This window comes from Scleropages formosus, chromosome 11 (genome assembly GCF_900964775.1).
Source record: "Scleropages formosus chromosome 11, fSclFor1.1, whole genome shotgun sequence".
NCBI classification, from domain to species: Eukaryota; Metazoa; Chordata; class Actinopteri; order Osteoglossiformes; family Osteoglossidae; genus Scleropages; species Scleropages formosus.
In genome coordinates, this window is record NC_041816.1 from 24,586,572 (window position 1) to 24,656,446 (window position 69,875).

Genomic DNA, 69,875 nt, shown 5'->3' on the forward strand with positions numbered 1-69,875 from the left:
AATCACAGCAACCTCATTTTGCATATTCGCTCCCACTGTACTGCAAACATTTTGCAGCTGCACATGGCGACGCTCTTGTGTGGCGCCGCTTCCTGTCCCACGGCTCTCTCGACTCTGGAGCAAAGAGCCTGGGCGACGACGTGTGTGTGTCATTTCGCGGTGACATCAAGGTGTAAAATTCTGTTGCTTCGCCCGATTCAAATGCTTAAAAATGTATTCCTGTGAAAGTGTGTCCACACATCAACGCACTGATTGTGTCGCTGGACATAATGAATGAGTGTATGTTGCGTTTTTGTGCACTTTTATCTATGCCTGTGTGTGTGTGTGTGTGTGGGCTCACGCACTTTACTGTGTGTTTGGTGCGCATGTTAAGCTTTAATCCCCTGCAGTGTCCCAGATGGCTCAAGGATGACTCACCAGCACGACTACAACATAAACCATGGAGTCTCCTCCCCCTGTATCTGTCTCCTCGTATCAGGTTGTCCTCCTCGCCATCACTTCCATTTACACCATTCCCTCGCCACCATCCCCCACCGCCATGAGGTCCCGACCTCTTCTTTCACTTCAACCATCTTTCCGTTGGATCATTTTCTACATTCTTGGGTCATTTCGAAGATTAATTACATGTTTAAATTAGTTAACAATTAGTAAACAACAAAAAGTCAAAGCGGTCTAATGATTAATGACATTTTACGGCTATAATTCATAAATCCACCGAGCAACCTCGGTCGATCCAGCCCGGCCTGCACCTCCTCTGCGCTGGAGGGAGGCAGCAGGGTTTTGAACCCCTGTTCTGTACCTCCACCGTTTTATGACTTTCGCCCTTGAGAGTAAGTGAGAGCTGGAGAGTTCAGCAGATAATTGTGCTGCCATAAGCTGAGAAAAAAAAAAATCACATCCTTATTTAACATTCCACACACTGAAGAGAATCAACACTCCCTCCTCTCTGGCATATTTTCAAATAGATTTAATGACTGCCACCAGCGTCCAGGCAACGTAGTTAAAACACCGGTTATACTCAGCACACATGAGTTCTGCAATCTGAAAATGATTCTTTCATTATTTTCAAATCATCACATGAAATATCTGCATACACAGCTTTCCCTCCTTCTTCATTCATCTCATATCTAAAAAAACAAAAGCTATTCAGAAAGATATGGTTAAGTATGCAAAATCTCAGACTAAAACCCTTAAATTGGCCAAAAATTTCCTCTAAGGACCAAAGAGATGTTTTTCGCCGACAGATGGGATGATGCAACGTGTCAGGAAACTCAGGCCACAAAATCTTTATAAAAAAGGTTTTAAACAGATTACTCTTTTTATTTTGCTCCTTTATTATAGGCTGTTCGTTCAGATTTCACCCTTTGTCCTTTAATGTTTTGTCGCAGCTCTTTGTGTTATACTCATAGTCTGAAACACAGATTATCTTGTAGGAAACATCACATTCAAGGACAGCTGTGCAAAGCGGTATGGGGTTTGACATTGGGAGTCGGCGTGGGGCCGTCACTACGAAACAGCAGTGGACAGAGTGACTCACCGCTGAGTTTGACAGCACAAACTGCACTGTGTTTGAAATTGGACAGTGGAGTACCGGACCTTTTTAATCAATATTATTTTGGACATGGGCATGGTGGCACAGCAGGTTTGATCAGGTCCTGTTTTCTGGGGGGTCTGGGGGTCAAGTCCCATTTGGGGTGCCTTGTGACATACTGGTGTCCCATCCCTCTCCAGCCTTATGCTCTGTGCTGCTGGGTTAGGCTCTGGTTCACCACAACCCCACTTGGGACCTGTGTGTATTTTGGACATTTCAGATGATAGCTAAACTCTGCATTAAGACTCAGTGCTGCACTCAGTGTCATTGCAAAGCACACGCACACACACACACACACACACACACACACACACACACACACACACACTGTCTGAACCGTTTGTCCCATTCAGGGTCGCGGGGAGCCAGAGCCTAACCTGGCAACACAGGGTGTAGGGCTGGAGGGGACACCAGTCAAACCCTAGACCCACCAGAAAGCAGGACCTGGTCCAACCCTCTGCACCACCACACACCCCCCATTGCAAAGCAGTTCTGTCTTATTTACACTGAATTTCCATCATAGCCTGCTGGTGGTTGTCACATCGCCACCCGACATGCCAAACATGTCCAAAGTTTGGTAAAGTCAAAGTCAACTTTATTCTCATTCCACTTATGGATGGGTTACATATACGGAGAACGAAATTTCGGTTCTCTTTGGACCTCCGTGCCACATAGGACACACAGTGCAGTGTGTTACAAATGGATGAGTGCAAATAAAGGACAAGGCGGTACACAGGCTGGTGACAATAGACACAATACTAACCACTTGTCCCATATGGGGTCGGAGCCCAACCCAGCAACTTAGGGCGTAAAGCTGAAGGGACACACCCAGGACAGGACACCAGTCTATCGCAAGGCACTCCAAGTGGGACTTGAACCCCAGACCCACCAGAGAGCAGGACCCAGTCCAACCCACCGCACCACCGCACCCCTATAAAAAAAATTACATATGATAATAAATACTACAAAATACAACACAAAAAACGAAAGCGACGAATGGGCAATAATGGGCATTTTCATGCCCATGTGGACACTAACTGGGTACGTTGTCCCTTAGCACTGTAGAAGTTTGAATCTTGACCTTGTGACATTTTACACCACCAGACCAAAAAAACCGTTAATGACTTAATTATTTGCAGCGAAGCTGTGAAAAATGGAAGTTGCGATGATGTCGGTCTGTTACAATCAATGCCGGCCCGAGGCTGACAGCTTTTTCCAAACTTCATTGCCCTCGTTCCCGACCACATTCCACTCGATGGCTTTAGACCGTCTTCGAAAAATCCTCCCGTGCTGCCAGGGCCAACCCACTGACGCTCGGACTGTTTACGGACGCCATACCTGTGTCCAGACCCTGCATCTGGATTACTGATGGTTCGAACGGGGCTTCTGGGACCGCTGAGGGATCGTGCCAGGAAATACTCCCTGCTTAAATACCGCCTGTGTTTTGAGTGTGAGCTCTGCCGTTTGCCAACTTTGACATGGAATGTTCCAGCATTAAATAACTGGCATTGGTCTTCCATGAGAAGAGCAGTAAAGTAAGGAAAAATTAAAAAGTGAAGTATTTTATACATTTTCTGCTGACTTACCTTTATTAATTTATTCATTTCACTGTGGTGATTTGATTTTTAATTTATACTGTTAACTCGAATGTACTATAGAAGGAAATTATATGAGAACTGGTTTGTAATGTATGTCTTAAGAGAGTAAATTTATCAGTGTCGTTCACTACACAGTGTCTTTCTGATTTATGAACATGTTCAAATATTTTCTAAAGCCGGGGGGATTCCAGAGATTTAAAAAGCCTGTCTTGGTGTTTGCTACCATACTAACAGCACCTTCACTGCTAAATCTGTGCTGATACACGTTTACTTATAACATGTCAATATATGCATGACATGAGGGAAAGGAAGAGCCAGGGTACTTTACCGAGCCATGCTCTGCACCCGGACCCGGGCTTGGGGATCTCTGTATACCATGGTTTGGGAGACAAGGTGATGATATAGTTGGTAGTGTAGTGGTTAAAGCTGCTGTTTTAAGATCCATAGGTTATAGGTTCTACTCCCACACTAAGCTTGAGCAAGATATTTACCCTAACTTGCTCCAGTAAAATTACCCATTTGTATAAAGGAGTAAATAATCATAAGCTGCTGTGGAGAAAAAGCATTTTGTAAATGCTGAGTTTTACACCTTGACAGTTATTTTATACATAAAAGGCGTAAAAATTATGTTCCCTTATTTACATTTATTCCATTTACATTTATTTTTTTAAGCAGATTCTTTTCTCCAAAACAACTCCCAATGAACTCTATGTAGTGTTATCACCCATAATTCAAGTTTGTTTCCCCAAAAATGAAGACCACAAAAAAGCTCAGCTTTGACACTCAGAATATGAGTTTTATAGGTAATAAGTTTCTACAGTGTTCAATACACATGACCTCAATCAAGGAGCAAAGAAATTTTATTTAAATGAATACTATGAATTAAAAAAAATAGTTCAGTTCAGACATCATTATTTAGGAGCAGTTTGTAGCACAGTCTCACAGGCTCGGTGTTATGGATCCCTGCTCTTTACCCATTTCTTCAGAGTCCACATAATCCTGCATGGGAACAAAGAGCAGAGAAAGTTCAGGAGCTAACAGTGCTGTAGAGATACAAACGTTTTGTGAAGGAAGTGCACTGATGAGTTTTGTGGCCACACTAACCCCACTTTCTGAACGCACAAATCATCTACAGCCCAACTCGTGGTTAGAACTTGGAGTGTCCAATAAACCAATAAACCGTTAAGCATCCGGAATGTGCAGCATCTCTTTGTCATCGGATCTTCATTTAAGCTTAGACTTTCAGGGGGAAAAAAAAGCTTCTCAGAGGTTGTGTGCATTTCCTCCAGGATCCTCCTCTGGCTAACAAAGTCTGCCATTCAAGACCCCTTAAATCAAATTCCCACAGGAAGAGTGGTAGGTGTAGGGGCAGCCGGTAACACAGTGGGTAAAGCTATTACCTTGGGGCCTAAAGGTTGCAGGTCTGAATCTCATTTCCACTTGTAGTACCCATGAGCAAGGTTCTTACTTTGAAATTGCTCCGCTAAAACGACCCAGCTGTATAAATGGGTAAATATTTCTAAGTAGAGTAACATCATAAGTCACTTAGATTTATTTAATAGATGCTTTTCTCCAAAGTGACTTCCAACAAACTCTATGTAGTGTTATCAGCACACACACCTTATTCACCACGGTGACTTACACTGCTAGATACACTACGTCACTCATCCACGCATCAGCGGAACACACACACTCTCTCTCTCTGTCACTCACACACTATGGAGGAACCTGAACAGCATGTCTTTGGACTGTGGGAGGAAACCAGAGCACCCAAAGACTTACACTGCTAGGTACACTACTTACACTGGGTCACTCATCCATACATCAGTGGAACACACACTCTCTCTCTGTCACTCACACACTATGGGGGAACCTGGAGAGGATGTCATTGGGAGGAAACCAGAGCACCCAGACAAAACCCAGGAAGAACATTCTACTCGCTGTGCCACCACACCACCCTAACGTACCACTTCATCCCCACTGAAGAGAAAACAGAACCACATTCAGCCTGTATTTACAATCTTCTCACTGAAAAAAACTTAACATTCAAAGAGAAGCTGACATTTCGCAGTGTGACACGTGGCCCAAAAAGCTCAAGTCTCACACTTACCTTGGTGTGACAGTACCCTCTAAAAAAAGATATTCCAAAAACACTTACAAAGAGGAGCGGAGTGCTCGGCGCATAAAACGTTGTTAAATGGTTCTTTCCTCCCCTCCACGTTCTGTGCCACTGGCAGTGTCTACAAATTTAGGGGCAATTTGTGAGGGAAATAAGAAGGTGGAAAAGCGCATCCGCCTGTCTCAGATTCCTTTAAGGCAAGACACAGTCATTTGTTGAGAGGGCAAAATGGCCATTATTCTTATATCACTCCAAGATTACTTGAGTATATAAAGGAGAGGGTTGCTCCTTGTCCTCAAGCCATTGAACAGGGCCTCTAGACCCATCACCTCCTTTACTCAACCTTGTCCTCAAAGCAAGGCTCATAACTCACGCTTATTCATTTAGCCGAGGCTTTCTCCAAACCAGATGACAAGTTTTTACACATTTATACAACCGCATAATTTTAAAGTACTGTGCTTAAGGCTACTACAGCTGGAGGTGGGATTCAAGCCTATAACCTTTGGGTCCAAAGGCAACAGCACTAACCACAACACTACCAGTGGACCCTATATATGTCACCTGCTCTTTATATTGTGTGAAATTTCATTGCTCAGCTCAAATTGTAGTCAGTCCCGGGCTGTTTCACCCACAGCTGCTTTTTACCATGTTATTTTCTGTTGCAGCTACCTACTCAAATCATTTGACAATGTGTTTCACAATGGAAGGGGTTACTCCCAATTTTCATCTAAGCCCTAGGCTAGGGTGCTGTATAAAAGATCCAGTCTGAACGACTTTACTTCAGGAAACAGACTTCTGTGAACCCCATGGCATTTCTGTTAGGCATATCGCTGTACTATGGTAAACTGAGGGATCCCGTTCACTCTGTTCTTTCCCTGATTTAACCCGATGCGATGGATGCTGGCTCAGCTGACAAACTGGTGTGAGTAAAACTAGACTTTGAATATATCAAAACCCAGTAAATTCGTCAAAATATTTTTTTGGACTTTGTTGATTTATATGTAAGTGGAACGTCGCGTCTGTTTTGCGTTACATGCGTCATATTTTTATTAATATCTCCCCACCCTCGGTATTATCCAGAGTACACTTGGGCTCCCGCCCATCAAAATTTCAGCCAATGGAAACGCAGTGAGGAAGGCGTAGGTCCCGCCTATCGAGTGTACATTTCCGTTTCCGTCGTCCATTACCTTCCTTTCAGCCTTTGCGAATTCCGGCGTGAACACGCATATAACCCCTCTGTCAAGTGAGTCTCTGTTTACGACCAAAATTTGTGTTTTTTGACACATATTTACCACAGGTTGTTGTAAAAAGCATGCTGGATCCCCTTCTTAATCTCTCTGGCCACCAGTATTTTAAAAATACACCTGTGTGACCTGCGGTACTTGTGTCACGGGCACGAGCTAACCACCACGTGGATGTTCAGTAATCATCGACTAGCTAGCTGGAATATGAATTTAAAGTTTACAAGAGACTGTGACTATAGCAAATTATTGGGGTTGTTTACCTTAATACATTTACTGTTAGTGTTACATTTCGCACGTTGTCGTTGCTCAGCAGCTCCCGCTGAGATGTCTGGTTCACTAAGAACCCGAACTTGTTAGGCCAGCAGTTGTTGGTATTCATTGTCGATGTAACTACTAGTCGTGGTGTTAGCTACCACTGGATAAGATCATTACCTTTAAAGTGTAAAATGGGGGTAGTTACTAGCAGAGGCAAAGTTGTGTGTGTGTGGGTGGGTGAGTACACTGTACAGTACTTGTGTTGTGAGGGAAGCAGCCCTCAGTGTATTTATGAATCTCTTCCACCTTCCATTTCTCCTGTCTCAAGGATGCGTTACGTAGCTGCTTACCTCCTGGCCAGCCTTGCCGGCAATAACAGCCCCCAGGCCAAAGACATCAAGAAGATCCTGGACAGCGTGGGCATTGAGGCTGATGACATCCGCATGGAGAAGGTACTGGATCATATTGCAACCCTGTCATGTTCTCTCCCCACATCAACTTTTATAGGACAGCTGGTGGCATAGTGGTTAGAGCTGCTGCCCTCGGACCCAAAGGTTCAATGCCCACCTCCGGCTGTAACACCCTCGAGCAAGGTACTTGCTCTGAATTGCTCCAGTAAAATTACACAGGTCTAAATGGGTAAATAATTGTGTCTTAGTCACTTTTGGAAGAAAGCATCAGCGAAAAGAATAAATGTGTAGTGTTTGTGCAGTGATTTAAAATACATTTGCTGGGTGTGTATGAATTACAACAGAACCACCTGCCAGACAGGCAATATGAATTTTGTTTTCACACTTGAGGTGCCAGGGTACTTTTCCTTGTCACATGTACATTTACACATTTACACATGTACACATTCCTATGTTGACATGTACATTAATTAATTTAACTGACACTTCTAAGTGACCTACACTGTTAAGCTACTTAAAATAATTTGCCTGTTTATGCAGCTAGGTCATTTTTACTGGAGCTATTTAGGGTAGGCACTTCACTCAAGGGTCCAAAGGCAGCAGCCGTAACCACTACGCTACCAGCTGCCGGAACTGTATAGTGCCTGGAGTGTCTTGGTGAACTTTAGCAGTACTTTGGGAAGGATCTCTGTGGATCCACAGTAAACTCCTGAGATGATGAAAGCATGTTATGCATTGTAGGTTGAATGTCATGGCAGGTTCATGTGGATGCAAGTGATTCCCAATAAGTGGTTCTGTTTGGCATGTAGTAGTGTACTGTGCAAAGTCACAGAGGAAAGTTACATTCACATTACTGCGAAGAGTGAAGCCACTGATTGACGATCCTGTTACCATAGTTCTGCACATCTGTCATTTCAGTGTTGCAGCCTCACGGTGAAAATGTTGCCATTTCTACCTTGTCCTTGTTGATCATCCTGTCACTTGATGACCTGTCTGTCTCCTAGGTGATCTCTGAGCTCAATGGCAAGAACATAGACACTGTGATTGCACAAGGTAAGTAAATGTGTTCAGATGCACTTAATTTATCCCACACTACTGTTATTTCACAGTATGTGGTGTTTCACTGCTTGAACAGTATGGCACAAGCATGATATAGCTTCTCTGAATAAACTTAAATTTATCTTTTCAATTTCTATTCATTTAGCAGATGCTTTTCTCCAAAGCAACATACAACTCAGAGAAAACAAACAAGTTAATTTCACTAACAGACTGAGATATAGATGCAAGCACACAATTCTTGACATGCACTATGTCAGATATCACTGTTTAAGCCAGTATTCATTCAGCATTTTCAAAACAGACAACATTAATAACAGCCTTATATGAATAGCAGCGTGTACAGTTGATAGAATTTAAATACAAAGGTAATTGTGACAAATTCTGTAATTTTACGGCGTACGTAGGCAATCCAGACAGAACTGAGTCTGACAGAAATGTGTTTTGAGACCCTTCTTGAGAGAGATTCAGCAGTTGTGAGTGTGATGGGGATATCATTCCACTACGTTGGAGCCAGAACTGAGAACTTCTGTGCTTTTGATTTTAGCCACCGAGTGGCAAGAATCTGTGTGAGCCATAGCGACTGTTCAGGTTCTCTAGGTTTTGGCGATCAGATTTGTGGAGAGAGATGTTATAATGTAAAGTGGTGGTGCATTTTTTAATATACATACATATAAATCTGTTGAGTATGACTTTAAGATAATCTACATTTATGTTCCTGCTTAATGCAATATGGGAAAAATGTTTTTCCCAAGTCCCTTAAATATACATTAGTGTCTAATTGTTTCATAATATTCATTCTTCTCCATTCAAAGCTATAAACATATTTTAAACATTGTATTCAGTGTAAACAGGATATATTACATTCTCTGTGCTTATATCAAGGCTGTACAACAGGCCGAGTTCCACAGACCTCAACACCTTGCACATGAAGGCCCAGAGAAAACATGAGGCACTGCCGTCATACATCCACAACTTGGCATAAAGAGGCTTAATGTCCTCCCCAAACACCACATTGACTCACACAGTGCCAACGTGTGCGTTTCGTTGGGGTTATCAAGCCTTCTTGCATTGCAGTAGTTGGTTTGTGAGTATCTTAGGGTTTTAGTGTTGTTCTTGTCCAGCCCACTAAGAATTTGAAGCAGACTACTAGTTTGGTGCTCTCATTCAGTATGTTCTTACATAGTGGCATTTTGTGTCATTTATTCATAATATGAAATATATTTGCCCATCGTACAGTTGGCAAATATTTGAAATTTTGTTCTGAAGCAACATTACAGGCAGGCTAGCCAATTGTTTAATTACAGGCTGCTGAATATATAAACAGAGCACAATATGTTAGTGAATATACGATATGTCCTGAGTTGGTCACGCAAGATGTCTCATTTCTGGTTTGATATGCCGTCACTTTCTGGCTGCCAGGTATAGTGTGCCTTTAAAGAGTCACATCACTGTGCTGACCCAGCTGCTTGGATGTTTGGGCTTTTAAACTGAACTGTAATATATGGGCTATTAACGGTTTGGTTTATTGTACATTATATGAAGAGGTGAAATAGTCCCAGACAAGAATGGGCCGGTGGCGAGGGACAGAGTCACTTGCTGTGTCAGTGGCGTCGGTTGTTTCTCATACACTGTCTCTTGTTCAGGCTACGGGAAGCTGGCTAGTGTGCCTGCCGGGGGTGCTGTCGCCGTGGCCAGCTCTGGTGCACCTGCAGCCGGAGGAGCAGCTGCCCCTGCCGCTGGTGAGAATCCCCTCAACTGCCCTGCTGGGGCTCCTTTGGTTTTCCCAGCCTCTGATGTTTTCTTGTGCTTCGAAGTGTCAGTACTAATCGTTTTTTTGAAGGCTTTTGTACGTTTTGTAATTCGCAAATCAAATACATTCCATACGACTTCCTTGCAGCGCAAATGACAGCTCTGAATGGTCAACACTAACCTGTTGTATTGAGCTCATGTGGAAAAGGGTTGGATGTGTTTGAAAGGCTGACAGTTCTGTGTCTGTCCACAAGGTGGCGAGAGTCACAACTTAAAGGAAAAAAGTGATTTGTGTGAACTGCTTCTCGTGTCCCGTGCGTGTGCTGTGTAGGTATGTAGATAATAATGGCAGAAGCTGACCGGTGTCTCTCCCTCTCACAACAGCAGCTGAAGAGAAGAAGGAGGAGAAGAAAGAGGAGTCTGAGGAGTCCGACGACGACATGGGATTCGGCCTGTTTGATTAAGGTGTCACCTCAGGACCAAATAAACTGTTTTCACAAATTTGTGTCAAGACTTTTGTTTTTCTTTCCCGGAGAGCTCTGCTTGGAGTTATGCAAGCAACCTAGTTTGCTTTTGATAATTTCTCAAAGGGTCAGTGGAGGATCACAAAGGCTTGACCTGCTGTTATAACAGACCCAAAGACATCAAGAAATCCTTACTGGAGACTTTCTCAGACTCACTAGGATTTGATTACTAGTTTCATGCATAATAGTGCACGCTTCACTCTCGGTCATCATACATCAAAAGCTGTTCTTCATATATAGATATGCATAGATACACATGTTTTTAATTGATTTTTACCTCTATGGCTGTTCTTATGCTTCTGCTTATTGCAATATGGTTAAAAGACTTCAGAGTTACAAACTAAAGTTCTAAACATCCCTCTTTTTTCATGTGTGTTTAACTGGAGCCGATATAGTTCTAGGTTATTACAAGTGAATTTGCATAGCTTGTGGTCGGTGTTTATTAGGTGATTACACCATGTTCATTCACAGGTGTAAATTTTAGGTGTATAAACTTAATTTTTTTTCTAAATTTGATCAATTTTTCTACTAAAATCAGAACATAAATGGGGCAGTAGTGTGTGAAACGGAATGGCAATGAGTTCCACAGAATCCTGAAGTTAAAGTGGGAGCAAAAGTTTGTTCATAGCATGATTTGTTCGTAAATTCAATTGATACATCACCATGAATAAAAGCTTAATAATAGACGTCTCTCAATTCCTTCAGGGGCTGACTTCTGACAAAAAATGTAAAAATTAAATGTTGCTGTCATTTACTTTTTGCATTTTCTCTTCTATACAGTATCACTTTTCCATAGTATTCTAGAAACACAGGAAATCAGTCACAGGACTTATTTTACCTTCCTTTCTTAACTTGCAACAACATGTAGCACTTGTCAGCATTCCATTTTTCTCTTTTCTTATCTGTAAAGATAATAAGAGCATAATAATAGTGACCTAAATCTATTCACTGACTAGGTTCAAGTATCAGATGTAACTAATAAATTTTTAAAATATGCTAAGACTTTTAAAATGATCAACTTGAGCTACATTAAAGTTAGAGCTAATTTGAAATTACAATAAAAATACACCATCTCACAGATGTCTTTTTAATGTCTATTGTTGACTTAATTATTCTACAAATGTGCAATGCTTGTCGTAGCGTTATTGATCACCAGCACTCAAAACACCAGATACAAGTTGTAAACATTGCAGAGTGAAATTAACAGACCCCCCCACTCTGTTTGTGTGCACTTTACTGCCACCTAAAGGAAGGCTGTGGAAGTGCAGTTCACTTTTGCTCAGATGAACAATCTAAAAAGTCTGTATCTTCAAAAATGCGCAACTTGAATGTTCGTAACAAGAACGCAGTGTATGACCTATAAGCTGACGGTAATGAAACCAGAAAAAACAAAACAAACAACGGGGTATTTAGTTTTTGCTAATGTGGTAACTGGCTGTCGGTTGGAATTCTAGCCACTCAAGTCATCGGCCTATATGGGAGCTTTGGGCAGTGATGCGGGCAACTTAAAATGTATCTTCCGATTTTAGATGGTGGGCCATATGACATCTGAGGGATATTTGAGTGATAACCCCTCTTTGGAATGTGAGGAGAAGGATGGGTCAACATGGGCTGTCCCAAGAGCTTCCTGTTGCGATAAGATGTTCCTGTTACTATCTGTCACAAGGAGAACTTTCACCTGCACAGAAACCAGCTGAGCTCCTCTCTGGGCTCTGCGTTATTGACCGGATCAGGGTTCACCATCCCCAGCCTGGTCAAGGTCCTTCGTGGGTCGTTGAGTAGTCACATTCCCCATGGACACCAAGACAAAGTCATTTCTTGCCCAGGAAATTTCTAGAACCTTTTTTCTGACAGATAGAAATTTTAATTCCCATGGCCTTGCAAGACATGAAGGTTGTTTCACACACCAGAACCATATTTCCTCAGAATCAGAATGGATTTACTATTGATCGTCTCAGTCATGTTCCCTCCAGCGACCTGCGATGTACCTTGTTCCATTGTTTTGTGTGGTGAATGAAACCGCATTGGCTCTGATGTACCCTGTTTACCCTGAAACCTGTGTCTATTTTGCGGTGAATGAAACTTCATTGTCTCTTTTCCATAATTTGTGTGCGGTCAGATCCCGAGATACAGCTGTTCGAGCTGCAAAAAATTTGACTTTGCGAGGAAGTTCATTTAACGCCCCCTACTTCGGCGTACAGGACACCTTCACTTTTACGAGTGCCAAATCTGGATTTGGTGTGTCGAGCGGTTTGGGGGCCACAGCTGAAATGTTCTAGAAATAGATCTTGCTAGGCTCTCAACCTCCGTTAGCCCTTGTAATAATAACGGTCAAAACCATCTGGGCTTGTTCTGAGCGTGACTTCATTTACTTCGTTTCCATTGATTTCTGTTGTCTTTTCTCTTCTCTTGTTCCAAATTGAAGGTTGAATTAATACATAAAGACTGATTGTCATATTTCTTTGGGTCCAAATGAGCAGATCTAACCATTACATTACCAGGCATCTTATGTGTGGGGAGGGCTCCTAGTGTAGTACAGTACACTATTTTGTATAGTAGTTGGACCTATTGTGTTTGGACCCCGAGGTCGCAGGTTCGATTCCCACGTCAGGCCGTGAAACCCTTAAGCAAATGTATGGATGTTTTGCTTGTGAGTGTTTTCCAAGTGTAAGGAGCATAATAGGTGGACAGTCATACAGTATTATAGAGTTATTAGGATGACTCAATTACATAGAACAGCTGGTAGTGTAATGGTTAGAGTTGCTGTCTGTGGACTCAAAGGTTGCAGGTTTAAATCTCACCTCCTGCTCTAGTACCCTTGAGCAATGTACTTACCCTACAATTGCTCCAGTGAAATTACCCAGCTGTATGAATGGGTAAATAATAGTAGGTAGAATGACATTGTAAATGACTTTGGGGGAAAGCATCAGGTAAATTGACTTGTTGAGGTATGGTAACTAAGGTGAACTACTTGTGCAATTGTATCCATTTTCATGGGATTTACAGATATTTTGGAAAAGATGGGTGTCAAGTTGGAGTTCAGAAGGCATAATATTTTTACCATCCATTTTCAAAAACTGTCTGTCCTGTCCTGAGAAGGGCCGTGGTGATCTAGAGCCTAACCCTGAGTGACTGGGCGCAGACAGGGGTGGGGTACATCCTGGACAGGGCAACAGTCCATCACAGGGTATTTTTACTATGGAAACTAATCATAATTTCATCTTTGGCTTATAAGATTTCCTCCATGAAGGGTTTTTCAGGAATACATTATTGAGGGAAGATCGCACTGCCACATATTTATTATCAGACAGTTTTCTCCAAAGCGACTTCCAGTGAACTCTATGTAGTGTTAACAGCCCACACACCTTATTCACCGTGGTGACTTACACTGCTAGATACACTACTTACACTGGGTCACTCATCCATACATCAGTGGAACACACACACACACCCTCTCTGTCACTCACACACTGTGGGTGAACCTGAACGACATGTCTTTGAAGTGTGGGAGGAAACCAGAGCACCCAGAGGAAACTCCACACAGACTGAGCAGGGATCAAGCCCACATCCTCTCACACCACCCAGGCGCTTTGAGACAACGGTGCTACTCGCCATGCCACCATGCTGCCGTCACGCTGTCATGCCGCCGCTTGTGACTTTCTGATCCTACTTACCTCTATAGGGCAGGACAGTGAGCTGGGAGTGGAATCGGTGGAATCATGAAGGGGTGGTGTGATGCTCGCAGCACTGGTGACTCTAACCCTAAGCACTGTCATCGTTGACCCTCAGTGGAGTTTGACTCAGTTTAGGGTGGGAACCTCGGCTGGAACACAGTTCTATGCCGCACCCAAAGGCGTTCAATGGGCGATCAACATCGCAGTGCAGACAACTAGGATCTTCATTACGTTTTGGACGTGTCCACCTGGCTTTCTCCAAGATGACCGCTTCCTTTCAAAGCCCTTGTTTACCAGTGCTTGAAAGCTGCACTTACAGGTGGAGCAAAGAGCTTAACTCCAGGAAAATTAATCCAGACCAGATGGTGAGAAAAACACGAGCCATCGACCCCTTTGTCCGGACAAGATAGACCCGGACGAGGGCTACGGAGCCAGTAGATAAACAGCATCGATTTCAGGAAAGGATGTAACTGTGTTGAGAAGTTGCTATTATCAGCTTGGAGGGTTTGAGTTGCTGCTTGTTCTTCTTGCCAGACACACTGAGGTCAAAGACCTTTATCAGGGGGACAGTTCAAGTTGCGGTCTTTCAAACACTCAGAGGGCGAAGAAAGCGGTCTGATGTTCACGAAGCTGTCCTGCAGACCTCTTCTTGTTAATCATTTTTTTTTAAAGCTGCTACAATCGACTCGTCTAAAGCGCATGGTCATCCTACCCTTGGAGGTACAAAGACCACAACTTTACCACCATTATTTTTAGAACCAACAGCTTATCATTATGGAAGGTGCATGATGTTTAGAACACTTGTTCATGCCTTTCTCCAAACCTACCGTAACATCAAGGCACTTACAATTATTTGTAGAGTAAAGTAATTCTGGGTAAACACCTTACTCAGGTCAACATAGCAAGCAGGTGGATTCAAACCTGCAACATTTGGGCTGAAAGGCAACAGCCTTAACCACTGCGCCACCTGCTGCTCCTTAATGCAGCAATGAATGGACATATGTGCACATTAGAGTGAACATTTGTCAGCAGCAGGATAACTTAATATATAGATATACACGGGCGGTGCGGCAGGTTTGGCTTGTGCCTACTCTGTGGTGGATCCAGGGTTCAAGTCTTGCTTGGGGTGTCTTACGATGGACTGGCGTCCCGTCCTGGGTGTGTCCCCTCCCCCTCCATCCCCACCCCTTGTGTTGTTACGCTCCGGCTTGCTGCAACCCCGCTTGGGACGAACAGCTTCAGCCACTCTGTGTGTTTGTATGTATCTCAAAAAAAAATTACATTTACATGTATTCATTTAGCAGACACTTTTCTCCAAAGCAACGTCCATATCAGAAAGTACAAGGTGTTCATTACATTAGGAGAAAGAGAGAGACACTTAGATGGAGACGTGCGATTCTTAAGTGCAGTTAGTTTGATTCTTTCCACCATATGAACCAATGTTCATCACACCAGTAGCTGCATAAAATTTTATCCGAATATCGACGATTCCTGATCACCATCCTACACATACACACACACTTTCTGAACCGCTTGTCCCATACGGGGTCGCGGGGAACCGGAGCCTACCCAGCAACACAGGACGTAAGGCCGGAGGGGGAGGGGACACACCCAGGATGGGACGCCAGTCCATCGCAAGGCACCCGAAGCAGGACTCGAACCCCAGACCCACCGGAGAGCAGGACCCGGTCCAACCCACTGCGCCACCGCCCCCCAATCACCAGCCTAGTAATATGTATATATATATATTTTTTGAGATACGTATAAACATTTATGTTACATTACAGGAGTAGCTGTGTAAAGGTTTATCTGGGCGTCATCTTAAAGTTCTAGAGAATGAACATTTACACCTTACCTGAAGTTAGGAGATTATGGGCCAAGTGAGTCTGGAAGAGATGAGTTTTGAGACCCTTTTTAAATGTGGACAGTGATTCAGCAGTTCTGAATGGGAGGGGAAGGTTGTTCCACTGCAATGGAGCCAGAACCAAGAACCTCCATGCTTTACCTTTCGTTCATGGGACCACCAAGCGGGCAGAAGTAGAGGAGCATAGTAATCTGGTTGGGGTGTAGCAGATGATCAAGTCCTCTAGGTATCTGGGAGTAGTACTACTGATGCTTTTGTAGGCCATAACCAGGGTGTTAAATTACTAGGATGGTGATCAGGAATCATCGATATTCTGATAAGGTTTTATGCATCTACTTGTGTGATGAACATTGGTTCATATGGTGGAAAGAAACTACTTCAGAATCACACGTCTGCACCTAAGTGTCTCTTTCTGCTAATGTAATGAACACTTGTATTTTCTGTGAGTTGTTCATCACTTTGGAGAAAAGAGTCAGCTAAATTATTAAATGTTAATTGTAAATGTAAAATTTATGCTCCCTAAACTTGAAAAGCAGCAGATACGTCCCTATTTAACATGATACGTTTACTGCAGCTTGAGCTAAATGCTGAATTTAGACTGCGAGATCAGCGCTAAATGCTGTCAGGCCCCAGAGCTCCAGTTTACAGCGAAACGCCACGAGAGCGGACTCCGCAGCCCTGAGCGAACGCCATCTATCGCCGGCGATGTCCTCTCGTCGCCTCTGCACTTTAGACACATTAACCCTTATGTATTGTTTATAATGATCCCCACTGCAGTATTATTGCCCGTTTCATCATCTTCTACACATTCGCTGAATCTGCAGGCCACCTTGCACTGGAGCTCCTGGAAAGGGTATGTCAAACGTACAAAGAAAAACAGTACAACTGTAAGAGCATTTATTTCTTTCTTTATTTATTTATTTATTCAATCTGTTTTACGTGTCAGTGCAGATCCATTTATTTACTTCTTTAATTTTCGTATTTAAAAACACATTTGAACTCAAGTGGTGCGAATGAAAACATCTTTTTTTTTGTTTGTTTACTTTAGGACAGTTATTTTTCTTTGTATTTTAAAATTTTTCTTCTTTTTAGAAAAACACTGGGTCACAGCAACACACAGCCTGAGACGGTACACCAAGAAATCGGAAGCACACGTGCGTACATGGAGAACGGGTTCGAAGGTCGAAAGGCTGCACTGTTTCATAGGTGTAACCACATACTTGCAGTATCCAGAAGGTTCCAGAAGAGCGTCCATAAATGCCGGAATTCCTCAGAACTGCCATTTTGTGACAAAGGACATAAGAGTGACCAGCCTACGTTCCATAGCTTCATCAAAAGAGGAATTTGATGTATGGATGAGTGACCCAGTGTAAGTAGTGTATCTAGCAGTGTACGTCTTCAGGTGCTCTGGTTTCCTCTCACAGTCCAAGCAGCTGCTGGATAAATAAATCTAAATATAAATTTGGGACACGATTCAACAAAACACAGACAGGGACAGATCAAACTTTCTGGTAAAGGTTTCTTGAACAGTTGAGTGAAGCCCATTCCAGTGAGTCTATGTCATATTCCCAGGATACATAAGTACCCAGAACAAGTTCACATTCAACGGAGACAACCCCGGAAATGTCCTACGGAGGCGCAACGGAGCGAGTTGCATTCTGTGAGTGAACTTTAAACTTTGCACCTGGATGCTGAAGACAGGGAAGACTTTACCACACAACTTACCTGACACTTTACCCCAAACAAAAACTCACAGTGTCCATCAACCTACAATTATTTATCCATTTATACAGCTGGGTAATTTTACTAGAGCACTTCACTACAAGTATCATGTTCAACGGGACTACAAGCAAAAGTGGGATTCAACCCAACAACCTTTGGGTCCAAAGGCAACAGCTCTAACCAGTAGAGTACCAGCTGTCCCCATTACTATATAGATGACCATTCACGGTCACTGAAAGAGAAGTCAAGGTCCCGTTCTCAGGCCTCCTGAGCGCATCATAAGAGTAAATACTAGCATTTATTACTACAGTACAGTAGGACCCCTATATCTGCAGGGAATAGGTTCCAAGCCCCCGAGTGGATGCCTGAAACCATGGATAGTAGCAAACACTATATACTGTACATACCTATGATAAAGTTAATGATAATTTATAAATTAGGCATGATTAGACATTATAATAAGCAAAATAAGGGTTACTTGAACACAAGCACCGCGATACCGTGAGAGTTGATCTAATAACCGAGACGCTACTAAGTGACTAACGGGTGGGTAGCGTTTACAGCATGGAAACACTGGACAGAGGGACGATTAACGTCCCGGGTGGGACCGCACAACATTTCATCACGCTACTCAGAACAACACGCAATGTAAATTATGAATGTTTACCGCATTTCTGGAATTTTCTACAGAATTTTTTTCGGACCGCGCTTGTTAAGCGAAACCGCGGTAACCGAAACAGCGTATACGAGTCCTACTGTACGTGTAATTTTAATGTGTGAAAGCAGGGCTCTGGTCGGGAACATTGACAAGGGAGGCAGTATGTATCATGAAGAAATGTAGCCCCCCATTTCTCTTTCGTTATTTTATACATGCTGTAGGAGCGGCGGAAGCTCTCGCAGAGGCCTTGGATTGTCCGTTCTGCACCACAGATTGCTGGTTTTGGAAAAAGCGACGAGGCTTTCATTCTCGCCATGGGCTGTCCCCATTGAAGTCGCTACAATATTAATATTGTTTACAGAGAATGTATCTGAGAACATGCCGTCCAGCGAGGTACCTCCGGGCCCAACGGTGCGCAGAGGTCATGTTTCCATTCGGTACGAACAAAGGGGGGGGGGGGGGGGGGGCAATAACAGAATTAGTCACGGGTTCGCTTCGCAAGTTCCAGCGGAGGCTCTGCGTTGGAAGACGGGGCGTCCTCTAGGGAAACGCGAGGCCGAAACGGCCCGGGGTTTCACAACACGTTCTTCAGAAACGCACGGGGGGGGTCAGGCTGGAGCTGGGAGGCTGGGAGGCTGCTGTGGAAACACAACCCTTTGGGGAAAAGTAGAGCCCTCTTCAAGCTTGGCCTTCGCTGACCCTGTTGAGAAGCACGAGCAGCGGGAAAATGCGATGAACGCGGTAAACCTGAACCTTGACAGATCGGAATGAGCCGAATGCAGAGAGGCCCGGCTACAGAAACGGGATGAAATCCAAGCTGGTTTTACTAAAGATCTCCTCAGATCAATGACATAATAATCATTATTATTATTGATTACATCTTATTATTTTTCTTCTTCTTCTTATTATTATTATTATATATAAAAAAGTATTGTAATTATATTATGTATTAGATTATATAATATTATGATGATGATAATGACACGAATAACTGTAACAAAAAAAATTGCTGTTATATTATTACCACTAGAAATCACAGCCAAAAAGCGTCAAACGTGTCTAACTACATGGCTAAGTGTCTAGTTGTTACATCCTTTCAACAACTGCTTGAGTCACTTTTTCTGCCTTTTTTCTTCCTCCTGCCTTTTGTAGCTCCAACTTGCATTTTTTTTCTCTATTCTGTTACTGTACATTTTATAAGGGGGGGCAGTAGTGGAAAACAAACGGCTTCTGTGAGTGGAGGGGAAGCAGACAGAACGTCACATGGGCGATCTTACAGGATTTAATAATTTAACGACGGGACACAAATATTTCCTTTTTTCCTGAGGACCGAAGTCCTGCGCCGCCGGTCCCCTAATAAGTGTCGCTCGTCGCTGCCCGACCGCAGTCAGTCACGCGGAGTTAGTTTGGAGGGCGAGGGGCGGGGACTATAATCGCCGCGCTGCCTTATTGGACAGGAGTTGGGCATTCCGCGCATTTTATTGGACAAAGACACCCTAAGCTACGCCCTGGTGGAGTGAGTGACGGCGCGCAGAACCAGTGAGAATAGAGACAGCTGACGCGCTGAGTAAACAACGAGGCGAGGCCGCGCGGGGAACAGATACATATATATACGGACACGGATCAGCGCGGAAACAGCAAAGCCGAAAGGAGAAAAACACAAACGCAGCGCAGCGTAACATAACAGAGAGGAAGCTGGACGGCAGCAGCTACCGGCTCCGCTCCTAACTGGCGATCGGCAGTAAACACTCGTTTTTCTGAAGAATGTAGGCAGCGGCGGCAGCCGCGAGCGGTGTGTGTGTGTGTGTGTGTGTGTGTGTGTGTGTGTGTACAGCAGCGGGCTGCCGCCGCCGCCGCCGCCGCACGTGTCTCCGCCGACATCATCATCATCATCATCATCATCATCATCATCATCTTCATCTTCATCATGTTCCCACTGGACTCCCCCTGGAACATCTCCTTCGCCGGCTGCGGCTTCCTGGGCATCTACCACATCGGTGTGGCGAGCTGTCTGCAGGAGCAGGCGCCCTTCCTGGTCGAGGACGCGCGGCACATCTACGGGGCGTCGGCGGGCGCGCTCACGGCGTCCGCCCTCGTCACCGGCGCGTGTCTCGGTGGGTCCCCGTCCCGCGACGCGGATGCTGCGGGAACGGCGGGCGGGGGGGAGGCGCTGGATGGGCTCCGAAAGGGACGGGGCTGTTTCGCGCCGGGTCACCGAAAGGAGCCGCAACAAAGGGCCCCATTGTGCCGGGTAGGGATGGAGGGGGGGGCCTCGATCCGGGTCACAGACCCAGTTCTGCGCTTAGTTTGGAGCCACTTGGTGTTTGACAGATTACACGTGGGTTTAGGAAGCATTACAGTGGGAGCTGTGGGAGCAGGTGTAACCTGGTGGCCTGCTTTTGTGTGTGTGTGTGTGTGTGTGTGTGTGTGTGTGTGTGTGTGTGTGTGTGTGTGTGTGTGTGTGTGTGTCTGTCAGTCAGTCCAGCAGGGGGCGCAGTGGTTAGAGCCACCGCCTTTGCACGCAAAGGACCCAGATTCTAGCTACCCAAGGAAAGGTCACCCTGCTGCATAAATACGTAAAGCGGAATGTAAATGTCGAGTGATCTCCCGGGTTGCTCTTCAACTGTGTGTGTGCGCCCCCCCCCCCCGAGCTGAGTGCCGACACGTCACGTTGCCGCTTTTCCAGGAGAGGCGGGGGCCAGCATCATCGACGTGGCCAAAGAGGCGCGGAAGCGGTTCCTGGGACCCATGCACCCCTCCTTCAACCTGGTGAAGATGATGCGCAAGCTGCTGTACCGCACGCTGCCCCCCGATGCCCACGTGCGCGCCAGAGGGCGGCTGGGCATCTCGCTGACCCGCGTCTCGGACGGGGAGAACGTGCTCTTCTCGCAGTTCAGCAGCAATGAGGACCTGGTGCAGGTGAGGAAGCCGAGTGCAGGTTTCCCGAGCTTCCCTTTCACGCCCTGACATGCCGAGACAGGGATACACACTTCCCGCTCTCTTTCCGCGTGCAGCTGGTAGCGTAGTGGTTAGCGTTGCTGCTTTTGCATCTGAAGGTTGCTGGTTCAAATCCCACCTATTGCTGTACTACCCTTGAGCAAGGTACTTACCTTGAATTGCTCCAGTAAAATTTACCCACCTGTATACATGGGTAAATCACTGTAAGTAGATTAACGCAATGAGTCGTTTTGGGGAAAGGTGGCAGTGTGAATGTTCTACATCCTGCCTAGACTAGTCCTCACTAACAAGCACCGAAACACTGATGTGCTTCAGGTTAGACGTAGTGGCGCAGTGTAACAGTAGAGCTCTGAACTAGATGTTGGGGGGGGGGGCGTATGTATATATACACACACACACACACAAACAGTGCATAGGACATGTGACAGATCACCATTACCTTTATCCCCCCCATACTGTGAAGTGTGCTGTCCTATATTATCTTGTCCTGCATTGTTCTTTTATTTGTTTAGAACCTCTCACTACCCCCCACCCCCCCACCACACTCACCACTCCCAGTGTGTATTAGTGTAGGAAGAGAGGACTGTGTTTCACTGTGTTCATCGTGACAATACAACTCGAAGGTTACAATTGTTATACAGGCAGCGGTGTGAATCCAGAAATTGAGTAGTGGAGATAAATCACAGCACATGAAAACAAACCCTATAATAACCATAATTAAAATAATAGAACAACGCAGGAACAACTGTAAAGGAAAATGTATTAAAAAAAAAAAACTGTATAAAGAACCAATCCCATATTAAAATACCAAGTTGTAACAGGTGTGTGTGTGTGTGTGCGCGCGCGTCTGCTCTGAAACACACTACCGTTGTCCCCTACACACACTTTTACACGTGAGCTCTAGACAGATCAGTTGTTTTCGTTGCTTTGAGTGAAACGTTGAAATGGTGCCAACGGTAAAGCGCCACTTTCCTGAGACTGACTCCAGTAGAGCCGGCTCACGGTTCGAGGCGGATCGCGTTCCGGACACCGCTAGACAGACGTCAGCCTGCACTGTGACCCCCTGTGCGCCTTTCCTTGAAACGCCCGTTGGCAAGATAGCAACGATGACTGTGACGCTGGTTGCCGATAACACGATTTCCTGGAAAAACTTTGTAACCAACATTTTTATTTGACAGCTTGGAAAACACATGATTGTTTCCTTTTTTTTAACGTTTTGTGACATTTATTAATTTAGCTGGCGCTTGTCTCCAAAGCAAAATACCTTTATTTAGCTGGGTCATTTTTACTGGGTCAATACCTTCCTCAAGGGTACTGTGGCAGTAAATGGGATTCGAACCTGCGACCTTCAGATCGAAAGGCAGCAGCTCTCACCGCTACATCAGTTGTTGTGATGGAAAAGTCAGAAATGGCCACTTAACGTCCCGTCCGATTGTTGTTCATAACTGTCCCGGACCTCTTCCTGTAGGTCCAGTGTACTCTGGCACAACCGCCGCTGTAGGGACGTGTGCGCGCGCGCGTGTGTGTGTGTGTGTGTGTGTGTGTGTGTGTGTGTGTGTGTGTGTGTGTGTGTGTGTGTGTGTGTGTGTGTGTGTGTGTGTGTGTCGGGAGCACAGGTGTGTCAACGGCATCTTTCTCTTCGCAGGCCTGTGTGTGCAGCGCTTACATTCCAGTCTACTGTGGTTTCATCCCTCCTGCGCTGCAGGGAGTAGTAAGTGTCCCATGTACCTCTTTACCTCCTTTTACCCTCACTCTGCCTCTCTCTTTACCTCCTTTTACCCTCACTCTGCCTCTCTCTTTACCTCCTTTTACCCTCACTCTCTGCATCTCTTTCCTCTTCATAAGAGCACAGTTACATACAACTTTTCTGACATCAGCAGAGGTGGGAAACTTGAGAGGGACACAGCGGCGATCGTGACAGGCGACGTGATGCCAGTTTACGGAGCAGTGATTAGACCAAGAGAGGAGTGAGTCCCAAAGAGCTGTGTTCTGAGACCCTTCTTGAATGGTGGGAGGGATTCAGCAGTTCTGAGGGACAGAGGGAGCTCATTCCACTACACCGGAGCCAAAACTGAGACCCTGTAGGCTGTAAAAACAGGTCGCTTGCGGTGCCCCTGTACTGCCCCAATTCTGCCCCAGGTCCTTAGAATCAGTGCCTTCACCGTTCCTCCCGAAGTGTTTTGAGCAAACAATTTCTTTTACTGTGCTAGAGAGCTCCTCGGTACCGCTGTGTGCATTCCAGACACCATTCCGATGCGTCACTGTTTTGCAAATAAATCACTTTTACAGCCAGTTCGTGCCACATAAGGCTCAGATCCCCAGCTCTTGGGTGGAGGCTGCTGTTCAAGTCACTCGGCAGCATCTCGCTGTCTGTCTGTCTCCTGTGGACAAGAAGCTCCTCACTGATCTGCCCACTTCCTCCTCCTCTCACTCTGTTCCTCCCTTCTAATGTGCTTCTCCATCCTGTTTACTCCTCCTCCCTCCCTCACTGTCCCCAACCATCCAAGGCAGGGTCACAGTGCTCTGGAACCTATGCTGGAAGCACCAGGTCCTAGATCAGTCAGTCCACCCCCGATGGGACACCAGTCCATCGTACCCTTACTCTTTCCCCTTTAATGCAGCTGAATTTACTTTTATTTCTCCAAAGCAACTTCCAATGAACTCTGTGTAGTGTTATCAGTCCACACACCTTATTCACCAAGGTAACTTACACTGCTGGATACCCTACTTACACTGGGTCACTCATCCATACATCAGTGTAACACACACACCCTCTTTGTCACTCACACACTATGGGTGAACCTCGACAGCATGTCTTTGAAGTGTGGGAGGAAACCAGAGCACCCAGAGGAAACCCACACAGACACAGGGAAACATGTGAACTCCCCACAGACTGAGTGGGGATCAAACCCATGTCCTCTCACACCACCTGGGCGCTCTGAGACAGCAGCGCTATTCGCTGTGCCATTGAATTTATTTGGGTTGCGCTTATTTTCCTTCTCTTACTTGGGGGTCGACATTAGCAGTTGTCCCACTCTCCAGGAAAGGGGATTTGTTTAAATTTCAATAATTGGATCAGGAGAATCGTTCAGTAAATTAAGGTAAAAATTAAGGTAAAATATATAGGCGTTCAATTCCAAAACGTGACTGGAAGGAAGCGAGTGATTTCGTCAGCATTTTCGTTTTGCAATAATTTTCTCACGAGAAGGAGAGCAAAATTGTCCGGAATAAAGCGACTGAGGTTTTTTTTTTTTTTTTTTTTTTTTTTTTTTTTTTTTTTCTCCTCCCCCCCTCAATCAATCAACTAATTAATTGATGAACTGAGCGATTTCTTTGTCCTTTTGTCTGTATGCTTCTTTTCACGTGCCACCCTGACTTCCTCACTTTGGTTACATGTTACAAGGATCTTTCAAAGCTACACTTTATTTCTCTCTTTCTGATGGACGGGTCCAGCGTCTGATGGGACGGGTAAAATGTACCTGTCCTGTGGACAGCCAGACACACAACTGTTGACTTTCTCTCCATCTCGTCCTCTGCTCCCCACCCGCCCGTCCGTCCTCCTCCTGTGTCTCCTGTCCCTGCTCTTTTATTCTTTGGACTTCCCCCCCCCCCCTCTTTTTTGGTCTGAATTTCTTGTCTCCAGCCATCCGACCTTTTATCTCCTTCTGTCTCTTTCTTTGTCTGGTCGTTGTTGTTGGTGATCTCGGCCGCAGTTGCGCTGCCCGCCTCTTCCCTGGAAAACATGTGGGAATCTTTTCCAGTGCTGCTCTCAAACACACACGCACACACGCACACACGCACACACGCACACACGCACACACGCACACACGGAGAGAGAGAGAGAGAGGCTCAGCAGGGCTGCTCTCACAAACAAGCGTGAATTGTTCTGAAATGACCGAAAAGGAAACGCGGGTAACGCTGTCGTCCGGGGGAAAGTTGAGGATTTCAAGGTAGCAAAAGTGGTCCCGGTGGTATCTGGCTGGGGTTCCTGGAGACACGGGGCCCCGTCTTGTAGGCGTACAGCGGTCGGAAGTGTCCGTGCTCATGTGACTGTTTGGGTGGACACAGTGTCCAATGATGAAAATAACTAAAGAATACAAACTGAGGACGAGTGAGTGAGTGCGTGTGTGTGCGCGGCTGTTTGTGCACTCGCACGTGTCTTCGGGTCGGGTGACATCAGAGCAGCATAAGGTTGTTTAGTCTCTCGCTGGCTAAAGATTAAACTGCCGTCTTGCAGTCCGTCCTCTAACTTATTCCGACACGCACATCTAGTAGGACTCAGTCAGACCGCGCCAGACCCAACACGCACACAGGAACGGTGCCCGAGTTCCCCCCCCGAAACCCACGACACAGAAAACACACGGAAACGGACTTTTACAGACTTCCTGTCAACTGAAACACTCGCTGCTTGAGCGCGCACACACACACACACACCACGGATTGGGACTCTGCCAAATGCGTGGGACAGCTTGCTTCTATTTAACTTTACTGTCTTACTTCTAGCTGTCCATTAGGAAGCAAGTGTAGGTCTGTGTTTATTATTTGTGTGTGTGTGTGTGTGTGTGTGTGTGTGTGTGTGTGTGTGTGTGTGTGTGTGTGTGTGTGTACACGCACGCGCACATTTTAACAGGTACAATAAAGAGTACATTCAACAGCCACCTGCTTCTAAGAAATTGTAGGTTCCCCTTTCTCTACGCTCATTGACACAATCGCGGTTGGCACAGCTAGAACTCCCAGTGCATGCTGGGATTGGAGAAATAGGGGAAAGTTCAGTGTATGCGCTCCCTCGGTGCATGCGGCGGGTGTTGTGTCCTCAGCTGGGGGGGCATGTAAATCCCACCTGGCAGGAAACGGGGGGGGTGACACAACATAACTCTATTTCCGCTCTGCTATTTCCAATTTTAAAATATGTCAACATTCCTGGTTGTATCTCATGATACCTTAATCAGAGTACGATGTCGGTGTCCTTGGAGGGGTACTGGCGACCGTATTGTACAGCTGCGTGACCGACCGAGGCTTCTCTCCGCTCCTGCCCCTCAGCGGTACGTGGACGGGGGCATCTCGGACAACCTGCCGCAGTACGAGCTGAAGAACACCATCACCGTGTCGCCCTTCTCGGGCGAGAGCGACATCTGCCCCCGCGACAGCTCCACCAACCTGCACGAGCTGCGCTTCACCAACACCAGCATCCAGTTCACCCTCACCAACCTGTACAGGGTGTCCCGCGCCCTCTTCCCGCCCGACCCGCTGGTAGGAACACGCACGCTCACGCTCGCGCACGCTGTCCGTCGTGCATAAATACGCACGGAATAGCATGAGCTCCAACCTGTAAAATGTTACATTTATAGTGACTGAAGCAGTCATGAATAACCAGGCCACCCAGTAAAGTCCTTTCTGGAAACATACTTTTTTATGTGAGTCAAATGTTATAATCACTTGTAAGTTGTTATATGTACCTTTATTCGTTCAGCTGATGCTTTTCTCCAAAGCGACTTACAATGTTAAGGCTACAATTATTTACCCATTTATACAGCTGGGTCATTTTACTGGATCAATTTAGGGTAGGTACCTTGCTCAAGGGTATTACAGATTCGAACCATTGACCTTTGAACTCTAAGGCAGCAGCTCGAACCGCCATGCTATCCGCTGCACCATCGTAACGCGCCGTAACTATGGAGACGGGTAAGCGAGCCACTGCTTTGACCGAAGTGCTGATTCAGGTCTGGGGTGTTTTCTACAGCCTCATCAGCTCTTATCGTTGACATTATTGGCGCTCGGCAAGTCACGTGGTTGCTGGGAAACGTTCTTGTCCGGACCGTTGGATAAGAACGGCATATGTGAGATAGAGCTTTCGCTAATCGAAAGCAAAATTGAGAGAGACTTTGGAACGTAGCCACAACAGAGAGGTAACTTTGTAGACATGGGCTTGACCGCTGCCCGCAGGAGCTCCTCTACAGGTACAGGATGGAAAAGTCAAGTGGACGCTTCAGGACCATGTCGCTAAAGCGGTTCATCGCCCGTTTTCGACGGAGGTGAAGGGATCGATGTTCATCGTTAGGATGCCGTACTGGGGGTTTATGGGTAATCCGTAGCGCTGCGGACCTCGATGTGGCTGCTGAAGAAATGAATGACATCATCGCCATGCTACCGTGTGTCATCGCTTTATGTCAGGTGAAACTGCTGATTCATTTTACGTGGTTATCGCCCGATTCGACGGCTTTATCGCGGCGAAACGCGAGCTTTTTACACTCTTTAATTAGTTCTAGAAAGTGTCCTGACCCAGTATGTGCGCAAGTGTGCGTCGTTGGACTGAATGTGACTTTTGGGCGGGTGGCGTAGTGGTTAGACCCACGTTTGAATCCCTCCTCCTGCTGTGGTAGCGATCAAGGTTCTTACCCTGAATTGATACGGTAAAAATGGCCCAGCTCTGTAAACGGGGAAAATAACTGTACGTAGTTTAACGTTGTAAGTCGGATAAATTAATAAATGCGAATGAAACATTGTGAGAAAATGGTTTAATGGAGCAACGTTGAAGATACCAGGTGGACCAGGGTTTTGACTATAACATCATCACGCAGGTAGACCACAGTCCCCGTTGGGTCCCAGTCAGGGTTCCGTAAGTGCCGAAATATCAAGGGTTCGATCGGCGAGTTGTGTTATCGATATGATATTTGAGTCCTCGTCTCAGTGTAATTTTTCCCAGAACCATGTTTGCAGAAGGGCAGGATGTGTTGTGAATGAGACCATTGTAGAAGATACTGCTGTTGGATGTTTGTGAACTTTGTGATTTGTGGGACCAGGACAGTCTCAGGAGCGTGAAACCTGTTCACCGATTCAGGGAACCAAGCAGATGCGTGTGGAACGTGGTAAACGTGTTGCCTGGTCTTAGCTCTGAGTCACCGATTGGGGTTGTTAGTAACGGTAAGACTTACGTTGACTTTTGTCTATTCTGAAGATACTTTTTTTTTTTTTTTTTTTTTTTCCCCCCCCCCCAAGTTTATGGATCAGATAGGTCAGCAGAGAAGAGGGTCTGAAATGGATGGGTTTTGAGACCTTCTTGAATTTTGAAGGACTCAGCAGTTCTGAGGGACAGAGGGAGCTCATTCCTCTGCACTGGAGCGAAAACCATGAACCTTCAGGCTGTCGATTTCGGAGCTCTTGTAAGACGGACCGCTCCATCTAGGTCTCCCTGCAGCGATCGGGTCGAGGAGGGGAGATGCATGGGAACTTGCCTTTAAAGGCTTGAAAGCAAACTTTTACACAGAGGAGGTACCATATGAAGAATATTTCTGGGAGCGTAGTGGTTACAGCTGCTGCCTTTGGCTCCAAAGGTCATAGGTTCAATCCCCACCTCTCTGGGTGTAGTACCCTTGAGCAAGGTATTTACCCTAAATTGCTCCAGTAAAATTACCCTGCTGTATAAACGGGTAAATAATTGTAACCTTAACACTCTAAGTAACTTTGGAGAAAAGTGTCAGATAAATATAATATATTTTGTCTTTTCCTATGAGACTGTTTTTCTTTTTTTTAACTCAGTTTCCCAGTTTTTTTCTGCAGTTCAGGGTAAACCTCATGTGTTCGTCTTGGTCAATGGCAACACCTGCCTGTGGTAATGTGTGTTCCTTTTTTTGCGGTTATAGGTGATGAAGGCCATGTGTAAGCAGGGTTACACGGATGCCCTGCACTTCATCAAGAAGAACGGTGAGAAAGTCGCCCGCGGCCGAGCTCCAGTGCGGTTTGTCGTGACGTTTGAGCCAAGGCTTCCCGGAATCTCACACGCGCACCGTAGCTTATCCAGCGCGGCGTGAGCGTGAGGCCTTCTCGGAAACTCTGGGAGATGGAAGGAGGCTCCGAGTGAAATGTCAGCGGTTATGTGTGACAGGGGTCATGTGTCCTTTGTGTAATAAACATGCAGCTTTTCCGCTCCGCGTTTACCTCCCAGCGAGGCTTCGGACACTCAGTGCCTGCGGTTCTCAAGTTTAAGAGCCCTGTAGCGTTCGCTTGCTTGCTGCATAAAGGGGGTAGGGCATACTAGGTAATACAGGGTAAAACAGTGGACCCTCGAGGGTAAGATCACTTTCGCTGACAGGGGGGCAGCTGGTAGCGTAGTGGCAAGAGCTGCTGTCTTTGTATCTGAAGGTCATAGGTTCGAATCCCACCTCCAGCTGTTGTACCCCTGAGAACGGTACTTTTCGTTAATTACCCTGCTGTATAAATGAGTAAATCGTTGTAAGCTGCTTTGGAGAAAAGTATGAGCTAAATAAACGAATGTAAATGTAGGAGGGTTTACCTTTCGGGTACCGAATCTCCTGTGGAAACGTGTTGCATGTTAAGCTGCGCAATTTGCCAAGGCTGGAAGTTTGCAATTTGAAACAAAAAGCGGTCTCAATATCGAGTCGTCCGTTGTGACCGAACGCAGCTGGGAAACGACGATAACTTGAGCGGAGAAAGACGTTCTCCAGCCTAGTGCTGCCATCCATTGGCGGGATGCGACACTGAAGTTCCAGACAGACAAACGCATCTAATTTAATACATTTTTTTTTTTTCAACAGTGCGGCTTACGGCGCTGAGCTGTTCGCAGTGATTTATCCATTTATACAGCCTGACAGTTTTTACTGTGTCAATTCAGGGTCGGTACCTTGATCAAGGGTACTGGAGGAGGAGGTGGGAGTCAAACGTGGGTCCTTTGAGTGCATTTCGGCTGCTCTGACCACCACGCCACCTGCTGTCCCATAATATCAGGAACATTTGTTACCCTAATAACGAAACTTTTATAAGATTTAATATCACTGTTTAGTTACCGAGTAATTAACCTTTAATATAAATGAGATGTTATGTACTGTATCAGTTGTGGCTCTGGCCCGGCTGGACTCTGGACTGGATGTCTGCACTTCTGGATGCCGAACACACAGGGGTGGGTGCGTGCGTGCGTGCGTGCGTGCGTGCGTGCGTGCGTGCGTGCGTGCGTGCGTGCGTGCGCACTGTGGAGTAATGGCTTGCTCTTCCTGCGGGGGGCGCTGCTGTTTTTGGCGAGCAGGACTGCTGCAGTTCCGAAGACCCCAGCGAGGCCTCCTCGTGCGGGTGGAAAGGATGGAGGAGCAGGACGAAGACGAGGAAGAGGAGGACGATACCGAAGAGGAAGGGGGGGACGGGCAGAGCCAGAGGCAGGAGAGGCAAGTGGCGGTGTGCAGCTCCGGCTCCGCTACAGAGGACCACATCTTTGACCACCTGCCTCCCAGACTGCACCGCGGTAAGGCCCCAACGCAGAGGAAGGTACCACAGGTCACGTGACTCACTCTCTGCTCACAGAGAACCTTTGACCTCATGCTTACAAACAAAAATGACATTTTTGAAGATTTTTACCGGAGCAGGTTGGGGTAAGTGCCTTGCTCAAGGGTACTGCAACCGGAAGTGGGATTCGAACCTGTGACTTTCGGGTCAGAAGGCAGCAGATGTAACCACTACGCCACCAGCTTTTATTATAGTGGAGCCCCTACTGCAGTAAATAAATACAATAGTCACCGTGTGCCTTACATCGGTTTCGTTGTCTATAGTTGCCTGCCGTCCAGCACGTGATCGGTTTTCGTCCGTTCTTGCGTTGATGACTCGTCTGCGAATCGCTTTACTCTTCATTGATACGGTGCCGACTAAGGCCGCGTGCATCTGTCTGCGTGCTGCCCCCTGCAGCTCTGGTGGAGGCCTGCAAGGAGAGGAGGGGCATGTTGCAGTCTCTGCGGAACCTGCTGCCCGTCAGAATGGCTTCGGCCCTCTTGATCCCCTACACGTTGCCCCTGGAGTCGGCCATGTCCATGACTGTCAGGTGGGTCTGCGGTGACCGTTAGACGAGCATATTCCCCTCTTACCTGCCCTGCATTTCTGCTGACTGCCCACCTGTCAAGGGGTGTGTGTGTGTGTGTGTGTGTGTGTGTGTGGTCACTGTATGCGGGTGTGGATCTCACTTTCTCTCTCTCTCTCTCTCTCTCTCTCTCTCTCTCTCTCTCTCTCTCTCTCGTTTTCGCTCGCCCGCCTGCTGTCAGACTGCTGGAGTGGTTGCCGGATGTGCAGGAGGATGTGGGCTGGATGCGGGACCAGACGATGAAGGTGCTGCATTGTGTTGTGCGTCAGGCCAGGAAGACTGTGTCCCAGCAAGTGTCTGAACGGTGAGCATAACCACACACACACACACACACACACACACACACACACACACACACACACACGGAAGCTGTTGTTTTTTTTTTTGTTTTTTTTTTTTCTCTTTTATTCCCCCCAGGCATACGTGCTGCCTGGTAAACGTTATGGAACAATAACACTGCAGTAATTTAATTCAGAAACTGAAGTTAAATTACAAACTGCTGCCCTGGTGCGTTCTGTTGAAGTACCGCTTGGAAGGGGCTTCTGGACCCCAAGCAAACAGCTGTACGTGCCGAGTTGGACCGGCAAGCTGTCGTCGTCTTCCAGCGTGAGGATGGGTGCAGACCCCATGCCACACTGGTGCCAAATCTACCTGCACTCTTACAGCGAGAGTCACCTATAATAGTCACACATCCATGCATCTGGTGCTGATTTAGAAAGAAATACTTCTAAATTATCTGTAAACTGTGAACAGGACCATATACAGTATGTGGTGCACTGAATGAGTTCTAAGACTGACCACTGTGTGGCGCTGCTGTGATTCTAAGCTATTGGCACAGCAGCGCCATACGGTGGCCAGGGTTAGAATTTATTGACTATAACCCTATAGTTAGTCCTTGATTTACATATGCGACTTCTGACAATCTGGACTCACAACAGCCATCTCACCAGGCTTTCATTATGTTCGAACCCCAACGTTTGCTTGTAACGTCTAACTCGAAGCGTTCTGCTGTACGATAACATCGGCTAGTGCTGCAAAATGCCGTTTTTCTCATTCGCTCAATCTTTTTATCGGGGGTGCGGTGGCGCAGCAGCAGCAGCTTTGGCCTGGGCCTGCTCTGTGGTGGGTCTGGGGTTCGAGTCCTGCTTGGGGTGCCTTGCGGCGGACTGGAGTCCCGTCCTGGGTGTGTCCCCTCCCCTCAAGCCTTGCGCCCCGTGTTGCCGGGTTCGGCTCCAGTTTGCTGCGACCCCATTTGGGACAAGTGGATTTAGACGTGTGTGTGTGTGTGTGTGTGGGAATCTTTCCATCAGTTATTAAATTACTGACCGAAACATTTTATTTACACAACGCTTCTTTGTGATTTCCATTCGTTACTTTTTTTTTTTTTTTTTTTTGTTTTACAGTGGTTAGCAGGGAAAAGAGGAAATAAGCAAAAGAGAACAGGTTTAGAAATTAAAGTGGAAGCAATAGTGTGGCATGAAATACAATATAATATACAGTACAGGTGGTCCTTGATTTACGATGGTTCGACTTAGGATTTTTTTTTTTTTTTTTGATAGTGAGTTGGTGATAGACATTCAGTAGAAACTGTACTTCGAATTTTGTATTTTTTTTTTTTAATTTTTTTTTTTTTTCCCCGGTCAAATGATATGTGGATTGATACTCTCTCGCGATGCTGCGCAGAGGCAGCGATCTGCATCTCCCAGCCTGTCACACAGGGGTGTGTATTAGGTGTATTAAATGTATTTTCGACTTACGATATTTCCAAATTAGGATGGGTTTCACGGAACGTAACCCCATCGTAAATCAGGGACCACCTGTACTGTATTTGTATTGTTATTCTTTGTTAGTATTATTTTAACAGGAATAATGTATGAAGTTAGTGGGGAAAAATGTAACAACAACCTGTTACAATGTAACTTTCATGCATGTTAATTGATTATATAATAGAGTATAAGGGGATTAGCCATTTACAAGGAAGCTGATGTATAACACGGTCATCAGAGCAGAACCCCATCATCAGTCAAGGACCAACTGCATCACCGAAAAGAGTTGTCTATTAGTGGGGTCAGCAGCTGCAGGGCTTTATAAGGGCAGTAGGTGGCGTAGTGGTTAAAGCTGTTCCCTTGCCCTTGAAATACCAAAATCCCACCTCCTGCCATAGCAACCTTTTGCAAGGTACTTACCCTGAAATTGCTCCAGTAAAAATTACCCTGCGGTACAAATGGGTAAATTGTTGTAAGCTGCTGCGGGGAAAATGTCGTCTAGAAGCGTCGCTGTAAACCGTGTTCTCCTGCCGCTCTCTCTCAGGCTCTCTTTCCAACTGGAACTGCGACGCTCCCAATCCCTGCCCAGCCAGTCGGGCCCCACCTCCCTGTTGCCGAGCTGGGTCAGCGGGGGCAGCTCCACCGTGCTGGACCTCATCCTGCGGCTGGACCAGTACCAGCGCCAGATGCTGCCGGGCATCTTCTGCGTCAACCTGGACCTGCAGGGCTCCTTGTACACCCAGCCCTCTGCATGTGGGGGCGAGTCATCCCTCCCAGGGCTGCCGGAGGAGGGGCTGGTGATGCGGCCCGTGGGCCTCAGCCCTCCCACACCACCCCCGTCCCCCCAGCCCTGAGGTCCCTTTGACGCACAGATTCCGCTGTGGACAATCCAGCCCAGAACTTTCTACCCAGAAGCAGCCTTCCCTCCAAAAGTACACAGTGCCGGAGGGAACATCAAGTGCCTTGCTGGACCTTCGCTAAAAGTTCTGCCACTTACTGGCCCTCTTTCGACTTTTTATACTTGTCATGCCCTCAGATTGAGGAGGTAAACTGGTAAACTTTGGAACAAAAGCTCCAGCTACGCAACGACTGGGTAACGACTAACAAGTTTTTCTTTTTCTTTCCATTAAATGTAACACTTTTTTTTTTTTTTCTTTTTAAACTCAGCATGGCCCGAGTAAATTAAAAAGAAATTTTTTTTGGTAAACGATGTACTCAACAAGTATACACACTCGCTCGCTGAGAGGTGCATACACTGATGCAAAATACATATATAAGCATGAATTGATATACAGAGACACATGTGTGATCAGAGTGTATGTTTCTCCTCCAGGTGGGGGGGTTCCTTAGCAGGCAGATCTTACACTCTGGGGGGTGGGACATAACAAGAAATGCTTTACCAAATCCAAAGTGCCCACGGTGTTGTAAAGAGATATGTCTGAAGAGCGGCCCCGTTGTGCCGCGGTGTTGCAGGTGGTCTACAGGGACGGAGGGCTGTGTAGGTAGAAGAAGGAGAGTGCAGTTGTGGGTAAATCGTTCTAAGTGTCTGTGGGGAAAATGTTGTCTAAAAGCAGATGGATGACGGGAGCCACGGGACGAGGACCCTGGACACCTCGTGCAGTCCATTGTCCAGATGGCCCACTGTTCAGTTCGCTGGTGGATCTGCGTGGAATGTGGCCTTGTGCTGAGAAAGCAGGTTTTGGTACCGTGGAATGCAGCGCAGTGTGTGTGTTATCTGCAACGCATTCGTACATTTGTGTATCTTGTGGGCGTATGGTGAACGTCTCTTTGAGCTCCAAGAGTGTGTAAGGCGGCGTGTAAGTCTGGCGGCTGGAGGTCATGCTCCTCCAAGCTTTGGGGTTAAGGAAGGTCTAGAGACTGGGAGGGAACACTGGGCTCTGGGCGAAAGCTGTGTGTGTGTGTGTGTGTGTGTGTGTGTGTGTGTGTGTGTGTGTGTGTGTGTGTGTGTGTGTGTGTGTTTCAGCCGCACAGTGTATGTATGCAATCACGAATAAGAGTCCCGAAGAACTCGAGTTCATGCACAAGTGACACGTGCGTTACCGCAATACCATGTAAATGCGCTGTAAAGTAACAGTGGCCTGTACTGCTACTTTCGAAAACCCTTTTATTCCCTCAACCACTTTATTTTTTTAGGAAATATGTACATACTGTGTCTTGGATGATGTGTATCGCATGAGATGCTGCTTGCTTGGTGTTTGCACAAAAATGAAAGTGATTCTGTGATTTTTTTTTTTTTTGAACCCCCCCAAACCAGAGGGGAACACAAGGGCTGGGAGAGAGACCCCCCCGGGGTCACACGGTGACTCTCTCGATCTGTTGGGCCCTTCATGTAATATACATGAAAGTTAATGTATTTGTTGCGAAGGGGACAATGTCCTGTGTACAACATGTGGTTCGGTGGGATCGGTCCTTGTGAAGGACTCTCTGTCCGGGCCCTGATCGGACCCCCGGGGGGTGGGACCCGGTGGCCCTCGGCCTCCGCAGGACCTTCACCACAAAAAGCCTTTGATTGCAGTGTCACTGGAGTTTTTCCCCCTGGAATTTCACGACTTTTATGTTTCCTGAAAGAGAATCATTGTTGCTGTGATTTGTGTTCAGAACTTAATATTGTTTTGTTCACGTATAACTGTAAATACAAGATATTCTGTACTTTGCTTGTCTGTGGCGTGGGTTTTTTTTCTGATATCTGCTCTTGGATTTGAGTCTGGAGTGAATGATCGTTACGTTTCTGGGGCAATTTTGGGTGTCTGTCAAAGCGTGATCGCTGTGTGTGTGTGTGTGTGTGTGTGTGTGTGTGTGTGTGTGTGTGTGTGTGTGTGTGTGTGTCTCTCTCTCTCTCAGTCCGTCCGTGCGTGGGAGTCCTCCTCCGTTGCGTCAGTGCCTGTTTCACTGTACACGCATGTGCGTGGGCGCGTGCCAGCGATCGGCGCACAGCGCTCGGCCGCCAGGGGGCGCACTTCCCCGCCCCCTCGTGGGCCCGCCTCCCGCCGCCCGCTGCCCGGTTCATGAGCTGAATCTTTCCCCGGGAGAGAACGAGGAAGATGGCGGCGGACGATCGCTCCCGGTCCGAAGCTGCTCGGCAGCGACGGCAGGATCAGCTCCAGCGCTGGCTGGGCTCTGAAACGGACCGGACGGGGCTGGAGGCGCGGGGGGAGCGGTCCGCTGGGGGGGGCGGCGGCGGCGGCGGCGGTGGCGGTCAGCGGGCCCGGGTGCGCTTCGCCCAGGGAGCCGTGTTTATGGCCGCCTGCTCCGCCGGGGACCGGGACGAGGTGTCAGCGCTGCTCCGCCAGGGAGCCGACATCAACCACGCCAATATCGACGGGCTCACGGCGCTGCACCAGGTGGGACCGGCGTAGTCACGACAGTCACAGTGTGTGTGTGGCACCGGACGCGATACAATCACAATGTATCCAGCGAAGAGAACAACAGACTGAACAGAGCTTGATTGATACACTCGCTGATTGTGTTAGTTCCTGAACTTGGGATGCGATACAGCATCGGTTAACTTGGGAACACATTGTCACATTGTGGAAGTGATGTGGTACAAAGAGTACAAGTGTGGGAGGGATGATAGAAATAAAAGCTCTGATGGGATGTGGTGTAATAAAAGTTGTGGGAGAGAGAGTAGTGTTAAATAAGTTGGAAGTGATGTGCAAAAATGAAAGAAGTGGATGTAATGTGGTACAAAGTATTACTCTACTTATGAGGAAGGTGAACGTACGAATAGAAGAAGTTATGTGAAAGAATCGGTTGTAGATGAGGTGTGATACAGTGTAAGGGTGTTGAAGGGATGTCATACGCTGTCATACGTAGCTGGGACATCAGTAACTTGTGGAAATGATGTGGTATAAAGCGTGAGTTGTAGAGGTGATGTGATACAATGTATCATTTGTACATGCTGCGTGATACACTGTATCATACAGTGTATCAGTTTTGTCTGATGTGTGATATGTATCATTTGTACGGTGTGATACAGTGTATCGGTTGTGTCTGATACATTGTATCATTTGTACATGATGTGTGATACACCATCATACAGTGTATCGGTTTTGTCTGATGTGTGATACAATGTATCTGTTCTAGAAGTGATGTGATACTTTGCACCTTTCACAGAGGGATGTGACACTGGCACAGCGTGTGTGTTCTAGAAGGGTGTGACACAAACACACAGAGGGATGATAGTTCTGTCTTATAGATTTGAAAAGTGACTCGGCCGCTAGTGCGACACGGCACAGTGAAGCAGCCACGCAGGACGGTAACGTTTAGTACACACATAAATAATATAATGTGCTCGGAAATAGAGGAACTCTGAGAGACGGGGCTCAAGATATTCCTATTTTGGGAGACGGACGGGTGGGGGTGGGAACGCGCGTGGCCACAGCGAAACACATCTCCGCACCGCACTCACATCCGACTGCTGATTAAAAGTACATTAAAAACTCTTTAAAGTTCTTGCTACTTGAGGACTTGGGGGGAATTCCTTCGCCTGCTTGTGTTTTCGTTTACCCTCAAATCCTAATAAATCGTGTTTTACCGAAATCCCGCATCCTGACCGGTGGCGTCGCGATGGGTTCGTGTGTGTTCACGTGTGTGTGTGTGTGTGTGTGTGTGTGTGCGTGCGGAGACCCTACTGTGTTATGGCACAATGTGGGCAGCAGCAAAGAGTGCAGGTGTGTGTCGCATTGTTGCAGCACATCCTGTGTTGGACCTGAAAGTGACACTGAGAGAAAGGCCCACATCCGCCGTGTGTGATGTCGCTGTCACCCAAACACTGCGCCCACGAGTCTCTTACCGATCTGCTACCCACTTTTCTTGACATCAGTGTTCCTTCACCTGTTCCTTCTCATGTTCCGTGTAAAGGTGGAGTGTGTGTGTGTATTGATGGAACATTAAAACTGTGTTCTCAACTGGGAAACACAGGTGTGTGTGTGTATGTGTGTGTGTGCGTCATCCAGCTCCGCTAACCCTCTGGATTTCGGCTTTAGTGCTGTAATGGATGGTCTTGGGAGTGTGTGCAGGACAGTGCCGATGCGAGTCGGAGACCCTCGTTTCTCCATACATTCTGCACAAAGACCACTTCCTCCTCCTCTCCTCTTGGGAGCTACCAAAAATAACGCCATTTGACCTTAACCTTGGATCTCAACAGGGAGCCGTGCGTGTGTGTATATGTGTGTGTATATCTCAGACCATGCTCTGTGTCTTTTTTCCTTTCTGCCTCTCTTACTCGCTCCCCTGTTGTGAGCCGGTTGCTAGGCAACCCAAATTAAATATACACTCACAAATTTTCCATCCCTTCCGTCCAAATTTTCTCTCTCCCGCTTTCACTTGCTCCCGCACTCTTTCTTGCCTCGCCCGTCCGCGTCCCTCTCTCCTGTGGCCTTCCTGTGGCCCTGCTCTTTCCCACCCCGTTGCCAGTGAGAGGGGGCCCCGGGTGGAAGAAGCGGAAAATAATCGTCCAACTGCCGGGGCGGACGGCTGAGTCACAGGTCTCGTGAAGGGCTACCAAACCCCGTCCTCCTTCATAAAGCGTACTGTTCGTGATCCCTGGCCCTCGGCCTCCGCCCTCGGCCTCCACCCCCGGTCTCGGCTCATTCAGTAATGAGGCAGCGTGCCGGAAAATACTCTCGGTTGTCTGGGGGGAAGAGCCGAAACGGTCAATCGCTGTGAAAGCGGGGCAGTGTACAGGAGTGATCTTTGAAAGACACTTGTTGACCGTTCCAAAGGAGGCGACATGATTGTTAGTGATGCCCAAAAGTTAAAATACTGCCACCGTTCCTGCTCTGTCATTACTTGAGGTTCAATAATCCCTGGACATGTTAGAAGAATACAGCCAAGGTTAAGCAGGCAGCACGGTGGCACAGCGAGTAGCGCTGCTGTCTCACAGTGTCTGGGTGGTGCGAGAGGACGTGGGTTCAATCCCCGCTCAGTCTGTGTGGAGTTTGTATGTTCTCCTCGTGTCTATGTGGGTTTCCTCCGGGTGCTCTGGTTTCCTCCCACAGTCCAAAGACATGCTGTTCCGGTTCCCCCATAGTGTGTGAGCGACAGAGAGAGTATGTGTGTTCCATGGATGCATGGATGAGTGATCCAGTGTAAGTAGTGTATCTAGCAGTGTAAGTCACTGCGGTGAATAAGGTATGCGGGCTGATAACACTACATAGAGTTCATTGGAAGTCACTTTGGAGAAAAGCGTCTTCTAAATAAATAAATGTAAGTGAGAACAAGTGCAGCATTCTGGTGCCTCGACCAAGGGTTTCCTGGACTTGATGCTTGATTTGGTGGTCAGTGTACAAATAGCGGTGTGGAATAAAGCCCCATCATCTCTTTGACAGCTACAGCTGTTGGTGTTGCTAGTAGTGTGAGCATCTTCAGAGACAAGCGAGATATATGAGCTTTGAAGCGGTGCGGCGAGCAGTTACGTCCCTCCTCGGCATGCCATTCCTTCAATGGCCTTGTGCCCAAATCCACCTCTGGTGGGGGTAGATCTGACCCGTGTCTTTTTACAGCACATTAGACATTTAAAACCCCTACGGTGGTTTTGCAGACACGGGGCTCCACGTTAATGATTGTCCAACTGCCCCGGAACAGGTCATTTGCATAAATTTCCGTAGGCAGACATTTATATTCATGCTGATATCTGTGTGATGGACAGGTGCGCAACAAAATAAGGTAAAATATTAAGAAATTTGAGCCAAAATGACTACCATGATTATAAGAATGAAACCGTGCTTTGATTAGTTTTTAAGGATTTTTTTTGTCTTTCTGATTTGTCACAAAATTGGACAGGTTCAAAATATGAGACCAGTGAAATGTACCTGTCCTGTGGACAATCAAACACAAAAATTAATGTCAGGTCCTGAGACGTGTGCTGCACAGCTGCTTCAGCTGACTCTGTCCATCCTGTGTGTACGTTGCCCATCCTGACACCTGTCAGTTTTGTATGTTTTTGGTGCTGTTGTCAAAATACTTGGTGTCAGTTACACCTGACTTTGGAATTGTGAAACAAGGCATCCATGAAGCAGCACTCTGAGGGGGGTATAGTGGGTAAAACCCCTTTTTTTCCTCCTTGCCCAGGCCTGCATTGATGAGAATGCAGAGATGGTCCAGTTCCTGGTAGAGAACGGGAGTGAGGTGAACCGGGCGGACAATGAGGGCTGGACCCCCCTCCATGCAGCTGCCTCCTGTGGGTTCCTCCAGATCGCCAAGTGGGTGTCATGTGCACATCTGCATGTGTTTGGAGATATCTGCAAGGCTTTTGATCAGATATGACAGCATATGACCTCTTCGAGTTCATGTTAGAGAGTGTTTTCATTGCAGGTTTTTGATTGAGCATGGTGCCTTGGTGGGAGTGGTCAACAGCGAGGGGGAGCTGCCCCTTGATGTGGCCACAGATGAAGCAATGGAGAAGCTCCTCAAAGCTGAAATAAAGAAGCAGGGTGAGAATTCCCATCAGTCCCCAGTGAGCTTTCCCACAGTATATTTTACTGCCAGGTTTTTAAGGAGTTGCATACCTGTGCTAATTTTTAGTGGTGCCGGGAACTTTCCCTCCATCCTTTTTACTGCAACCCTCTGGTCAGAGTGGGTGTATTTCAAACTGCCTGCATCAACCCTAGCGTCTCCTCATCTTCAGTCTTTGCTTATTCCCATCGCCGGCCTTAGCTTCTTCCCGTGATCCACCTTAGCTTCTCTTAATCAGCCTTAGCTTCTCTTCTTCATTAACTTTAGCGTTTCCTCATCATCAGCTTTTGGTTCTTCCTGTTATCAGCTTTAGCTCCTCTTATTGCCCACCTGAGCCTCTCCCCAACATCAGCCTTAGCTTCATCCCCATCATTCACCTCAGCTTCTCTTCATCAGCTTCTCTCATTCTTGTTTATTAACTTCAGCCTTTCCCCATCATCAGCTTTAGCTTCTCCCTGTGATCCACCTTAGCTTCTCTTCATCAGAATTAGCTTCCCTTGTTTTCGTTCATTAGCTTCAGTGTTTCTCCATCGTCAGCTTTGGCTTCACATATTATCCCCCTTAGCTTCTCCCCGACATCAACTTTAGCTTCTCCTATTATCTACCTAAGCTTTATCAGCCCTTCTTCTCCCATTCATCAGCTTCATCTTCTATCGTTCATTAGCTTTTGCACCACCCCGTCATCAGCTTCGTCTTGTTTCTGTCGTCAGCTTTAGTTCCTCCCTACTGTCCACTTTAGCTTCTCACCGTCATCAGCCGTAGCTTCTCCCACTAGTACTAGATCCTACAGTTTTGGGTGAATCTTTTTGCTCCTTCTTCTGAAAGACCATTGCCTGATCTCTGTCTCTCCTTGGTGTTCCAGGAGTTGATGTGGAGAGCGCGAGGCAAGAGGAGGAGAGGGTGATGTTGCAGGATGCTATGGCAGTGCTGGCAGGACGTAGCACTCTGAGCCCCCACCCCATCATGGGGGCGACTGCACTCCATGTGGCAGCTGCCAAAGGCTACACGGAAGTGATGAAGTGAGTCGGAGTGGGTTGCGTGCTCTAGGGCTGTCACCTTAAGAGTCCGATTAATTTTCAGATAAAATAATTTCCATACTCCTACACTTATCAGCTGGTAGTGTGGCGGTTAGAGCTGCTGCCTTTGGACCCAAAGGTCGGAGGTTTGAATCTCACCTCCAGCTGTAGTACCCTTGAGCAAGGTACTTACCCTGAGTTGCTCCAGTAAAATTTCCCAGATGTATAAATGGGTAAATAATTCTAAGTAGAATAACACTGTAAATTGCTTTGGAGAAAAGAATCTGCTCAACGAATAAATGTAAATGTTATCGTTTGAGTTTAGATATTAACGTATTCAAGTTAACAGCAAAACTACTGCTAAGATACCACGGGTCAAGTGGCTATTCAACCTGTGGCCTGCCTGATAGCTGCACAGTTTAATTCCTTAACCTATTTACCTACGGCTACAAAACGGACTCGACGCACCTTTTCAACCCAGCAAATCATCAATTTTAAAAAAAAAGCACATTGCCTTCTTTCTTGTAGGTAACAGCGGGACCAGGACAGGTACTCGCCAACTAGCTGCGCTGCCCTTCGTAGCTAGCTTGCTATGACAGTGCTAAGCTGCTAACGGCTCACAGCTCATTACATCGCGTACGCAGCAGGGCAGCTATATAGCTACCTGAGCAGCTGTGAATATGAAATTCATAACTTCTCTTTTCAGTTAGTGCTGCTGCCTGCTCGGCATTTCTCCTTGATTTAGTTTGTCTCATCATTTGAGGCTGTTTGCTGTTCTTGCCTTCGTGTGGCCAATTTAGAGGAGAAAATGGGCACTTAAGTGTCCGTTAGCTTGTCCGTTAGCTTGTCCGTTAGCTTGTCCGTTAGCTTGTCCGCTAGCTCTTTGCGCATCTGGCAAATTGAAAGCGACACACTCGCTAAGGGTTAGAAGGAAACCGTTTTGGTTTTTTGGGAATACCCAATGTTATCGCTGTAGTAACACTTTATCGAGGGTTTGATGATTGCTCTTTATGCGTGTATCCGTTGCACGCGTGCGTGTGTTTGTGAGCAACGGGTAGCGTAGTAGTTAAGGACACCGGGGTGTGATGTGAGCGTTGCTGTTCAAGCCGCCCAACCCCAACCACTGTACTACCCTTAACTACGACTTTGACCCAGAACTGCTTCAGTAAAACACCCAGCTTTTTAAAAGAATGTTTCTCCCAATGCTGTATCCTCTTTTGGATAAAAAGCATTAGGTGAGCAGTTAATTAATTAATAATTTCAGCTTAGATGTTGCTGCCTTACCTGAATGTTTCGACACTGTCATGTCTGAACGCTCGGTAATATTTAACAAAGAACCGAAAGTAAACGTGCAATATTGCTTTCGTGACCGGTTGTTCTTACGTGGTTTTGCAGTGCGCTGTTCGTCATTGTCCTAGTGATTGTTTTCATCATCTTTTCTATGTCGTTTATGTTTAATTATTATTAAAAATTGCTATAATTCATAAACTCTGCTGATGTTGAAGGAAAAAAAAATCTTGGTTGTTAGAGTGAAAATGTCAGGTATCATTCAGGCTCTCTTTTATATAGCAACTCTGTGACCAGGCCGGTACCGGAAAAGGGCTTTTGCCGTTTAACCGAGTTATGCTCTTACGAGCCACCTCGCAAAAACGCACAATTATGGAACAATTCAGTGAAAAGGATGAAGAAACGCATAATTCCAACACGACTTTTATTGAAAATAAACAATGCTGTAATTACTGAAATTCTAATTTTACTTAAACCACAAAAATGTTTGGTACTTTAACTACATAAACAAAAAAAAAAAAACTGCCCTCTCACGCGTTTGTACGTTTTTAAGTGAACGCAGACTACTGGGAGCTACAGTGCTGTGTCATTACGAAATGACTGTGTGCTCCCGAGTGTCCGACATAGGAGGTTGTGGAGAGAGAGGCGGTGATGTTCGGCTGGGCAGAGCACTTGTTGCCGGTTGTTTGAGCTGCCGGTTACGGGAATCGGTGCTGTAAATACCGACCGCTGCGCTATCCTGTATATTTATATGTAAAAGTGAGAGTAGCCTTCCAGGTGACAGTATTCTTCGATTCCCACACCTTTAAAGATCTCCTGTTAAGGAGGGCTTGAGTTAAGGATAAATGAAAATGGAGCACGATGGGGCATGGGGATCTGGGTTGACCTCTGACCCCTCCTCCCTCAGGGTGCTGCTGCAATGTCATCAGGATGTGGACAGTAGGGACACGGATGGCTGGACACCTCTACATGCCGCTGCACACTGGGGCCAAGAGGAGGCCTGCACTCTGCTGGTGGAGAACATGTGCGACATGGGAGCCGTCAACAACGTGGTGAGAACGGCTCGCCGGTAGCGTGCCGAGCCAGCGTTCCTCACACTGTCACGCACTGCCCTGGGCTGTTCCTCTAAGCCATACTATGCCACGTTGTCTTCATCAGTTCCTCAGTGCCTCATACCAGCTGTCCAACCTTCAAGGGCCACAGTCATTATTGTCAACTGGTTTGCGGGGCCACGTGTGTAAAATTCATAGCAGGTGACATGGTTAATCTCAGATGTCGAAACTGAAAAATTATCTTACTGTATTTTATTCAATTATGCACCTCCATACGCTGTCCTGACAGCACTTTCACACTGAGTTACGCTATCCTAATTACTTCATTATTCTCTCACACTGAGTCGCGCTGGTTTCAACGGAGGGAAATGGAGGCGCAAAAGCAATATACTGTGAATGAGTGGTCAGGAGGGGCATGCTGGGAGAGTGAGAGAGCAATCACTGGGGAAGCAGAAGATGCTGACTGTGGGGAGGGGGTCACAGAGGTTTCAAAGTGTGCTGGGGACATGAAGAGTCACTGGGGGAAGTAGGAGATCGTGATGAGACAGGGATCACTGGGGAATTAGGGGATGATGGGAGATTCAGTGGTCACTGGGGCAGTGGCGGATGCCTGGAGACCAAGGGGTCAGCTGGGGAGACTGAGCCTGCTGTGCATCTCAGGGACAGACTCCGCTGGATGTGGCTGATGAGAATTTGGTGGACACCCTGGAGGAGCTTCAGAAGAAGCAGAACTTGGTGAGCTTTTGCCCATGTGGTCTCACTCTCTGTCTTCTGGGGCCTCTTTTGAGATTATCGCTGGGTTACATCACTTTCAGTCGCAGTTCCTAAGAGTTTCACTGCCCTGTGTACTTTCGTTCATATGATTCAGCCGCGATGTGTTTTCGTCTCCCTCCCGCTCTCCCCCGGCAGCTACGAAGTGAAAAACAGAAGGCCTCCCTAACGCCCATCATCGAGACCAACCCGTCCGTTTCCACAGCGCCGGCGCGCACACGCAGGTGGGGATCTGCGTGTCTACTGGCCGCTGTGTGTTTCACCACATCACCTACTGCCATGTTTGCTGTGGGACCGTGTGCTCAGCAGCATCTCCACCACTCCACCTCAGCGGGCACAGAGCAACCCCGAAGTACCCGGGGTTGGGGGCTGGGGGGGGGGAGAGCACGGACAGTCGCTGTACAGTAGCGAGAGCCAGGCTGTCACACACTCACTGAGGTGACAGTGAGACACAGGCTGATACTGCAGAAATGCACTGAGACTGGTTGCGAAGCATTATAAGGATTTTTAATCAGGGGGGGAAAAAAAAACACAGTAACAGTTGTTTCACGTCACTGTTATAAAAGAATGTCATATCAGTAAGGACTGTGGAGCGTGTACAGTCATTGCCCGGTTAATGCCATTTGCAGTCAACAGCTTTGACTGCACTACGTTTGGACCGCGTTCACTACTGCTCACTTTAGAGTACAACTCGCGCATGTGCATTACTTACAGGCGTCTAATCAGTAAATATTGATATTTATTAATTATGTGCAAGTAAAGTCTGAAAAAATAGGTTATGTTCTTTATTGTACTTTTTGCAGTGTGCAATCTGGGAAAGCAGGTGGTGTAGCGGTTAGAGCTGCTGCCTTTGGACATGGAGGTTGTAGGTTTGAATCCCACCTCCTGCTGTAGTAACATGGAATATACCGTGAATTGCCAGTTAAAAAAAACTACCCGGATCTATAATAGGAGAAAGGAAAGAAATTGTTCCCCTCTTCTTTTTTTAGTTCATTTGGTAACTTTGGTTTTACTTCAACAAATTTATATGAAAATAACTATATATTCCCACTTAAATTTATCCATTTAGGTGACACTTTTCAACAAAGTGACTTACACTGTTAAAGTAGATTTATACAGCTGGGTAATTTTTACTGGAGCAATTTTAGGGTAATTACCTTTCTCAAGGGTGCTACAGAATGGAGGTGGGAATTAAACCTGCGACTTTCGGGTCCAGAGGCAGTAGCTCTTACCACTACACTACCAGCTGTCCCATTGGTCAACTAAAATGATACCAGTCATAGGACGCCATAGTAGTGGCCATGACCCCTAGTTTTAATGAACGACTGCGGTCATTTTGATCCGTGACCATGACGCTACCCAGGCAATGACTGTACACTGGTCACTGTGTCTCTCTGTGTTGGTTTGCTCACTGACTGGCTGTACCCTGTGCACTGGCTTCACCCACCGGCCCCTGCATGCCATCTGTCACCTCGGCCGCTTCCCCAGGACTTCAATTTCTCGTATGAGCAGCAAAGACAAAATCAGCCTGCACGAGCGGGAGCGCCATCCGCCTCCACCTCTGCAGACCGCACCCGCCGAAGACGAGGAGGAGGAGAGCCAAGGCAGCCCCCAGGGTCCCGCGGGGGCCTCCAGCAGCTCCAGCTCCGAAGAGGAGAGCGAGTCTGAAAGCGACACGGAATCAGGTGACCTTTACGCAGCCGCCGGGAATCCTTGTGTGAAGTCAAGGTTCGACAGGGTTTAGGCCGGTTCAATCTATTGCTGGCATTGGACGGAGAGCTGTAGCGTTTTGAGGTTGGTTAGGAAGACGACCACAGGCACATCTAGGAAGAGCACCCCAAAAAAAAAAAAAAACGAACCTTTCGATCCTCCACCCAATTGCTCTCAGCCACAAGACCTGTATCACAACCCAAATTGCAGATTCTATAATTCTATAATTTTACGAGCAAACTTTGCATGTTAATATTAATTCAGTTAAGTGAGAGCAACTTTTAAAACACTTGTAAACCACAGGTACCCCCACCTGAGGAGGTTCCGCAATCCCTCACCCACCACCTCCTTCACGTGTCCATTGGGGGCGTCCACTACTGATAGATGATCGGTATAGCCATTCTTTGGCAAGGCTTTGTCATCACGATCCGCACCTAAAAGTCCAAAGTGCTTCTGACTCTGCATCCACCTCCGTCCACCCGTGCTGTGTCGTGTTGGCCGAGGCATTTGGGCAACATTGCCTCCTTTGCTGTCCTCATTCCAGGGCAGACCCAAGAGCTACATTCCCTGCATTTGCCTGTTTGTTGTGCTGACGCACTGAGCGTGATCGCAGGTCGACTCTATCTGGTATAACCTGTTGCCGTGTTGCGTCGGACCAGAGGCGTTTGGCGCGGCCGTGCGCCGATTGGCGGAAACGCTCACGGGCCCCTGTGCTTTGTGGTTGGTGCAGAGAAAGCGAAAACGCGTGAGATCATCAACAACCTCAACAACAAGCGCAACAGCGCGGCCCCCCCTGCAGCGTCCTCAGCAGCTGGCTCGGTGCCAAGCCAGGGTAAAAAGGTTAGTACAGCTCGCTGGTGGAAGGGTAAGTTACCTCGTGGGAAGCTTTGCACTGCGCACTTCCTTTGGCATGTCCCTACGCGCGTGCGCGTGCGCGCGCGTGTGTGTGTGTGTGTGTGTGTGTGTGTGTGTGTGTGTGTGTGTGTGTGTGTGTGTGTTTCACGGGTGTGTCAGGCCAGCTGGCATGAAGATTGCACAAAACGTGTCATACGTGTGTATGGGCGTCGCAGGTCAGGATGCCGGGGTGCTGGGTTTGGGACAGATGCATCAATACTGGAGACTCAAGCTTTTTACGATGGTATTGATTCTGGCCAATGAGGAAATGTGGAAAATATCAATTTGTTGTCATGTAGTTTCTGGCCCATTTTTATTTTTGGTGTTTTTTTTCTGCATGCCAAGCAAAGAAACGGCTTCTATTTTTTTTCCTTTTCTTTTTTTATCCCTGACACTGCTGTGTGGGATTTAATGTCAGTTCGGTCACTCAAGCCCAAACGCTTACTGCCCATCATCCCTCAGGGAGACACATGTGGCTGCTGATGCACGAGTTGGGAAGATGTGTAGGTTAAACCCCTGTGGTTTGGAAGCCCTGGGGAGGAGACGGGACGGTTCTAGGAGTAGGGAGCTAATGGCATTGCAGATGCTCCTCTTGGCCAAAAAGCTGTGGTTTCCCTAGGAGCTCGACATTAAGGGCTGTCTGACTGGTAATTAAATTTCTATATTCGCACTGGCGTAATTATTTTGATACCTGTCCGATGGGCAATATTGTATACAACGTTGACAAACTCAGTGCAAAATGACATCGCTAATTGCATCATCTGAATTTTTTTTGTTAGAAATTGTCAAAAATAAAGTGAGATGTCCCAATATCCCAGCTGATTTTCCTAATATCTTCATTTTTGATGATTTCTTGGGCCCCGATTCCCGTGCTTTGATTGCAGTGAATGTTCGTGTCGAGTTCGTGCTCGATTTGCGTGACATTTACTTAATTTTGTCTCTCCGCTGTGTTCCAGAATTAGACAGGTGCAAAACGTGATGGGACAGGTGAAGTTTAGCTGTCCTGTAGACAACCAAATGCAAAGAGTGGATGTCGAGCCCTGCCCCTGATATTGAGAATGTGGAGGACAGCTCCACTGTGCGCTCCCCTGGCTATGACTGCAAAAGTTACACGTGACAGAGAGTTGAAGTGTGATGAAATATCTCTGGTGGAGCCTGGATAAGCACCTCCAATGAGCCTCTTGGTTGGCGGCACGCTGTGTGCTGCACGCAACCGGGAGATACGCTGCACCTGCACTCATCTCTCTGTAAGGGTGGGGTGTGTGAGTGCTTTGGTTGGGAATGTACTGGAAACACACCCTGATCCACTGACAAAATGCTGATTTCGTCGCCTTGAAGGAGTGTGTGGAGAGTGCGCAGTTATGAATGTGTGTGGAAAGGAAATGGGGCTTTCTGTGTTTTACTGCAAAAGGGAGGGTTGCTGAATTATCTGAGCAGTCATTATATAGAAAGAGGTATTGGGGGGAAATAAGGGAAATAATTTCCTTAAAAGAAATAGGGAGATTTCTCTTTTCTAGCTGGACCCTGGGAAGCCCCCTGCGGCAGAGGCTCCTGGTTCCTGGAGAACATCCTTGCGGAAGCCGTCGAGCCTGGTGACACTGGGTGAGGCCAGCGATGCCAGTCGCCCCGAGAGGACCTTGGGGATGAGCCGCTCCGCATCCAGCCCCAGGCTCAGCTCGGAGGCTGACAACAAAGTACACACACGCGCACTCTCTCTCTCTCTCTCTCTCTCTCTCTCTCACACACGAGCACAAAGGCAGTCAGTAAACTCGTCAACAGACATAACCAAAGTAAAGTTCCATGGCATCATATGCACATACAGTGCTGGAAAGTATGTGAACCCTGTAGAGACTGTTATCATTTTTGTGCAAGATGTTAAACCTATAAAATGAATAACTGACTATGATTTACACCCCTGATCCTACTTATCTACTTGGTGTAACCAATGTAACTTGGGTTTCACTTATTTTTACACCTGCACTACTTGCGTGTTTCTACTGCACACACAATTTCCTCTAAAGCAACACACGGAATTGATCATCACACACCTATTATGTCACATGAGAAACACTGATTCTCATTAAGTAACCATTTCATGGTAAAACTAAGGACGCAAGGGGTTACCATACTTTTCAGCAGCACTGTATTCGTACACAGTAGAGTAGGGCCAGGAACTGGGTTCAGACCCCACTCACACTGTAGAAAATTTGATCAAGCTACCTTCCCTGAACTGAAATGGTAAAAATTACCCAGCTGTATAAATGGGTAGGTAATTTAAGTACCTTGGGGTACAAACACTGTAAGTGGCCTAGGATAGAGGCATCAAGTAAATGAATAAATGGCAGTGTACACACACTGATACACACAGACACATCTGGTCCAACATGCACACCTGTGTATTAAAACAAAGTTACCATGGATGGCGGTAAACACGTTGACTCCAGTCATTGAACAACTTGAAAACAATCTGCAAGAGAATAGTAATTGTCCGGCAGTGGGATGTAAATCAGAGTACAGGCAGGTACAAAGTCAGCAGAACACCTGTCGAAAGTGGACTTAGTGAGACACGTTCTTGTGTCACAGGAGCCCAGGCTTGCCCGCGTGCCCCCCACCCCGACACGCCGCCTTTTTACCATCACGGACCTCTGCACACCAGCAGACCCCCCGACCAGGTGTGTTTCTGTTGTGCCTCTATTTGTTCTGCAGGTCTAAGACTTGTACTTGTTACTAGAGGAAAGTGGGGAAATTTGCCACCTCATCGTGACCCTTTCTCTGTCCCCTTCATGTCTCAGCGGTCTGACCCGCAGTTCCTCCTACACGCGCCGCCTCAGCAGCCAATCGGGGAGTGACGCGACAGGCCACGCCCCCAGCTTAACCCACAGGTTCGGGACAGAGCAGATGCGTTTGTGTCCATTGTGTGTGTGTATTTCTGCTGTTCTCGAGAACAAATCCGTCACCGCGTTTGTACCGCGCTTGTAACATGTCGCTGGTTGTGTGCGATACAGCGCGTCCTACGGGAAGAAACTAGATGACCCCACGATGACGTCCCTAAGCACAGGAAACGCTCCGTCTGGCCTCAGTCGTCTCAACAACCTGGTGGCTCAGAGGTTTGTCCCTCCACTGCTTTGCAGTTGGACCATTCTAGAGTGTGTAATACCTGCGCCAGTTGCAGTGCGGTCATTGAACCAGGAGATCATTCCGGATTATTTGCATCCATATCGGTTCTCGTGCCGGCTCACGAAATATGACGCTCGACGTGTATCTCCTCCTAGACTTGCTCAGGAACAAGCAGATAAGAAAGATGGACCTTCTACCACGACCTCGAATGCAATCGCTGCTACAACGGGCGAGCTGGAGACCAAGCAGCGGCGCAAGTAAGGCCAGGGGAGAAGTTCTCGGCATTGTCCTGGGTTGGGGGGGCAGGGTGGGCCGTGTGCCCGCGCTCTCCAGGCTCAGGAAGTGAGTCTCGAGACGTGTAAGGCGTTTTTTTTTTTTTTTTTTTTCCATGCTGGAGGCTTGACTGCGTGTAACTTGAACTCCGTTCAGGTCATATCTGACTCCTGTGAGGGACGAGGAGGCTGAAGCGCTGAGAAAAGCCCGTTCCAGACATGCCCGGCAGTCTCGCAGGTCAACTCAGGTCAGCATCGCCGCTCGTCGCTCGCTCATCTAAGCTTTCGGACGGTCAGGTGTTCATCTGCCGTCTCAGGGTGTCGGTGTGTCGATCAGACCTCGGTGCCTCAGTCACATTTCCAGCCAGTTTCTGCGTCGCGCGGGTCGGCGGGGGACACGAGTGACTCCATCTCCTCACACGGCGATCCGACTTCTCGTGCAGGGCGTAACACTAACAGACCTGCAGGAGGCCGAGAAGACGATGAAGACGGAACAGAAGGAACGGGAGAAGAAGAGGGAGGAAGATGAGAGGGATGCGAAGCAGAAGAAAGCAGAGGAGGGGGTGAGAATGCTAAAAATCAGTGCTTTCCCTCATTAGCACACACCATTACTGTGAAATGTGGTAATTTCGATATTAACTTAGACCCAGAGTTCAGTACGACGCTGCTGCACTGTAGGCGCACAAACAGCGATGCGGTTGTCATGGGAAGTGATGTCAGGCTGCTGTTGACACACAGGAGGTGAGCTGGAGATCCCGCATTGCCAACCTGCAGAAGTCGGACCTGCTGGGACTCACCACCCCCGCTGGTGCCCCACGGCCCAACACCATTGATGGGAGAGGTACGTAGCCCACCGTCCACCACCCCTCGCACCCTGGCCTTGGTAGGAAACGCCAGCGGAGCTGACTGATCCGGAAGCCTCGGAAAGAGTCCTACATGGCAGACCGTGCTCCATGGTCTTGGCCCACTGGGCCTTCTGGATCTCACTAACTTCTCTTCGGGGGTTGGGGGGGTCTTTCACTTTGTCTTAGCTACGCTAAATGGCCTGTAAGGATGCTGTAAGATAAGTGCACAGCAGGAGCGTATACCCTTTCCATCCTCCATGGATGTTTGGATGCTCCAGGACACTAGAGCATTGAACTTGACTTAACTGGGTCATAAAAGAGGACAAGAATTTAAATGAGATCATGAAATATCTTCTGCTTAGGTGGCCCACATCTTCTTTTTCGCTTTCTTTATGCATAATAGTACTTTCTACTGATGTAAGACACACAGCAGACGCAGCATGAACAGCAAACAACAAACAGTAGTCAGCTGCTGATACATGTGTATCGGATCATATTGTTTAGCAAGTTCTTGTATGTTCATGCTGTTAAGTTTATATTTACATGTATTCATTTAGCAGAAGCTTTTATCCAAAGTGACATACATTTTATAGAAAATTGGAGTTCATTACATCAACAGGAGGAGAGATTTAGGGGCAGATGTGTGATTCTAGAGTACAGTTAATTTGTCACAATCCACCATATGAAGCAATGTACAGTACATGAGTCGTATGTAGGCTTTTCTGCTGTTAAATTGTACTGATGTTTAATTGTCAAACGTAACAAACACATGTTTGAGCTCTTAACGAGATCTGAGGAGAAGTGAGTCCAAAGAAGTGAGTTTTGAGACCCTTCTTAATTATAGAGAGATTCAGTTTGGGTTAAGTTGGGTCATTGCTCTTGAAACGATCTCTTCAAGCGACATTTCTTTGCTCTGTAACTTTGAAGCCATGACCTGTGACCGTCGGCATTGAAGAGTTATTGAGAGTTTGAGGGACCATCCAGAAATTTTTCTTCCTGGGTCTATAGACTCTCTGCTGGGGGCTGCTAGTAGCGTAGTGTTTAGAGCTGCTGCCTTTGGACCTAAAGGTTGCAGGTTTGAATCCCACCTCCAGCTGTAGTACCCTTGAGCAAAGTACTTACCCTAAATTGCCCCAGAAAATTACCCAGCTGTATAAATGGGTAAATCACTGTGTGTAGACTAACATTGTAAGTCACTTTGGAGAAAAGCATCATAACTGTAAATGCAGTGGATCAGTAGCTGCATGTGAATCTTTCCTGTTATGTCCTTCTTTGACTGGCCCTTTTAGTTCTGATTTATTCTTTTTGCTGAGACTGTTGAGCGTGCACGCGCACACACACACACACCTCCAACAAGAGTCTGATCAGCTTTGCATCAGCTGATAGTTCGGTGCATTAGCAGGGCAAAGGAAGAGTCTTAACTGATGACTCCGCTGTCCTCCGACATGTTCTGCAAACTTACGTTTGGCGACGTTCTTCAGATGCCCCGGAGGTGGGTGCCGGGGAGGCCGAGGACAGGGCCAGCAGGGAGCGGAGGAGGGTGCGGGCTCACCGGAGGGCAGCGCTACGGACCGGTGAGGTGAGAAGATCCTCCACACTGGTACCACTGTTACCCTTCCCAAAGTCATCGTGTTCTAGGGACCGTTGAGGCACTAATGTTTCCAGGCTTCCAGCGGTCCAGTAAGGTCTGCTGTGCCACTTGTCTCTCTTTGTCCCTCTCTGATTTCTGTCCCAGTCGCTTGTTTCCGGCATCCCCATCTACCGGATGTTCTGCGTTCAACTCGTTCATAGTGATCTCACCCTTTGTGTTCCCCCACGTGTGTCAACAGAATGACGACAACGAGCTCAGTGGAGAAGAGGCGGCGGACGGTGGAGGACCGGACCCCCAAATGCAGGTGCGTGTGCGCCATGCCGTTAGTCCCGGGTGCTTTGCGTACGTTCGCTGTCTTAGCCTCTCAGTGTGCGTAGGTGTCAATATGGACTCGGCCATGAAACGCTCATTGTCCTTCATGTTTTTTTTCTACCCCTTTCAGACTTCCAGGCACAGCAGCAGGTATGAGCCACTTTTCCACCATCTTTGTGTCCCTGGCCTTGCCCCCCCGCCCCCGGCTCAGCCCCCGTCCGTGATGCGATGCTCGCTGCCGTTTCTCTGTCCCCACAGGTCTGATGTGCCTGTGAACGACAGCATTGTTAGTCGTGGCTCTGAAATGAAGGACTTCAAGCGGGTATGTGTGCGTGCGCACGCAGAGTTTTTGTGTGTGAACGTGTGTCAGGCAAAAGCAACAGCATCCACCCGCTTGCAGGCACAGCTCCGCAGTGCAACGCACTGCTGTCTTCCGATAATCTGTGCAAATAATGGGGCCGCGCCCGACCATCATCACTTAATCAGGTGCGGCCGATAATCCCACAAGTGGGCGTGGCCACACTTCTGCATTCCGTACCATGTTGCATGGGCGCGCGTGTGTGTATGCGCACCTCGTGCTGAGTTTTCCATCCTTCTTCGTCCCCACCCAGATGTTTGAAGAGGTGTCTTTAGAGAACAGCCGTCTTCAGTCTCAGCTCCAGGAAACCCAGCGGACCGTGAGCCAGACCCGAGCTGACCTGGACAAGGCCACGCAGGTGCCGGCACACTCTCCGCATTCCACACGTGAAACATAGGCGCCGACGTCTGTCGCACTCACACCGGCGCTGCCCTAAGCCGTGAATGCTAAGAGTGAGAAAGACGGAGCGGTGATGCGTTATGTCCCGTCCCTACAGAGACAGGAGCGCTTCAGCGACTGCTCTGCCCTCCTGGAGCTGGAGAAAAAGGTCAGTGTCTAAAGAGCACCCGGCCCGGGCGCACCTTCTCCGAGCCCGTCTCACCCCTTCCGTGTCCCCGGCAGGAACGGAGACTGTTGGAACGGCGCGTGGCCGAGTTGGAGGACGAGCTGAAGGTACGACTTCATGGAGTAACCATAGGGGGGTGCGGTAAAGGAAGGGTCCCGACCCCATCCGCTAATTTCACGTACAAGTTGATAGCGCGGCGTGTGATTGCTGGTCAGAGTGCCTCGCCGGACGGCTGTGGTGTCAAATCCCTGAGGTTACAGTGTTGCGACCATGAGTTGGACTCTGCACTGGTCCCATCTGTAAACACCCAGCTGTATAAACAGGTTCCAGAAGTGGCAGGAGGGAAAATGGTTAGGAGAACATCTTCAAAGGAAAGGAACGAGGAGTATAAACAGTAGCCCTTCGACCTCCATTTCCTGGAGCTCTCTCTCATCCCCGCGTCCCACTCGCTCGCCTCCTTTCCCCTCATCGCCTGTCTCGTCCCACTTGATGCTCTCCCTCGTCACAATCCCGCCTTCTCTCCTCTCGCCTCCTTCTTTCATCTGACTGCATCTCTGTCCAGAGATAATGATGTTATGGAAGGATTTGTCACTTTTTTCCTATTTCGAGAGAACAAAACCAGGTCAAAATATTATAGACGTTACACAACGTAACCGAAATTTTATGTCGATCTTTTTTTTTTTTTTTTTGTATATTCCGTTCAGTTTTGTTAAACATATTTTGTATGACATAATTTGTACTATATCTCAATTTTTAGAACAATATTCCACATTGTTGAAAGTAGCAAATTTTGACACTGGGTTCCAAGCACCGAATATTCCAGTACCTTTTAGGATCTGATGCTTTTTACAGTGTTTTGGTACTTTCTAGAATGTTCTGATTCCTTCTGGAATCTTCCAATGCTATAAAGTACCAAACTAAAACTGATACTCTAGAAGAACTAGTGGTACTTTCAGAATCGGTAAACTTTAGCTAATCACAATCAACAAAAAATCGACATACGAACAAAGGGTTACAGTGGCGACAAAGGTGGTCGTACAGCCCTGTCTCAAGACGGGGCTAAGAAACGGAGTAAGGTACGTGTAATTGATCTCCGGATACAAAAAACACTAATGCTACGGTAAAGGGAGTAAACGCGGTACCTTTAAGCTCCAAACACTGAGTTTTGAATTTCATCTCCGAATTCTTAAGTCATCCAACTCTTAGTTACACTGACATCCCAGGTGACGCGACTTCAGTGGTTTTACTGTAGAATCATGGTGCAACACTTCTAATGAAGCGCGTTAAGTACAGAAAACCAACATGACTCGGCGCAGTGGGAGGCGGTAAAGGAAGGAGGAGAGAACAAGGTCACAAGCCCAAACTCAAGCAGAAAAGGTAGAGCAGTGGAGCAGAACCCCAACATGAGTATTCTGTGTGCGGCGTGTGCGTGTGTTGTTACCATGCAGTGCTGCTGTCGAGGGCTCCCTGAGCAGGGGGCCAACGATGAGCTCCGTGTGTTTCCTGCGCCAGGTACTCGGCGACCTGAGAGCGGACAACCAGCGCCTGAAGGACGAGAACGGCGCCCTGATTCGCGTCATCAGCAAACTGTCCAAATAGAGCGGGGAGGGAGGGGGGAAGGGAGGGAGTGAACATACCTGCTGAGAGCCCCTCCCCCCTTCCCTCCCCCTCCTCCCCCTCCCCCGACCCCATACCAGTGCCAAAGAGGAGGATGGAAAGGAGAGAACACAGTTAAAAGAATGTTACCCTCTAAACGCACCTTTACCTGGTGCCTGCACCTCAGTTTTACCCGCCAAGGATACGACCGGTCTGCTCGGAGCCGTGGTCAAGCCGGTCGGGTTCAGCAGCAGCAGGTTGTCCACACTGCCGCACTCCTTGAGGACAGGCGGTCCTGACCAATAAAGGGAAGACAAAGAGCACACCTTTGGAAACAGGTATCCAACAATATCACACAGATACTGGACAGTCAGCCAACATACAATACTTCAGTGCGAAACACACCTCACCGTCCCGTCCCGTCCCGTCCCCTCATCAGCACCGAGCAGCCTGGACCAAGTTAGTACAGAGGCTGTTCTCAGAGGACTGTATGACCTCACCTGCCATACCTGACACCGTTATGAACTTGTCCCACACCTGGACACTTGCAGCATCCTTTGTGTTTCTACTGCCATCTTATCAGATCTGTCCTGCCAGTCAGGTCTCACACGTCTCACCTTTGTTTCCATAGCTGGCAAGACATTCCACGCGCCTCCAGTCCACACACCTGATCACAAGACATTCCTGTCCACACACCCGATTAGAGACACTCCTGGACAGTTGACACCTAACACCATGCGAAACCCACCTGTGTACCCGTGAACACATTCCGCACACTCGTACCTCTGCAAACTCCTGTTTTGTTCCACAGACCTTCACATGTGCACTGCACGGTCTGGACTAACCACATCACACTCCGCACACCTGTCTGACGACGGACACACTCCGCACACCCGTCCGACGCACGTGTGCTCTCTGGAGTTCCACATGTGGTCCAGTTTCACGCTACCCAGGATGCTTCTGGAATGAGTGCTGTTCCTTCCTGTTACCACAGCTCCCCAGGAAGCTGCAAAGGAGCCAAAGGAGTCGGTCCACCTCCTTCCCGAGAGCGGGAGGTTAATGGTTTATTGCACAATACACAAATAGCTGTTTTTTGAAACACTATTATGCAGTGTATTTTGTTACTATTGTTATTATGGTTATGAATATTATTATTATTATATTGATGTTTTGTTTTTATTGTTCAACACAGATGTCCGTTCCCTCGACCCTAGCAGGGGAAGTGTGGTATGTGTATAAAAATGATTATCATTTGAAGCGATAACCTTGTGAAATGAATAATTTTATTACTCCCCTCTACCCACACACGTAGGTTTTCTAATATATTGAACCTTTGTCAGCACTTAATAATAAAGGTGTGAGTGTTTGTATCCTGGGGTCTCCTGTGTTGCATCGCTGTATCGAGCGGACCCGGTCCTCACTCACCGCGGCCTGAAGGATGTGGCGTGAATTAACCCAGCAGCCCCTCCGCTGACCGTTGTTTTGTGGTTGACGCTTTATTCCACGACGGTGAGAAGGACCCACACAGCTTCTTCCCATAAAGATTCCCATACGTCCTCCACAGGGCCACACATTTACTCCATTAAATGCTGGGCTCACGACATGTGTGTTGCACTATGTATTTGCCCACGTGTGTCCCTGCTGAGAGCATGACGTAAGGATCAGATCATTAGCTAAGGCTGGGAGGAACACGGACAAAATGGAAATGAACCACATCAAGGCAACACATTTCTCTGCTAGGATGAATGCTTCGGTACTGACACGCGTGTTTGTGCCAAGGCTGTTAAAATCATGATGCTGAAGGGCAGGCGTCGGGAGGTTTCCGTTCCTGCTGGGCACTGGACAACCTGATTCAATTTACCATGTTGATTGGACCCATTTACCTCCTCTGGAAGCCTTGCTGAACCCTGCTTGTCTGAGCCGTCTAGGACCACGAGCTGAGACATCATTATGTGCGTTTGCCAACGGCTCATACTGTCATGGCTGCAGTGATCCAGAGGCAGTCGTATTTAGCGGAGCGTTTAAAACACGCTCCTCTGTACTTCGGATGGGACAAAAGCACATTGCGCAGAGCCCGTAGTCGCACGTAAACTGAGAGTCACCTGGAGGAAACCGTAAAACGGCACGAGCGCAGATATTACTGGGGCAAGATTCAAACCCGCAACCTCGGAGTCGCTTGCACCAACGGGCCGGGATACTGCAACACCCCAAATGTGACGCGTAAAGCACCGGGAGAAAAAAGTTGGGCGAAAGTCGGACAAAACTCATTTGGGTTCATTTGGGTTCATTCACCTTAGCCTGAATGAAAAAAGTTTCTTCCGGCGCAGATCCCGAGGAGCGGCGGTAACTGATTTCTGGGGCAATATGTAGGGCGGCGGCGGCGGTGGCGGCGGCGGCATCCACTTCTGCTCTTGAAGGACTTAAGCGCTTGATTTTTTTTTTTTCCATGACTGATGCAATACAGCCCTTTACTGCAGCTGTTATGTTTAAACAGATCCTGAAACTCGGCCCATTCTTCGGTCCTCCTGGACCAGGAGTAGAGGGCCGGCTGAGATCTGGGACAGGAGTCGGCACTTGGGGGTCCTCGACTGCCACAGGGCAGGCCGGTTTACATTAACTCGGCTTTTAATTTCACGATCGGAATAATTACCTCACCTCCCTTGCTATTTGAGATATGCATGGAATCCTAACTGGGCTGCATTTTTACACCTCTGAGACAAAACCCTCAAAGAGTTCACCTCCGCTTTGTGGTTTCCATCCCCAAGCATCTCAGTAATCGATGAATTTTAATTTTCCATCTTCATCAAGCGCCTGTCTAGTGCAGAGTTGCCGTGAGCCAGATGTGAACCCACACCCAAACGCGCGGCCCAGGTACTAGGAGGCTCCAGTACGACCTGCTGCTCCACAAGTTATTGTTAGAAAACACTGATTGTACTGAAATTTATTCATTCATTATCAATAACTTATCAGTGTCAGACATAATCAATAACTTGTCTAGTGCAGGGTTGCGGCGGTCCAGAGAACAAGTTGAGAGCAGAGCCCAAACTCCACCAGGAGCCAGTCCATTGTAGGGAAATCTCTCTCACACACACACACACACACACACACACACACACACACACACACACACACACACACACACACACACACACACACACACACACACACACACACAGACAGAGGGCAATTCAGTCGCCTAGTTACTAAAAACACACGTCTTTGGACTGTGGGAGGAAACCCATGGAGAACACAGATGTAGCTGGATTCAAACCCACAACCAAGTGCGGAGCCAAGAAGCTGTGAGGCACCAGTCTGTCACTGGGTCATCTCAGACATTAGACAATGCTGCTATAATTTGTAGTTTAAAAATTTAGTGATAATATTCAAAATACAAGCATAATCTGCTGGTAATGTAGCGCTTACAGCTGCTGTCTTTGGACCTAAATGTTGCGGGTTTGAATCTCATCTCCAGCTGTAGTACCCTTGAGCAAGGTACTTACCCTAAATTACTCCAGTAAAATTACCCAGCTGTATAAATGGATAAATAATTGTAAGTCACATTAGTGAAAAGTGTCAGCTAAATGAATAATAGTAAAAACTCATGGGGGCTCACCTGATGGCTTGGGAGCCCTAAGCAACCATTTATACTTCTTGCAAGGAACGGCCTTGGACACGTGTAGAAATCATGAATCAATTGATTAAAATACGTAACATCTATTGCAGGGTGGCGCAGTGGGCGTGGCCGAGTCCAGCTCTCTGGTGGGTCTCGGGTTCGAGTCCTGCTTGGGGTGCCTTGCGATGGACTGGCCGCGACCCTCCTCGGGAAAAGCGGTTTCAGGCAGTGTGTGTGTGTGTTGCAGGGTGCCTCACTTCAGCAAGGCACACACACACACTTTCTGAACTGCTTGTCCTATACGGGGTCGCGGGGAACCGGAGCCTAACCCGGCAACTCAGGGCGTAAGGCTGGAGTGGGAGGGGACACCAGTCCATCGCAAGGCACCCCAAGCGGGACTCGAACCCCAGACCCACCGAAGAGCAGGACCCGGTCCAATTCAGCAAGGCATTCAGAAAAAAAAAGGTCACAGCGCATACAGTGACCTCAGGCACCCGGGTCCCACGACATCAAGGAGGAATTCTGGTTGAGAACAAAAAAGACACGCAGACATTCAGCGGAATCAGTTCCGTACAGATGGCATCTCTCTGCTTTTCAGACATAGGATCAATAGTCATTGTTCAACACACTGGTAACAGGAGTTAAAGCCTAAATCCCCATCAAATCTCTGACGCCCAGGAACCGCACATCAAAACGTAGGATGTGTGTTCACCTGGCAGCTAGAAAGTTCATTCTCCTGCTTTGGAAGAAAAGAGGTCGACCCCCCTCCCCCTCGGCAACGTATAGACGCTGCACAGGGGATCGGATCTGCTGTATGTGGAATGGAAAAGATGCTCTCATTGCTTCCCACGGGATCCTTGAGAATGCGAGGCTCATCCGTGCGTCATTCCATTTCACAGCACTTGTAGGAAAGGCCGCTTCCACTGACGTCGAAACAAGCACCCGGAACATAGTTGTACGTCTGCCGGTTTTTAGGTGCTTCTGTAAATAAAACTGTACAGTGCCACTTTATTATTCAGGGTGTTCTGTACACCGCGCTTTTCTGTATTATCTGTGCAAGCTGGCGATGCGAGGCGTCTTCTGTGAAAGAGCGAACATGTTGCTCTCAGCACAGCACAGCGGCCAGCTGGAGACGGTCTGTATTAATCATGAGATGTTTTAGGCGCTACTAGAGAATTTGTTATTCATCTTCCGGGTTTTGGGAATCTCCTTCTGCACTTTACGGTTTGAGTATTTCCTGACATTTGTTCAAGTATCTACATGAGTAAGGGTTAGGGAACAAAAGGTTAGCTCTTGTGAAAAGTTAGTCTGAAAAAGGGAGTGAAATTATCAAGAGATAGATAGATAGATAGATAGATAGATAGATAGAATGGAGGGGTACTAGATAGATAGATAGATAGATAGATAGATAGATAGAATGGAGGGGTACTAGATAGATAGATAGATAGATAGATAGAATGGAGGGGTACTAGATAGATAGATAGATAGAGAGATAGATAGTACCGTGGGACAGTAAGAGGTCAGTAATCTGATGGTGAGAGGACTCATCTATAAAGAGTTAAGGGCCGTTGACAGGAATGCCCACAGTAAGCGCTTTGGAACAACCCAGCTGGACCAGTGTATTGTAGAAGGTGCTCCTCTGTTCCACCAGGGCGGCATCAATCTAACCCTAACCCTAACTCTGACTCAATGCATTAATCCAAATACCACAGTGCGCTGCTGTCCCTCTGGAACACAGGTCGCTGCCCAGCGGCTGGTGAGTCACAGAAAGCCTCCATTGTGCCCTGACTCTCTGAGCGCTCCTGATGCTTGTATGGCACCGTCTTGCTCGCCGTCGGACGAACGCGCACAGCCACGGGCCCGAGCTTCCCTGGCTTCGGAATCCCCGTCCTCCTAAATAGGGACGTTGTTCAAACAAAACACAAGAGCCCATTCACATAGTTTTGAATAGAAATTGAGAAGCAAGGAGAAGTGGCGAAGATGAATTGCTGTACTGGTAGAAAATCCTCTTTGCTTGAAGCAGAACTACCCCCCATAGTGTCCTCAGTTGACTCTGGGCCAGTTCTCGCAGATGAACTACGGCGAGATGTTCATTTCTGATGGCCCGGCTATGCCGGACATTCATTTCGCGTCTGTGTTTATTAAACCGCTCGAGTGCTTCTGCTCGTCTGACGGAAGAAAACACGCGCTGCTGCGCTCGGCTTCATCGTCGGCGTCACAGATCCTTTTCCATCATCCCCGCCGCTCTCCCCGCTGCTCTCCGCTCCTGCTCCTCCTGCCACTTCTTTGAGAGCAAGGAAGTAGATCTGCAACCGGTGACCTGAAGGGATTTGGATGCAAGTTTTGCCTTCTCGCACAAGCCCAAGTGTCTTCCATATACACAAACTAGAGACAGGTCCAACTGTTTGGACATTAACATTTGTTTCAGTTCATTTTTTACCAAGTTAATGCCAAATATTTAGGCTGTTTGGGAATGGTATGGTACTGTCTGTTCTGGGAGCAGCTGGGTCTGTGTTATATTTATTTCCTCGTGTCTGGGTCGGGTTAGAGAGCGGCACTGCCGGATCTCGCTCTGGTCCAGTACGAAATTTCGGAATTGTAAATATAATTGCCAATGCAGCGTCTATAAAATGTATGTACAAAAGGTTATGCCATTTTCCGATTTTTTTATAAGTGACTTAATGGGACGACTGAGGAAATTCGGCGCTTTGCAAATTGTCTTCCACCTAACTGGCACATTTTGAGAACTTTGTCACAAGTTTGAATGTTATTTTTGTCTTCGTGATGGACTTTTTTGCTTGGGAACCAAGGGTGGGACCTTCATGCAGGTGTATTTATCCTAAAATTACATGAATCACCTTCACTGCACACAGGTCTTCTCCATTAGACATGAGTGAACAATGGGCTGCACCAAAGCCTTTCTAGGCGTGCCGGAGTAAGGGGGTGAATACTATCGCACTCAGTTATTTTGCGTTTTATATTTGCAATTGTTGGGGGCACGGTGGTGCAGCGGGCTTGGCTGGGTCCTTCTCTTAGCAGGTCTGGGGTTCGAGTCCTGCTTGGGGTGCCTTATGACAGACTGACGTCCCGTCCTGGGCGCATCCCCTCCCTCTCCAGCCTTATGCCCTGAGTAGCCGGGTTAGCCTCCAGTTCACCGCGAACCCTACTTGGGACAAGCGCTTTCAGCCTGTGTGTATTTGCAATTTATTCAAAATTCATTTGCAGAAATGTGTTTGCTCTTTGACATTACAATGTATTCTTCTGCTGATCTTTATCAGCAAACCCGAATTAAATTGGCTGCGATTCCGTTTTGTGAAACGATAAAACATCCGATGGGGGCAGGAGTGGGGGGTGAATACTTTTCATAGGTACTGCATGTTCCTCAAGGCAAAGTACTGTACTGCATTTTAAAATTGTAAACATGCAAGTGGATTTGGGGGTGGGGGGAGAAGTTTACATGCTTAATGATTTTGCTCCATGTTGTCTTGCTCTGCCTGAGTGCTCAGCATCCCCGCGTCTATAAAGAGAGGAAGCAACAGCTGGAATAGCGTCCCGGGACAGACGGTCCCATAAAGAGAGAGCATGGGGGAGGTAAGGCCCGCTGCCAGCCGCCAGGCTGGAGGAGAGAGCAGAAGGGGTGGAGTTTATGGAAGGGAGCTCCATTTTGGTGCTGCTGTCGACCCATCGCGAGCCGATGGATGCAGTCTTCAGTGCTGTGGCAAATGCCAGCGTCATAAACATATTTATTAAGTATTTATCACATCTTTTATTACAGTTTTCTATGCAAACCTCCTTCACTGAAACATGCAGTTCAGAGATCTGAATAGCACATACAGTATGTTTGAGAAGAAAGGCACCTTCGGAGGTTTCAGGTTCTGTGACCCTTCAGATCTTCGACACTAAGTTCCTTAAATAGTTACATTTCTCTAAAGCTTGGCTCCAAAGCAAGACTGTGTTAAGCTGCAGTTATTTACCCATTTATACAGCTAGGTAATTTTATTGGAGCAATTTAGGGTAAGTACCTTGCTAAAGAGTACTACAGCCGGAGGTGAGATTCGAAGCTGTAACCACTGGGTCCAAAGGCAGCAGATCTACGCACTTGAACCCCTATGCCACCTGCTTGTCTTTATTATTACTTCTTAAAGTTTTTTTTTCCATGTGTGTTGGGGAGGGACAGCACGTGGTGTCTTGGTTCCAGCTGCCACCTTGACCTTCCACCTGAAGGACCCAGGTTCAAATCCCACCCCCTACTGTAGTACCCATGAGCAAAATGAATACGGTAAAATTTACCCCGCTCTCCCAATGAGTAAAATCATCTTAGGTAGATTGACACCAAGGAGTGAATGTGAACTGGGTTCATGGGCCAGCAGAGCCGGACTTCTCCTCCCCCGCGAAGCTCCACGGGACCCTGGTAGAAGGATGGAGGTCCGGTGCACCACGCGGCTACCCGGCAGGCCTGCGGCAGCTGGCAGCTGACAGCTGGCATCGCACAGGGCTCCTAATAAGGCAGGCGGTGCGAGCGGAGCCAAGCCGCCCTCTCTGCAAATATCTGCCGGCTCTGAGAAAGAGCGGGGCGCGGAGCGCGGAGAGCGAGAGGGGAGCGGAGCGGACCGATCGCAGCCTTATAAGGGCAAACCAGACGGAGGCATCGGATTTTTCCCAGGGTTTTCGCCGCTCCGCGGCTGGCGGGAAGCCAGAGACGGAGCCTCGGCTCGAGGGCGCCATCTGTCGGCAGCCCCCCTGCGCGCCACTGCCGCCGTCACGCGGTCCTCGCGCGCCCAGCGTCGCCGTCGTACGTCACGTGACGTCGGGCGCGAAGAGCAGCGACTGCCCTCCGCCGACGGAGTCCCGCTACGTCTCTCTCCGTCTGTCTGTTTTTGCTCACCCGCGAGGCACGTGTCACTTCCGCCCACTTTTTCGCGGGTCGGTCGCTCGGACCGCCCAACCCCCGCCCCCACCGAGTGTCACAAAGCGCGCGCTCGCGGCGCGTCCTCCGCAAACACTTTTTACACACTTTTACGTCGGAGTCTCCGTGGAGGAAACAGTGTGCGTGTGAGACGGGATGTTTCTCTATCCCTCTGTCGTTCTTTCTTCCTCCCTCCACATCTTCGTTTCTTTCACTTTTCTCGCTTCCTCCCGAGATCGATAGATGGAGACGCGTCTCCACTACTTACTTTGTCGCACATTTAAATTGTTTTGATTCTAAAACTTGGGGTTCGAATGTTTGCCTTACTTCTGATAATATTTACCAGCACGTCCACTTCTCCGTGTCACGCCGTTTCATGCAGCTCTGTTGTTGTACTTCGCTTTATTTCAAAGAAAAAAGTGAATAGTGACATGATTCGGACTTCTGTCTTGTGTAAACAAATTTTTAAAAAGTTGTATAATCATGAATTTTTGGATCTGGTGTAAAATATACGCAATACTTAATTCGAATTAAATTTACCCTGCTAAATAATATGTTGTTCTGTCTATCTATCTGGGTGTAAAAACGAAACTGCACCAATATAAACTAAAACTGCATGTAGGGTGTGGGAGGCAATAGTCTCCTTAAACTTTGTATCTTCTATTGTAAAAATGCCTTTAACACTCTTTATATCCCCATAAAATAGTGTGTCATTTTCCGTAACACACCGCTACTGCATCTGTTAAGACTGTTAACGATTAATCGATGGTACTTTTTTTTTTTTTTTTTAAAAATTGGCTTCCAGACTTTAAGACTTGAGAATGACTACGGTGACCCCTGACCCCTACATCTTCACTTCTGATTGGCTGCCGTCTGACGAGCGGTTCCTCCCGCCGCTGGCCAATGGGCTGCTGGGCTGGCGCGTGTTCAATAACGTCATGCACATGGGCGGGGTCTACAACGGGCAGGGGGGACAGTGTCACCGCGCGGACATTCCGTGTCCCCTCGCTGTCCAGCTTGTCTTGGGGGATGCAGGTGTACACACGTACAGCCTGGACACACGTACAGGTTCGGTGGCACCGGCCTGCTCTGCTGCAGGATGTGGGCTGGAAGTCTCCGCCCCCCTTTCTCTGAGGCGCGCTCTCATTGGCTGCTTGTTCTACCTCCTCAATCCTTTTCAGCTGCTGTGTGACACATAGAACCTAACTCTAACCCCAACCCTTTAGTTCTTAACACTCATACTTAACCCTTACTCTTAACCCTAGTACTTTACATTTATTTATTTTGCAGATGCTTTTCTCCAAAGCAAATTCCAATGAACTCTGTGTAGTGTTATGAGCCCACACACCTTATTCACCAAGGTGACTTACACTGCTAGATACACTACTTACACTGGGTCACTCATCCATACATCAGTGGAACACACTCTCTCTGTCACTCACACACTGTGGGGAAACCTGAACAGCATGTCTTTGGAGTGTGGGAGGAAACCAGAGCACCCGGAGGAAACTCACGCAGACACGGGGAGAACATGCAAACTCCACACAGACTGAGTGGAGATCAAATCCATGTTCTCTTGCACCACCCAGCTGCTGTGAGACAGCAGTGCTACTTGCTGTGTCACTTTACCCTAACCCTTAACCCCAGTACTTAACCCCACCCCTTCACTGTAGTGCTTACCTGTAACCCTTATCCTTAGTCCTTGACCCCATACTTAACCCCAGTACTCCTCTCCCTCTCAGGTGTGTTCTCTCAGATCGTCCAGACAGTAAATATGAGTGTGTCCCTGTCCTTCTACGCCCACCGGTCCAGCTCTCACATATTGGTGATGGAGGTGCTTGTGGTGCGTCAAGGAGCCGCAGAGGAGTCGCTCACCGTTGGACTGAAGAGCTCCTTCAAGCCCTGCAGTGAGGACATAGCCTTCGAGGCTGCTGAGGATTATCGGGGTGGAAGGTGAGGACGCACGCTGCTGGTGACAATCAGGCAGTTTGCCTCACGTACACGCAGTAGGACATAACTGACTCAGTGTGTGTATGGACTTACTGTTCTGCGTTGTCCACTCAGGCACATCCAGGGGAAGACCATCATCCCTGAGGTTCCCGGAGGCCCCTTGTGCAGCATTCACCTCATTTGGACACCTCTGCCTTCCTCTGTGACCCTGCTGCCTGGTCAAAGGCAGTTTCGCTGGGTGTTCGTTGCCGTGGTGGCCGACAGCGAAGAACATGCCAAAGGATTTTTTGACGACGCCCTGGAGCTGATGACCAGTGGTGACCTTTTCCCCTCCCACTGCAGGGTGTGGGCGGAGCTCTGGGCAGGATGCGGGCTGGAAGTCTCTGGCTCCCTGCCTCTGAGCCGCGCTCTCATTGGCTGCTTGTTCTACCTCCTCGGCGCCTTCCCACCCCTGCGCAAGACCTCCTTCCGCTTCGGAGGGGTCAGTCCCGGGGGGCTTTCCAATGGAAGGCGCGGTCAGGATTACTGGGGACACGTGTTCTGGGACCAGGCAAGGTGACACCTTGGGAAGCGGATACATAATCGCAATGATGTTTACACAACCCTGATATCATAAGGCAGAAATGATTTAGAAGGAGAATGTTCAGGATGTCAGTCAGAATATGCTGTCTGGGCTTCATCGCAGACAAAAATATATTTATCTGCTTTCCTCCCCCCCCCCCCAGGACACTTGGATGTATCCCGGCATCGCTCTCTTCTACCCCCAGCTAGCGAAGGCTGTGCTGGAGTACCGAGTGCAGACTGTCGAGGGCGCCAGAGACAATGCGAAGCAGCAGGGTTACAAGGTGTTCATCTCTAAAAAGAACACCAGCGCTTCACAGTTCCTCAAGTTTCAGCATCCACTTTTGTAATTCTGGGTCCCAGTGGTCCGGAGCCTATCCTTGAGGCATAGGGTGTAAAGCGACGTACATCCTGGACAGGACACCAGTCAATCCCAGTGAACTCACACACGCTCCTTCGCTCACGACTGGACGTGTTAAGTTGCCGCTCCATCCGAAACACCCGTCTTTGGACTGTGGGACACACAAACCCACGCAAACACAGGGAGAACATGTAGGTCGGCCAATTCTGAGCCGGATCTGAACCCCGGAGTCCAGACACTAAAGCACCAGCACTACCCACTGCGCCACCATGCGGCCCACACCGATACACATTTGCGGATAACAAAAAGCACACGGCAGCATGCGTGACTACTTGTGCTGCATGTCTTCTGTTAACAGTGATGAATGTGTTTTGCATTTTCCTCTTTCCTGCATTAGCCGTGTACAGCATGCAACATACGTGATGCATGCGTTCTGCCACATGTGCCATGTGTCATTTATTTCCTGCGTATGTTATTTTATCGCCAATTTGTGAGACGTGCACACTGTGTCAAGGAAGCGCTCTGTGTGCACAGGGGCTGAAGTTCCCATGGGAGAGCGCTGTCACCGGGAAGGAGATGTGCCCCGAGGACATCATTGGCCAGCAGGAGATCCACATCAACGGAGACGTCGGCATGGCCTTCCAGAACTACCTCTACCTCACACAGGTGCAGAAATTTGGTCAGAAATTCCTAATAAACGTGAAAGTCAAGCTTCATGTTCTGAAGCTGGACTCCTCTGGAATTTTCAATTCGATTCAATTTTTTTTTTATAGAGCGCTCTTCTTACACAGTGACATGGAGCGCTGAGTGAAGACATAAGACAAATAGATAGTTTACTATACATTAAATTACTACAGTGTCCATGCAGTTATTAAAGGTACAAGTATGTCTGCTGGCCACGGAGGAAAGGAACTCCCAAAAAACTCCCAACCGAAAGGCAAGTGAGAAACAAAAAAATCCTCTTGGGGTCCAAGTGCCAGTGGCTTCCCACTCTTCCTGGGCTTCCTACATTAAACAAGTCTAATTACAACTAATAATAAAATTGTAGCTGAGTGTTAAACTCCGCCATGGACGGTCCCAAGCCCGGCTGAGAAAGGGTGAGGGGTGGGCGTGGGGCTAGCTACCCCACATCGTAAAAACCTTGCCAGCTACAGATACGCCAACGAGGAAACTTCATGACATCTCAGCTCTTAAGGACACCTGGAGAGCCCTTGTTGGTGGTCTATGCCCCAAGGGAGGTGGAACGAATAAGTCAGTAAGCTGAGTGTGAACTTGACATCTCAGTTCACATATGTATGTCTTGTCCATCATGGCAGACAGTCATCGGCTTTGGTCACCAAGGGGTGCTGATATCACGGCTGGCCAGCCTCCTCAGGTCTCATCATACGGAAACAATGCTTAACAAGAAAAAAAATCTTAGTAACTGATGACTTAATGAGATTACAGTGTCTTATACAGAAGGAAAGAAACACAGCACACAGGAATTACACTGGTTATTGATATGCCAGTGAACATGTAAGTCTTAAACCTGGATTTAAAGGCTGAGACTAACTGCCTACTACTGATGAGGTGGTCCAGTGCCTCATATTCCACAGGGTCCTTAGTGACTTGGTCCTGTGCTTCCTGCTTTTCCTCTAAGCCATGAAGGAGTGGGTTGTCAACTCTTTGTGTCCAAGTGTACATCTCTTGTTTGATCTTGTGTTATTCAGTGTACCAGTCTGAACCGCGATCAGCCGGTCTGTTGTCGTCCTGTCTTGCACTTGTAGGACCTATCTGTCTTCAAGGAGGGACGCGGCAGCAAGGTGGTGTGGGGCATAGCGGATTACTGGGTCTCCCGGGTAACCTGGAGCGAGGAGGAGCAATGCTACCACATTAGAGGTGCCTTTGACATCGAACACTGTGACATCATCACCATCATCATTATACTCTCAATGATAACTTACAATTCTTATGATACAGTGTAATTGTTCCGCTGCTGATGTTGCACCAAAGCTAAAGCGCAGCATTGTATCACAAGTATTGTAAGTCACAACTTGGGTTATAATTCTGATTAATAATATACTCAATAAGATCAGGTGACTTGTGATGTTTAAAATCTGTGGCAGAACTGGAATCGATCTCCAAATGTCAAATCTCCTTGGAACTGACAGCTTCTAGCATTCAATCATATTGCGGGAGGTCATGTGTTCTCATAGAGATTAATGTGTGCATGTGGACACGTGTGTTACTAATTATTCTTATACTGCATCACATGATGTGTGCGGTGAGCCATGTAATGAATAAGGGTACCAGGCGTCCCATGAGGTGAGTCCATCCCTTGCTTCTGCCTGGGGACATACACAGTCATGGGGACAGCTGATAGGGTTAGGATTAGAGCTGCTGCCTTTGGACCCAAAGGTTGCAGGTTTGAGTCACACCTCCAGCTGTAGTAGCTTTGAGCAAGGTACTTACCGTGAAGTTACCCAGCTATAGAAATGGGTAAATAATTCTAAGTACCTTAACATTGTGAGTTGCTTTAGAGAAAAGTGTCAGATAAATGAATAAATATAAATGGTGTTTGACCCACGTTAATTAA

General features: G+C 47.6%; 4 protein-coding genes across 6 annotated transcripts in view; all 4 read left to right on the forward strand.

Annotated features, from left to right (window-relative positions):
- The first annotated feature begins 6,494 nt into the window (after positions 1 to 6,494).
- On the forward strand, positions 6,495 to 10,526 carry rplp2b (ribosomal protein, large P2 b). Its single transcript, XM_018763194.2, has 5 exons — positions 6,495 to 6,551; positions 7,136 to 7,259; positions 8,222 to 8,270; positions 9,920 to 10,015; positions 10,410 to 10,526. The coding sequence occupies exons 2-5, from the start codon at positions 7,137 to 7,139 to the stop codon at positions 10,487 to 10,489; spliced, it is 348 nt and encodes a 115-aa protein (XP_018618710.2). The 5' UTR covers positions 6,495 to 6,551; position 7,136; the 3' UTR covers positions 10,490 to 10,526.
- A 9,801-nt stretch (positions 10,527 to 20,327) lies between these two features.
- Positions 20,328 to 34,200, forward strand: pnpla2 (patatin-like phospholipase domain containing 2). The gene is made up of 9 exons (XM_029256172.1): positions 20,328 to 20,581; positions 21,154 to 21,386; positions 23,071 to 23,136; positions 26,466 to 26,675; positions 29,066 to 29,126; positions 30,463 to 30,675; positions 31,113 to 31,245; positions 31,463 to 31,585; positions 33,592 to 34,200. The coding sequence occupies exons 1-9, from the start codon at positions 20,395 to 20,397 to the stop codon at positions 33,899 to 33,901; spliced, it is 1,536 nt and encodes a 511-aa protein (XP_029112005.1). The 5' UTR covers positions 20,328 to 20,394; the 3' UTR covers positions 33,902 to 34,200.
- Positions 34,201 to 36,028: 1,828 nt separating this feature from the next.
- Positions 36,029 to 57,251, forward strand: LOC108941213 (protein phosphatase 1 regulatory subunit 12A). 2 transcript variants are annotated; one of them, XM_018763889.2, is made up of 25 exons: positions 36,029 to 36,409; positions 40,140 to 40,270; positions 40,383 to 40,501; positions 41,386 to 41,542; positions 43,734 to 43,878; positions 44,539 to 44,613; positions 44,788 to 44,873; positions 46,162 to 46,334; positions 47,090 to 47,199; positions 48,771 to 48,947; positions 49,837 to 49,925; positions 50,046 to 50,135; positions 50,259 to 50,360; positions 50,526 to 50,627; positions 50,800 to 50,890; positions 51,086 to 51,205; positions 51,381 to 51,483; positions 52,969 to 53,066; positions 53,317 to 53,382; positions 53,521 to 53,540; positions 53,649 to 53,712; positions 54,002 to 54,106; positions 54,245 to 54,295; positions 54,370 to 54,420; positions 55,826 to 57,251. In XM_018763889.2, exons 1-25 carry the CDS (start codon positions 36,110 to 36,112, stop codon positions 55,910 to 55,912), a joined length of 2,712 nt encoding a protein of 903 aa, XP_018619405.2. In that variant the 5' UTR covers positions 36,029 to 36,109; the 3' UTR covers positions 55,913 to 57,251. The 2 variants fall into 2 exon arrangements, with proteins under 2 accessions (XP_018619405.2, XP_018619404.2); XM_018763888.2 differs by having other exon boundaries at positions 36,031 to 36,409; positions 46,138 to 46,334.
- Positions 57,252 to 64,457: 7,206 nt separating this feature from the next.
- pgghg (protein-glucosylgalactosylhydroxylysine glucosidase) overlaps positions 64,458 to 69,875 on the forward strand; it is an 11,437-nt gene continuing 6,019 nt past the window's right edge. Inside the window, exons 1-7 of one of the 2 annotated variants that reach the window (XM_018763251.2) lie at positions 64,458 to 64,568; positions 65,234 to 65,496; positions 66,171 to 66,381; positions 66,493 to 66,928; positions 67,104 to 67,223; positions 67,835 to 67,966; positions 69,067 to 69,178. In XM_018763251.2, coding sequence (XP_018618767.1) covers positions 65,250 to 65,496; positions 66,171 to 66,381; positions 66,493 to 66,928; positions 67,104 to 67,223; positions 67,835 to 67,966; positions 69,067 to 69,178 — 1,258 coding nt within the window. In that variant the 5' untranslated portion in view covers positions 64,458 to 64,568; positions 65,234 to 65,249. The remainder of the gene's footprint in view (positions 64,569 to 65,233; positions 65,497 to 66,170; positions 66,382 to 66,492; positions 66,929 to 67,103; positions 67,224 to 67,834; positions 67,967 to 69,066; positions 69,179 to 69,875) is intronic. The other variant, XM_018763252.2, reaches the window with a different exon arrangement.

What these genes read in the sequence shown, in the direction of transcription:
- LOC108941213 (XM_018763888.2), top strand. Translation starts at nt 36,110, where the DNA reads ATGGCGGCGGACGATCGCTCCCGGTCCGAAGCTGCTCGGCAGCGACGG. An exon ending in GGCTACACGGAAGTGATGAA is followed by an intron (nt 41,543 to 43,733) that starts GTGAGTCGGAGT and finishes CTCCTCCCTCAG; the next exon opens with GGTGCTGCTGCAATGTCATC. An exon ending in CCAGCAGACCCCCCGACCAG is followed by an intron (nt 49,926 to 50,045) that starts GTGTGTTTCTGT and finishes TTCATGTCTCAG; the next exon opens with CGGTCTGACCCGCAGTTCCT.
- rplp2b (XM_018763194.2), top strand. Translation starts at nt 7,137, where the DNA reads ATGCGTTACGTAGCTGCTTACCTCCTGGCCAGCCTTGCCGGCAATAAC. An exon ending in ATGACATCCGCATGGAGAAG is followed by an intron (nt 7,260 to 8,221) that starts GTACTGGATCAT and finishes TCTGTCTCCTAG; the next exon opens with GTGATCTCTGAGCTCAATGG. An exon ending in AGACACTGTGATTGCACAAG is followed by an intron (nt 8,271 to 9,919) that starts GTAAGTAAATGT and finishes TCTCTTGTTCAG; the next exon opens with GCTACGGGAAGCTGGCTAGT.
- pnpla2 (XM_029256172.1), top strand. Translation starts at nt 20,395, where the DNA reads ATGTTCCCACTGGACTCCCCCTGGAACATCTCCTTCGCCGGCTGCGGC. An exon ending in GCAATGAGGACCTGGTGCAG is followed by an intron (nt 21,387 to 23,070) that starts GTGAGGAAGCCG and finishes TTCTCTTCGCAG; the next exon opens with GCCTGTGTGTGCAGCGCTTA. An exon ending in GCCTCCCAGACTGCACCGCG is followed by an intron (nt 30,676 to 31,112) that starts GTAAGGCCCCAA and finishes TGCCCCCTGCAG; the next exon opens with CTCTGGTGGAGGCCTGCAAG.